The sequence below is a fragment of the Peromyscus eremicus genome, chromosome X (genome assembly GCF_949786415.1).
Source record: "Peromyscus eremicus chromosome X, PerEre_H2_v1, whole genome shotgun sequence".
In the NCBI taxonomy this organism is placed as follows: Eukaryota; Metazoa; Chordata; class Mammalia; order Rodentia; family Cricetidae; genus Peromyscus; species Peromyscus eremicus.
In genome coordinates, this window is record NC_081439.1 from 95,101,458 (window position 1) to 95,173,546 (window position 72,089).

At 42.9% G+C, this 72,089-nt stretch overlaps 2 protein-coding genes and 2 pseudogenes across 2 annotated transcripts; 2 read left to right on the forward strand and 2 right to left on the reverse strand.

The window, feature by feature from the left end:
* Nucleotides 1-7,919: 7,919 nt before the first annotated feature.
* Nucleotides 7,920-8,725, reverse strand: LOC131899367 (14-3-3 protein epsilon-like; annotated as a pseudogene).
* A 1,292-nt stretch (nucleotides 8,726-10,017) lies between these two features.
* Nucleotides 10,018-11,539, forward strand: LOC131900147 (periphilin-1-like). Its single transcript, XM_059251516.1, has one exon. It carries the CDS (start codon nucleotides 10,018-10,020, stop codon nucleotides 11,092-11,094), a length of 1,077 nt encoding a protein of 358 aa, XP_059107499.1. The 3' UTR covers nucleotides 11,095-11,539.
* A 16,861-nt stretch (nucleotides 11,540-28,400) lies between these two features.
* LOC131899683 (periphilin-1-like) lies at nucleotides 28,401-29,535 on the reverse strand. Its single transcript, XM_059251168.1, has 2 exons — nucleotides 29,343-29,535; nucleotides 28,401-29,179 (listed from the first exon to the last, which is right to left on the reverse strand). Exons 1-2 carry the CDS (start codon nucleotides 29,464-29,466, stop codon nucleotides 28,401-28,403), a joined length of 903 nt encoding a protein of 300 aa, XP_059107151.1. The 5' UTR covers nucleotides 29,467-29,535.
* A 1,153-nt stretch (nucleotides 29,536-30,688) lies between these two features.
* Nucleotides 30,689-31,555, forward strand: LOC131899474 (14-3-3 protein epsilon-like; annotated as a pseudogene).
* Nucleotides 31,556-72,089: the final 40,534 nt, after the last annotated feature.

Below are 72,089 nucleotides of genomic sequence, written 5' to 3' on the forward strand. Positions count from 1 at the left end.
ATTGGATTGGATTGTTTTATATTGTATACAAATTATATATATTGAAATTGATATTATTAGAAAATGCTATATGTATATTTCTAATTGTACCGTTCATTTAACAATGTAATGGAATTTTCTAATCCTTGAATGTTGTTATTACCAACTATTAGGATATAAAGAAATGAAAGTTAGTAGTTAGACATTATAATAGAACTTGTAGTTATATTAGGTATGTTTTCAAGATTGAGTAGATATATTTTAGATAGACAGGTTATCTTCAAACCCTTCAGAGATCTACAGAATATGGCATTTAAAATGTTTTAATAACTTAGAAAATTTTTCTTTTTTGTTATGACTATGAGACATGTCGGCTCCTGACAGTACCAATCTACTTCAGAGAAAATATGGGCATTGAAAAAACTGTAATTGGAGTTAACTTTCATTGTAGCAAAAGTTAGCCACTGGACAACAAAGTATCCTCGAATCAACTGCTGACGAACAGGACAGACAAGACACGAAACAAAGGACTACTGATTCTTGTCAAAACAAGTGTGGTTATGGCTTTATCAAAAGGCATCTTCTGAGGCCAGGACAATATGGCACCATCCCTGAAGTGGCCTTCGTAATCCGGGAAAGGTACAGTGCCCTTTTCTTCGAAGGCAGCTGAACAGGCAATGGGCCGATGGCTTCTGATGTGCAATGGGGAGGTAGCTGAAACAGTTATTCTTGAAGAGTAATTAAGCTCACACCTCTCAACAGAAGAATGGCATTTAATAGAGGGATGTGGAGAAGAACGGGATGCTGAAATGAAGCCACATACACACATAGCCAAGAAGAATGGACAGCTGAATTAAAAAAACATCAACAATTTCCAGAATTTAAAATCCTGAATCATGACATGAAACTAGTGGAATTCAGGTATTTCTGGTATATAGACTGCTCTCACCCAATGTGAGGTTGAACTGTTGACCTTGTGTACATTCTACTTCACAAATGAGTCTGTCAGATACGCTAAGCCTATAGGCTGAAGATGATGCCCCAACACTGCGGAGAAACCTCAGATGATTGTCCAGGCAGCTGGCTGTTTCTGTCAACTCACAAGTTTTTGGAAGTTGCTTGCATATACTTCCTGTTTTTATTTTTTTTTTGTTAGCTAATACTATTTCCTTCTTGGGTCTCTGAGGGAGTTGAAGATTAGTTAGTTATAGTTGACGATTAATTAGGATAGAAAGTGAATTAGATACAATAGAATAGATAATGGAATTATTTTCTCTGAATTTGTCAAATACAAATGAACTAGACATTGTTTAGGTATTTATTAATTGTATATATTGTATATAGTTATTGAACTTTTGTATATAGTTTTTCTTATGTTAGTTATAAGCTTTTTCTTTTTTCCTTTTTATTAAAATAGAAAAGGGGAAATATGGTGATATTTTATTTGTATTAAATTGTTATTTGTATGTTAATAAATAAAGTTGCCCGGGGGTCAGAGCTATTAGCAAGCCATAGGAAAGCAGGGCAGTGGTGGTGTATACTTGTAATCCCAGCACTTGGTATGCAGAGCTGGGTAAGTCTCTGTGTGTTCAGGGATACAGTCATTATTGGACACACATGCCTTTAATCTCAATACCAAGCAAGGAAAACCTGGAGGCCTATACAGACAGGCCGTGACGAGGCGGTCATGTGGTTGGGTTTACAACCAATGAGAAGGCAGAACAGGAACACTATATAAAGACATTAACACAGGGGTAGTGAGTTTGGAGAGGTAGGACCACTGCAGGAGGAAGGGTAAGGTTTTAGCTCTTAGCTCTGACCTCTTGGCTTTCTTCTTTGCATTGGTTCTGTGTTTCTTATTTAATAAGAAGGTTGGTTGCATCTACAATAGAGGACCAGCCTTTTGTGTCAGGGTGTGTGCTTAACTGCCTTCTAGTACATAGCATCTTTCTCCTCTTTCTTGTCTATTTCTTGTCTCTCTATATTGAAGAGACTGGAAAGTTGGAAGAGCTGCTGCAAGCTGCAAAAATACATGAAGAAGGATTTCAGCTGATTATGACAAGCTAATACCTTGAAGAAGCCAAGGGCCTTCCAGAGGTCAAGCTGAGGCTCAAGGAGTCTTGGTGATACTGGCTTTTGATTGTAAGCCATTTCCTGCTATGAATTTCTCGTGTGCTATTGTAGCTTTTCCATCATTCTTTGGGCACAATTTCCCCTCTATTAAAGGGATATTTAGATAACCTTCTGGGCAGTAACAGCCAGGATTCCTAATTTCAGGCCTTTCTGTAATTATTATCATAAGCAGCATCTGGCCAGGACCATCCCCAGATGGATGAAAATATCTTATCCGAGATACCTCTGTACTCTTTAAGAACAGAATTAAGCATCTAGACTATCTGTTTGAGAAGGCCTGGCAGATGTGCTAATTAAGTTTAACCTTCTCCTTTCCAAAATCTTACCTCTAGTTTTAGATCCACCCTTAAGAATTAACTCAGAACTAAAGGGTTCCAACTTACAGGTACATCTAGCTGTGATGAAAGTTGCCTAGTCAAGTTGCCTAGCGACTGAGCATACTTGCCAGAAACTGTGGGAGCAGAGATATCTTGGAGAGATAAGGGTCAAAGGGATAAAAGGGCAGTTTTATTTTCAGAGAAGGACTAGATTTAAAAGAGAAAAGAGAATGGAAGAACTAGATGGGTAAGAACTGGAGAGGAACAAATTGAGATGGGAAAGAACTGGATTGAAGGGCTAGAAGAGAGTAATAGAGGAACGAGATGGAAGATGAGGAAGAGCCAGATGGGGAAGAACAAGATGAGGAGGAACAAGATGAGAAAGAAGGAGATGGGAGAGGAGCTGAAATGGGGAAGAACTAGATGGATGAGGACCTAGATGGGGCGGAACTAAGATGAGAGAATTAAGAGAGAGCTTAGAGGTCAGCAGGTAAATGTAGAGAGAAATCAGGCAAGAAAGGAGCTAGGCATGAGAGCAGAACTGAAGCTGTGTAGACAGAATTTTATCCCAGAGGAATAAGGTAGACAGACAAAAGAGCTCGATGTACTTAGATTCTTTGCCCCAAAATAATTCTCGCCATTCATAGCTTCTCTTATGGGCCCCTGGGAAGATGATTATTAAGGCTGGTCCTTAGTAATATTCAAGAAAAAGCATTTCCAATCTCGTTGACATTTTGTTAATAAGACAGGAGACATACAAAGTAAACAGAAAGCAGAAGTATTTAATTTTTCTTAGTATTGACTGAAATGTTTAGCTTTTAGAGAGGCAACATTCAAATTCTCACCTAACTATTCTACTTCAGTGAATCAGCCATTTGAAACAACTCTCTCCCTCTCTCACTCACTCTCTTCAGGAATACTGTCATCTGCTTTAAGCTTTCCATCTCTTTAGAAATTCTCTCTTCACTATTTCATAATCTCAGCTACTCTCTGATATTTATTAAACTTAGGAAGTCTTCACTGGATGTGTTGCATACTCTAGACTTGTTATGGACAAGGTGTAGATAGCAATCTATTTGTCCTTTTGTCTATGCTTGTTCTCTGGAGCCAGAGATATCTATATATCTTCTCTTGTTGCAGGATATTCGATCACACTGTGACACTCTTAGACTATGTTAATAGTGTTAACGTTGAATGAGGGGGTGGAACCAGTGGCTAACTGACTGGAATTAGCCATAGAGAAGCCAGGAGTACAGATAGGGAAGTTGGACAGGAAGGAGGAGGGAGGGACTTGGAACTCAAGAGCTCTCTTTGACCTGGGACATGTGGATAGAAGGTGTACTGGGTGGGTCTCTGGTAAGAAAGAGAAGGTCAGCTGGTCACTCCTCCTGTGCTTCTTTGATCCATAAGGTTTTGACCCAATATCTGATCCTCGAGTTTTCATTGGTAATGGACCCATTTAGCAAAACACAACATTCTCTTATCATTTCAAGATTTTTTGTGCTTATGGTAATACATTTTTTATAATCATTTATTCCTTCAACAAAATATCGTAAGTACTCACTATGTGTTCTACTATCTTTAAAATGTTGAGGTTATTTAAATCATCTTAATTTTCCAGAAAGTATATACTTTTCCCTATTTGCCTGGTCTTTACTCGTATGTTTAAACATTTTGTTTTCATTAAGCTATATTTAACTACAGTTTATGTTTCATATCTAATAATTCTAATGTATAATGATCCACTAGCCTAAATTTTCTATTGTCTTTTTCAGTCTTGTTTCCTAAATTAGGTAAGAATTTTTGTATATATAACATTATCATTTCTCAGAAAAAATTCAATGGAATGTTTGAGAGCTGAGAGAAAGGACATTCCTCTAAATGATTTGAGTTTTCTTCTGTGAGTCTGGAATCTATATGAATTAAATTCTTGGTTTGAGGTTTTGTGGCACAATTAAGTTAGTGTGAATTAGACTTACTCATATGTGTACCTCTTTGTGGTTATGAATTCTGAGGCTTTATTTTTGTACTCACTAAAAAGGTTGATACTAGCAAATTTACCTGTAGTTCTCCAGGCTTCTCTCTTGGGGTTGGATTGTCCATGAGGGTTTACTTCTTAGTTTGCCTTATGCTGGAGTAAATTTTCCTGTCCTAGTCTCATGGGGGATCTTCTGTTGGGCTTTGAAGCCCTTGAATTTCCCCATGATTCTGAGAGTTAACTCAATCTCACCCAATTCTCTTGGAAGCTAGTCAGTTGAAGTTCTCAGAGATTTTACCATCATTCATTGCTTAGCCTAAATATTCTTTTGTTTTGTCAGTAAGCAGGTATCGGTGGAGACTTTAGGTTATTTTTTAGTATTTTTATGTTTTGCATTTGAAGGTTTATCCAGGTCATCTAATTCTCTATCAAGACCATTGTTCTTTTTTAATCCATCAGGACACTGTTGGTTTTAGACTGCATCACCATAAGATTCACCTTGTTTGAAGTCTCACTCTGAAATATCCACCCTTAATATTTTCATCAAGAAAGATCTCATTAAAGGGAGATTGATTTAACTCATCCTGTTCTCTGACAAGAGTAATTCAATAGACACAAGTACATTAATAAGTTTTGATTTATTGGCTAAATATCAAATTACCTGACATTGTTATTCAGCAAACAGGAGTATCATAAACTCATATTAGCAAAGTTTTTATAGACTCAAAAGAAGACAAATATCAGATTTCAGAAGCTTTCTGGTTGTAGCGATGCCCGCGTTACTACCCATTCACCATGTCCCAGCGAGAGGCTGAGGATTAAAAAGAGAGACAAGACAGAGGGTCATTCCTCTCAGTAGAATGCCCCCTATTGAAGGAGGGAGGAGGCCTTAAATACAGACTTACAGTACAGTGGAAGAACCTGGGAGGGCAAAAGTAGGCTACAGGTGTTTTACATTCTAGCATTCCACCAATATGCAGGAATGAAACCGACAGGGAATTAGCATAGGGAGGACATCTGATCAAGGTCAGCAAGCAAGGTAACAGCTCCCCAAAAACGGGGGCCAGGGCCCAACATCTGGTTACTGTGTTCCAAATTAATTTCTGTCTTTTCTAGGTAAAACAAAACAAAACAAACCAAAAGCCCCCTATAAAAAACCCAAACTGTTGCTAGAGAATTTTTCTCCAGCTCCCGCCACCAAGTCCCGCCAGTCCCAGAGCCCACTTATAAAATAAACACACAAACTCTTATATTATTTAAACTGCTTGGCCATTAGCTCAGGCCTGTCATTGTCTAGCTCTTACTCTTATATTTAGCCCATTTCTATTAATCTTTACTTTGCCACATGGCTTGTGGCTTACCGGTACTTTACATCTTCCTTGTCCTGATGGCGGCTGGCAGTGTCTCCCTCACTCAGCCTTCCACTTCCCAGAATTCTTCTCTTTGTCCTGCCTATACTTCCTGCCTAGCCAATGGCCAATCAGTGATTTATTTACTGACCAATCAGCAACACATTTGACATACAGACCATCCCACAGCACAAACCCAAAACAAAACAAAAAATAAGGTCAATGTTGGAAAAATCAGTCTGAATTCTAATCAATGAAAGTATCTGAACTCAACTCTGAACTCTGGATTCCTATTCCATTGTTTATACTACTTTGCATCTGAGGCAGTCTGTGGGAATTGCTTCATCCGCCATGTGGGTCCCAGGGATTGAACTCAGGTCATGAGGCTTGGCAGCAGGTGGGGGATTTGTAGCTTAAGTTTTTCTGCCTGGCCCACAGTCAGGGCAAATCTCTCTCACCTGCCAGTCCCACAGCCACTCAGACCCGACCAAGTAAACACAGAGACTTATATTGCTTACAAACTGTATGGCCGTGGCAGGCTTCTTGCTAACTGTTCTTAAGCTTAAATTAATCCATTTCTATAAGTCTATACCTTTCCACATGGCTCATGGCTTACCGGCATCTTCACATGCTATTTGTCATCGTGGTGGCTGGCAGTGTCTCTCTGACAGTGTCTCTCTGACTCAGCCTTCCACTTCCCAGCTTTATTCTCCTCCTTGTCCCGCCTACACTTCCTGCCTAGCCAATGGCCAATCAGTGTTTTATTTATTGACTAATTAGCAACACACTTGACAAACAGACCATCCCACAGCAGGGATTGTGTGCCCAGCTCCCACTTCCATGCTGGGATTTGGTCTGCCTTGGGCTTGCACAGGTTTGTTTTCTTTTTCAAGGTGTTGCAGTTTGTGTGAGTTCATATGTGCATCTGCCCTACTGTGTCCAGATATTCCTTGTATTCCTCCACCACCTCAGATTATTATACTCTTTCTTTGTCCTCTTCCTCAATGATCTCTGAACTTTGTGAGGGTAGGATGAGGTACATAGGTTCCCTTTAGGGCTGACCATTCTTCTGTCTCTTATTCTCTGCACCTTGGCCAGTTGTGGGCCACGATGTTAACCACCATTTACTGTAAATCAAAGCTCCTTAGATGAGGGATAAGAGATACATTATTCTACGGCTCTAATGATAAGTCAGTTTAATACGATGTCCATTTAGCAGCATGATAGTGGTAAGTTCTCCCCTAGGGCCTATGACTGCTAGCTGTATGTTCTTGGTCTGATAACTGTGCTAGTATGGGTTTCATCTTGTGGAGAGGAACTCAAATCCAATCAAAAATGGTTGGTTACACCAATACTGTTTGAGCTACTATTACACCAATGGCCATGTGTTAGGCTGATCATTGTTGTGGCTCATAGGTTTCATAGATAGGTGTGACTGATGATTACTGCTCTCCTTTGGTAGCTTGCATAGCACCTTCCAGCACATGAAAAGTAGCCAGCAGGGATGAAACATTTAGGTCATTACCAACTTGATTCTGCCATGTTCTATGACTCAAATATGGGTATCTTCAGCAATAGGGTTAGTGAAAATAAAAGACCACATTGTTATGACATTACGATTTTTTCCTATTATATAAATTAATTTTAATTCATTTTACATTTTCAATATTTTAAATAAATATTTTATAAGCTTGTATTTTAAGGTACTTTAATTTTTGCACTAGTGAAATTTATTAGAATATTATGATTTTTGCTATTATATAAATTAATTTTAAAAATTCATTTTACATTTGCCTCTATCGTGCGATTAATCTTTCTTAGATGCATCACCTAGAAGTCTAATGGCTTTCAAACATCATTTCCATTTCTAATGATGATGTTGCTGCCTGTGGCTGGAGCAATACAGTAATGCTGAAACAGCCTCTATGCAGTCCTGTTAGTGTCGTAAAGAACCTAAAAGCTGGGACCAGTAAAATCCACAGAAATTCACTCTTGCCTTTAAGAACTTCTGAAAACTGTTTTTTGTTTTAAAAAAGGGGGAGGGGAGAAAAGAAAGAAAAACAACAGGGCAGGAATCTAAATTCTGAGACCAAATATGAAAGTCAAATTTGCTGGTTCTCAGTGACAATGGGGAACTTCCCAGGGAAGCGGAGGGGAGGGAGGGTGGTCAGAGATGTGTTCTCTTGTTTGCTTTATTGTGTCTCACTGATTTTCACCTTCCACATACTGCAGCACTTCTTTATTCTGCTCTTCACCATCGCCCTGCATGTCTGAGGTCCAGAGCATCAGGTTATCAGGTAGCAGCTGCATGAAAAGCGTAGAGTCCTTATAGCTTTCTTCACTCAGTGTGTCCAGTTCTGCAATGGCATCATCAAAAGCTGCTTTTGCCAACCTACAGGCATGGTCGGGGGAATTAAGAATTTTATAGTGGAACATGGAAAAGTTGAGAGCAAGACCTAAACGAATGGGGTGCTTTGGAGGGGGTTCTGTCATGGTGATGGCACTAGCAGCTTAGTAACCCATGAGGGTGTTTTCTGCAGCCTCCTTCCTGTCATTTCCTGTGGCAAACTCGGCCAGATACCTGTGGTAGTCCCCTTTCATTTATAATAGAAAACCTTGGACTCGCCAGTGTTAGCTGCTGGACTGAGGTGTTTGTCCAGTACATCCAGGATGTCACAACAGATTAACTTGATCTCAGTTTTAACCATTTGCCGGTACTTCTGAATCATCTTTAGTTTGTCCTCTCCTCCCTTGTTTTCTTCCTTCTCTTTAATGCTGCTGATTATTCTCCAGGTTGCTCTTCTGGCTCCAATCACATTTTTATATGCAACAGATAAAAGGTTTCCTTCTTCAACTGTCAGCTCCACATCCATCCCTGCTGCTTTCTTCATTGATTCCATCATTTCATCATTTCACCAGGCCTGCTCTGCCAGCTTTGCCTGGTACACCAGATCCTCCAAATCATCCATAGTGGCAGCGGCTCCAGCAGGTTATGCACAAAGGATGGAAGCAGATAACTTCAACTCTCAGCTTCTCGCTCCTAGACGGAGCAGTAAAAATGGCGGTGCTTCGTATATTTATGTCTTACTTAATTTTTAAAATTTTAGAAATGAAAATACAATCACATCCTTTCCTTTTCTGTTTCCTTCCATTCCATATTCTCTCCTCCTGGGTGTCTCTCAAATTTATGATCTCTTTTCCTTAATTTTCACACACACACACACACACACACACACACACACACACACACACACACACACGCAAATATATAAATACAATCTTATGAGTCTATTTAATGTTACTAGTATATGTATATGATTCAGAGCTGACCACTTGATATTGGGAACCAGTTAAAAGGGTCATCCCTGGGGAAGACTAATTCTTTAGCAGCCTGTTGGTTTTTGTTTTTTTTTTTATTATTATTTTTTGGTTTTTTCGAGACAGGATTTCTCTACGTACCTTTGCGCCTTTCCTGGAACTTGCTTTGCAGACCAGGCTAGCCTGGAACTCACAGAGATCCGCCTGCCTCTGCTTCCCGAGTGCTGGGATTAAAGGCCTGCCCCACCACTGCCCGGCAGCCTGTGGTTCTTTGTTTAGGGGTGGAACCTTGTGAGATTTACTACTTTCAAGTTAGCGTATTGATGGGAATTGTCCTTGTTCAGTTTTTGTTTAGGCAATCATATCGTTGAAATATCACGGGTGAAGCTTCCCTTCCATTTCTGGTTCCTACAAACTTTCCTCCTCCTCTTAATGATGCTCCCTGTGCCTTAGGCACAGGAGTTGTGGAATATATATATTGGGGATAGACGACCCACAATCACTTGTTCTCTGAATTTGAGTGTTTGTGGTTTTCTGCAATGGTCTCTCTGTGTTGCAAAGAGAAGCTTTTTTTGGTGAGGGGTGAGAGCTACACTTATTTGTAGTAAGTGGAATTCACTTAGGAATTGTACTGATTTAGTCAAGTGGTAGTACTGCGTTCTCCACTAGGAGGCATGACCTCACTAACCCCAGTTAATTTCCTAGCTTTCAAGTACCTGGCATGCTTTCCGTGCTGTTTAGTGGTCCTAAGTATAATTAGAGAGCTGTTGGTGGGCTTTCAGCAGCAACGGTGGAACGTACGTGTTGGAGAGTTCCAAGGACGAATTTTTAGACAATAACAGATTCTTGAACTCAGCCATGAGTATGGTTAGAAATTGAAAGTGAACAGGAAGGGAAGTACACATTTCTGTTCACAGAAGTCCAGTGGCTTCCACGAGATGAGATGTGGTCTGAAGGATGGTGTGACTACAAGCGACTTCCAGGAAATCAAGTGCAGGGATGCTGTGACTACAAGCGACTTCCACGAAAACAAGCGCCTCCTTGGAACCATCCCAGTGATGGCAACGGTGGATTAATTAACGTGACGAAGAGACCGCCTCTGGCAGACAAGACATCATCTCTGCTAGCCAGACCCGATGAAGGAGGCTACAGTAGATACTACTGTCACGTTGATTACCAAAAATGGGATGAGGGCCGCTGTTTTTCTCAGAATCCAAGAAGTGGCCCACCCTACAAAAGAGGCCCTTATGGCTACCTATGGTCAAGCGATGAGTATGCCACAAGCCGACAGCCTCAATACAGGGCCATGAGAAACGGCTTTAGAAGAAGACGTTTGTATTCTTCCCATTATTCAAGACAACGAACTCCCCATAAACGGGGCGCTCCATTTTTGAGAGAATCACATGTGGGCGGGAAGGACTCCCTACACAGCAGATTTGGCTCCAGTCTCAGCAGTAGAAGCAGGATGCGCTCCTTCCATCAGTCTCGACATCGATGTAAAGAGAGAGCCATCCAGTTTTTGAAAACATCAAGAGATACTGTGCCTTCAGGTTCTTCATCCAAGGTGTTAAAAAGCCCCAGCCGCCTGACTGAGAAGGAACAGGCTGATGCTGCAAACAAGTGGGCTAATGAAAATCCCAAGAAGTCAGAAGAAAATCACTTGGCTGAAATGTCCGAGTTTGAGACGGGATCCAAGGCACCATTATGTATCAACCAGACAGAAGAACCCGAGTCCAACACAACAGCTGGCACAGAATTGTGTGAAGACAGCCAGCTTAGCAGTCGCTCAAAAGCGATTGCATCAAAAATCACGGAGATTGAGAAGGTTTACCGACAAGTCTGTGAAACTTTCGGGATGGTGGTGGAAAGGCTGGTTGAAAAGGATCGTTCCTTAGAAAAATCTATACAGTTTGCAATGAAGCAGAGTTTGCATGAAATAGGTGAGCAACATGTTGAAGAACTCAAGCATTTCATTATGGAGTATGATAATTCTACTCCAGATTTTGGAGACCCTTTTTAGAAGAATTAGGGCTCGGTTCAAACAAATTTTTAAAGCTTCTAGATTTTTCCCTTTGGACTTTTGAAATCCTTACTATTTTGTGATGAAGAGAAATACTTTATGATAACTGACCCCGTTGCTAGTATCAAATAAACATCTACAATAGTTTTTAAAGTCTCTTAATTAGAATGTTTTCCCTATGTGTAGAATCGTCTAATCCATCTTCATACATCCCCTCCCTTCCAAAAATAATGTTCAATTAATTTTTTAATGTTTGAAAAGGCAGTTCTGGAGAGCAGCTCTCTGTACTTAACTCATGATCAATAGTCTTCCATGGTGTGCTGGTCTCCGGGGTATAATTTGTAGTTAGAGGTCATTCCAGGTTGCATCATAGGCATTGTTAGCATTTTGAGTTGAGTTTGACTTGCTGCCTGCTTTTTTTCTGCTTTGTAACTTTCAGTGGTGTCAAAATATGCTATCTTAAAGAAGTAGAACTTAGCTGTCTTGCAATATTTGCTTTGAGAATAATTCTTCTTTTGTATAGGAAAGAATCACTTAAAAAAATCTCTAAAGGACACATTAAAACAAAACCTTCTTCTGAAGTCATTGAACTTAGTGTGTCTCTTCTATGAAGTGAGGCTCCTAACTGCTCTCTCTGAACAACATTATAGATAAGACTGATAGGAGGGAGTAACCTGAGATACAAGATGCATTTTAATTTGAAATTTCTCAGAAACCCTTCTGGTAGTGATAAAAAATTAGACTATACAACAACCTGGAGTTTTGTTTTAGGCCTGTTCTTTATCAAAGAGGGACCTGACAAGGAGCTCATGATTGGGATAAAATGATAGATTTCTTTGTTAATTTCCGTGATCTTAGTTCTGTAGTTAGAGAATCTCCCTCTTCACAAGTGTTATCATAGAAACAAGGCAGAATAAGGCATCACACCACAGGGAATGGGCTCTAAAAATGCAGTTCATGAGCTAGGAAACAAGGAGGACCCTTAGAGGGACACATGGATCACCTTGGGAAGGAGAAACAGAGGATATCTACATGAGTAAACTGGGGGTGAGGGGGCAGTGGGCTAAGGGGATGGGGATTGAGAACATGGTTAACCTAGGGGAGTTGGAGTGGGAGAGTAATGAAAGAGATATCTGGATAGAGGGTGTCATTATGGGGCTAGGGAGAAACCTGGTGCTAGGGGAATTCACAGGAATCCACAAGAATGACGCCAGATTAGACTCCTAGCAATATTAGAGAAGGTGGCTGTACTGGCCTACCCTGGTAATCAGATAGGTGAATACCCTAACTGTCATCATTGAGTCTTCATCCAGTAACTGATGGAAGCAGGTACAGAGATCCACAACCAAGCACCAGGCCAAGCTCCAGGAGTCAGTTGAAGAGAGGGAATAAGAATGAGGAAGACAGGGTCAGGATCATGATAGGGAAACCTACAGAGACAATTGGACCAAGTTTGTGGAAACTCACGAACTTTAGACCAACAGCTGTGGAGCCCTCATGGGACTATACTACCCTCTGTATGTGGGAGAAACCTCTTTGAGGGGCCCCTGGCAGTGGGATCAGAATCTATCCCTGGTGCATGATCTGGCTTTCTGGATCCCATTACCTATTGGGACACCTTGCTCACCCTTGACACATGGTGGAGGAGCTTGGTCCTGACTCAACTGAATTTACCAGGCTTTCTTGTTTCCCCATGGAAGGACTAACCCTTTTGGAGGAGGGGATGGGGGGTTAGGAAGAGAAGGAGGGCGGAGATCGAAAAGGGATGAGAGGGGGATCTGTGGTTGGTATGTAAATTGAATTAAAAAATTAAAAAATAAAGCCATTTCGTGTACCCAGGACAAGACCTGGTCCCATTGCCAGGGGATTGGATGAGGAGAACTTGCAGGGAAGCAGGAGAAGGGGAGGGAGGGAGAACTGGGGTTGGTAAGTAAAATGAAAAAAAAAGCATATAAAAAATTAAAATAAAAAAAGAAATGTGGCAGAAGACAGCAAGGCCAGCAGAGCTCCCTTCACCATGTAAGTGAGTCAGTGAACAAGCGAAGAGAAAATTAGGACATTCCACTCACTTCTTGATCCTTCCCAGCTTAACACTGAGCCAAAATACACAATATGGGACAATAGGTACATTAAAAATCATGGTTTTAATTACAACCCAATTTCATTATCTCCTTTTTTTGAGTCAAGGTTTTACAGTCTGGACCTAGCTAGACTGGAAATTATTGTGTAGACCAGGCTGGCCTCAAAATCACAGAGATCCCCCTGCCTCTGCCTCCTGCATGCTGGGATTAAACACATGTGCTACCATCCTCAGTATTCTGTTGGTTATGGCCAAGATGTAAGAGTTATGATGCACACTTGTAGGCAGAGTATTTTTCCTCTGGGCCTCCAGCTCACAAATTAAAAAATGACATGGAGACATACTATTAATTATGGAAAGCTCAGCCTATAGCTTATGCTTGTCCCACTAGCTCCCATAACTTAACCCATTTATATCAATCTATGTTTTGCCTCATGGCTTTTTTACCTCCTTTCCGTCTTGCAACTCCTGTTTCCTCTCCATGTGCCCTGGTGTCTGTCACATGCCTAGATTCATCTCTCTTCCTCACTTTCTGCCGGGAAGTCCGGTCCAACCTCTTTCCACCTAGCTATTGGCCATTTAGCTCTTTATTAAAGCAATCAGAGGTGTGTTGGCAAAGACACATCTTCACAGTGTACAAAACAATTATTCCACAGTACATACTTAATGATTTTTTGCCAAGCTGGTCTTTGTGGTAGTTTGATGTCACACCTGCTGAGGTGTATTTGATGTTTCCTTCCCTTGGCTGCTTGCACAGTACCCAGTACTATGAAAACTAGTCCTCAGGGTACAGATTTTCAGGTCAGTTCCAGCTTGGATCCTTCCAATCCTGTGTCTGAAGCATATGGTATTTTCAGCAAGAGAGACTTACCTCCAACTTCTGTGAGATAGTCAAGGGCAATGTCAATATCCCATATTGTTTTGGGACTCTCAAACTCCCCTTACCAACATCTCAAAAGGGAGTGCTTCATCCCTGGTACTGGGGATTCTGCTAGACAGTCTATGGCTTTGTGTAGAAACATTGACATCTCAGCTGGGGAAATTTTCATTTAAAGTACAGATGTATACACACACACACACACACACTCACACGAACAGATACAAGTAATTTTAGATAAATAATCATTGTCTTATTTAGGGTTTCTGTTGCTGTGATGAAGCACCATGACTCAAAAATGAGTTGAGGAGGAAAGGGTTTATTTGGCTTACATTCCATATCACTGTTCATCAGTCAGGACAGGAACCTGGAGGCAGGAGCTGATGCAAAGGACACGAAGGAAAACTTCTTACTAGCTTGCTCCTCATGGCTTACTCAGCCTGCTTTCATATAGAACCCAGAAACACCAGCCCAGAGATTGTACCCCCCACAGTTTGCTGGGCCATACCCACCAATCAGTAACTAAGAAAACGGCCTACAGGCTTGCCTACAGCCCAATCTTATGGAGGCATTTTCTCAGTTGAGTCTCCCTCCACTCAAATGATGCTAGTTTGTGTAAAGTTGACACAAAACTAGCCAGCACAATCACTATGGCTTTTTTCAAGCAACCTTATTGTTATTTCCACCTCTTCCCCTCCATCTCCATTTGTATTGACCACCTTCTCTCCACTCCAATGAAAACCTCCCCTGTTTTCATTATTTCCCCTAACATCATTTGTGTATTGTTATTCTTCATTCTAGGGCTCCTTCCCATGCCCTCCCCTCTGTGCTACCACTTGACTTTCATAGTTTCTGCATTTACTCAGGTTTCATATTCACATCTGAAGATTTGGAGGTAGGAATCACAGAAGAATGAGAACATGTGCCATTTGACTTTCTGTGTCTGGGTTAATTCACTTAATACAATATTTTCTAGTTCCATCCCTTTGCCTCTAGATTTCATTTTCTTTACAGATGAATAATATTCCACAGTGTATATGTACTGCATTCTCATTACCCATTCATTAGTTGAAAGCTATCTAGGTTATTTCCCTTTCCTAGTCTTTGTAAATAGAGTGGTAATGAACAAGTCTGAGCAAGTATCTGATGTAAGATGTCAAGAACTTTGGACACATACCAAAGAACTTCATAGCTTGCTTATAAGGTATGAGTTTGCCTGCATGTGTATACACACTACATGCATGTCATGCCCACAGAGATCAGAAGAGGTGTCAGTTCTTCTGGAAGTGGAGAGAAAGAATGTTGTTATCCTCTAAGTAGGTTATGAAAAATGAAGGTTGGTCCTCTGCAAGAGAAAAATGCTCTTAACCACTGAGATATGAGTCATTTCTTTCTCTTTTTTTTCTCATTTTTCTTTACTAAGAAATTGTCTACTCACTCTACATACCACCCACAGATCCCACCTCCTTCCTTCTCCAACACCCAGCCCTCTCTTCCAAGCCACCCGACATCCCCACCTCTCCTAAATCAAGGTCTCTCATGTGGAGTAAGTAGAGCCCAGCATACTAAGCCCAAGCAAGTCCAAGCCCCTCCCCACTGCACCAAGGCTGCACAAGGCATCACACCACAGGCACCAGATTCCCAAATGCCTGCCCAAATTTTTTTTTATGAGCCTACAGTTACCCTGATACCCAAACCACACAAATATGCAACAAAGTTAGAAAATTTCAGACCAGTCTCCCTCATGAACATTGATGCAAAAATACTCAATGGAATACTGCCCAACCGAATCCAGGAACACATCAAAAAATTTATCCACCATGACCAAGTAGGCTTCCTCCCAGGGATGCAAGGATGGTTCAACATATGAAAATCTGTCAATGTAATATACCATATAAACAAACTGAAAGAAAACAACCGCATGATCATCTCATTAGATGCTGAGAAGGCCTTTGACAAAATCCAACACCCCTTCATTATAAAAGTTTTAGAGAGTTCAGAAATACAAGGAACATACCTAAACATAATAAAGGCAATTTACAGCAAGCCAACAGCTTAATGGAGAGAATCTCAAAAGAACTTCAAGTACTATATTGAATAAATATGGAGAGAGTGAACAGCATTGTCTTGTTCCTGCTTTTGTAGAATCTCTGAACTTTTTGATGTTGGCTGTTTTCTTGCTGTAAATTTTAAATTTACAGTAAATTTAGTAGGTTCAACCATCCTTGCATGTCTTGGATGAAGCCTACTTGATTATGGTGGATACTTTTCTTTATGTGTTCTTGGATTTGGTTTGCCAATATTTTATTGAGTATTTTTGCATCAATGTTCATGAGGGAGACTGGTCTGTAGTTCTCTTTCTTTGTTGCATGTTTGTTTGGCTTGGGAATCAGAGTAACTGTAGCCTCATAAAAGGAGTGTGGTAATGTTCCTTCTGTTTCTATTGTGTGGAATAATTTGCAGAGTGTTGGTATTAACTCTTCTTTGAAAATCTGGTAGAATTCTGTGTTGAAACCATCTTGTCCTGGGATTTTTTTGGTTGGGAGACTTTTAATGTCTGTTTCTATTTCCTTAGGGGTTATTGGTCTTTTTAAATTGTTTATTTGGTCTTGATTTAACTTTGGTATGTGGTACCTGTCTAGAAAAATTGTCTTTTTCCAATTTTGAAGAGTACAGGTTTTAGAAGTATGACCTGATGATTCTCTGGATTTCCTCATTGTCTGTTGTTATGTCTCCCTTTGTATTCCTGATTTTGTTAATTTGGATGCTCTCTCTCTCTCTGCCTTTTGGTTAGTTTGGATAAGGGCTTGTCTATCTTATTCATTTTCTCAAAGAACCAACTCTTTGTTTCATTGATTCTTTGATTTGTCCTCTTTGTTTGTATTTCATTGACTCCAACTCTCAATTTGATTATTTCCTGGCATCTGTTCCTCCTGTGTGAGTTTGTTTCTTTTTGTTCTAGAGCTTATAGGTGTGCTATTTAGTCACTAGTGTGAGATTTCTCCAATTTCTTTATGTGGGCATCTAGTGCTATGAATTTTCCTCTTAGCACTGCTTTCATAGTGTCCCATAAGTTTGAGTATGCAGTACATTCATTTTCATTGAATTGTAGGAAGACTTTAATTTCTTTCTTCATTTCTTCCTTTACCCATTGGTGATTCAGTTGAGGATTATTCAGTTCCCATGAGATTGTAGGCTTTCTGTAATTTTTGTTGTTGTTGAAATCTAAATTTAAACCATGGTGGTCTGATAGACTACAGGAGGTTATTCTAACTTTTTTGTATCTATTGAGATTTGCTTTGTGACCGAGTATGTGGTTGATTTTAGAGAAAGTTCCATGGGGTGCTCAGGATAAGGTATATTCTTTATTGTTTGGTGGAATATTCTGTAGCTAACTATTAAGTCCATTTGAGTCATAACATCTGTTAGATCCCTTATTTCTCTGTTAAGTTTCAATCTGGCAGATCTGTCCAGTATTGAGAGTGGGATGTTGAAGTCTCCTACTACTAATGTGTGGAGTTTGATGAGTGATTTAAGCTTTATTAATGTTTCTTTTACATATGTTGGTGCCCTTGTATTTAGGGCATAAACATTCAGAATTGAGACTTTGTCTTGGTGGATCTTTCTTGTGATGAGTATGTAATGTCCTTCCCAATCTCTTTTGATTGATTTTAGTTTGAAGTCTCTTTTGTTAGAATTTAGGATAGCCACACCAGCTTGGTTCTTACGTCCATTTGATTGGAAATTCTTTTCCCAGCCTTTTACTCTGAGGTAGTGTCTGTCTTTGCAGTTGAGATGTGTTTCTTGTATGCAGCAGAAGGATGGATCCTGTTTTCGTACCCAATCTGTTAGCCTGTGTCTTTTTATGGGCAAATATAGTCCTTTGATAGTAAGAGATATTAATGACCAGTGGTTGTTAATTCCTGTTATTTTTTGTTGTTGGTGGTGGTGTTTGTGTGTATGCATTTTTCTTCTTTGAGATTTGCTGCTGTCTATTGCCGTTTTTTTTTTTTTTTTTTTTGTGGGAGCAGCTAACTTCCTTGGGTTGGAGTTTTCCTTCTAGTAATTTCTGTAGGGCTGGATTTGTGGATAGGTATTGTTTAATCTGGTTTTATCATGGAATATTTTGTTTTCTCTGTCTATGGTCATTGAAAGCTTTACTGGGTATAGTATTCTGGACTGGCATCTGTGATCCCTTAGTCTTTGCAAAAGGTCTATCTAGGACCTTCTTGCTTTCAGACTCTCCTTTGAGAAGCTGGGTGTAATTCTGATAGTTTTTTTTATATGTTACTTGAACTTTTTCCTTTTCAGCTTGTAGATGTAACCGTCTTGTTAAATAAAAAACACAGAGCCGATTGCAGAGCTAAAATCCCAAGAGGTCAGAGCAATAGCTAAGAGCTAAAAACCTTAACCTTCACTGCCGCTGCTATCCTCCTTAGCAAGTGCCCTACTTCCTGTGTATCTGTCTTTATATACATTTTCTGTTCTGCCTTCTCATTGGTTGTAAACCCAACCACATGACCTCTTTGTGACTGCCCATCTATACAGGACTCCAGGTCTTCTATGGTTGGTATTGAGATTAAAGGTGTGTGTCTCCATGCTGGCTGTATCCTTGAACACACAGAGATCTACCTAGCTCTGCCTCCCAAGTGCTGGGATTAAAGGCAAGCACCACCACTGCCTGGCTTCTGCTATGGCATGCTATTAGCTCTGACCCCCAGGCAAATTTACTTATTAACATAGAAATAAAATCACATTTCAGTACAAATAAAATATTACCATATTTCCCCATTTCTATTTTAATAAAACAGATATAATAATATAAGAAAAACTGTAGATGTAACCAACCTTCTTATTAAATAAGAAACACAGAACCAATGCAAAGAAGAAAGCCAAGAGGTCACAGCTAAGAGCTAAAACCTTACCCTTCCTCCTGCAGTGGTCCTACCTCTCTGAACTATCTACCCCTGTGTTAATGTCTTTATATAGTGTTCCTGTTCTGCCTTCTCATTGGTTGTAAACCCAACCACATGACCGCCTCGTCACGGCCTGTCTGTATAGGCCTCCAGGTTTTCCTTGCTTGGTATTGAGATTAAAGGCATGTGTGTCCAATAATGACTGTATCCCTGAACACACAGAGACTTACCCAGCTCTGCCTACCAAGTGGTGGGATTACAAGTGTACACCACCACTGCCCTGCTTTCCTATGGCTTGCTAATAGCTCTGACCCCCGGGCAACTTTATTTATTAACATACAAATAACATTTTAATACAAATAAAATATCACCATAAAAAACTATATAGAAAAGTACAATAACTATATACCATATATAAAAGCAATAGATACCTAAAAAATGTCTAGTGCATTTTTTTTTTTGGTTTTTTGAGACAGGGTTTCTCTATGTAGATTTGCACCTTTCCTGTGACTCACTTGGTAGCCCAGGCCGGCCTGGAACTCACAGAGATCCGCCTGGCTCTGCCTCCGAGTGCTGGGATTAAAGGCATGCGCCACCACCGCACAGCTGTCTAGTGCATTTTTATTTGACAAATTCAGAGAAAATAATTCCATTATCTATCCTATTTCGGTAAGTGCAAAATGTACCTAATTCACTTTCTATCCTAACTAATCTTCAGTTATAACTAACTAAGCTTCAACTCCCTCAGAGACCCAAGAAGGAAATAATATTAGCTAACAAAAATAAAAACAGGAAGTTCATGCAAGCAACTTCCAAAAACTTGTGAGTTGACAGAAACAGCCAGCTGCCTGGACAATCACCTGAGGTTTCTCCACAGTGTTGGGGCATCATCTTCAGCCTATAGGCTTAGCATATCTGACAGACTCATTTGTGAACTAGGATTTAAACAACGTCAACTGTTCAACCTCACATTTGGTGAGAGCAGTCAACACACCAGAAACACCTGAATTCCACTAGTGTCATGTCATGATTCAGGATTTTAAATTCTGGAGATTGTTGATGTTTTTTTAATTCAGCTTTCCATTCTTCTTGGCTAGTGTGTGTGTGACTGCATCTCAGCATCCCATTCTTCTCCACATCCCTCTATTAAATGCCAGTCTACCATTGAGAGGTGTGAGCTTAGTTACTCTTCAAATACAACTGTTTGTGGGGGGAGAGGGGAGGGGGGCAGGAGGGGAGAGAACAAGGGAATCCATGGTTGATTTGTAGAATTAAATTATATTGTAAAATAAAATAAAATAAAATAAAAAAGAATAACTGTTTCTGCTGCTGTTCCACTGCATACAGAAGCCATCGGCCCACTGCCTGTTCAATTGTCTTTGGAGAAAAGGGCACTGTACCTTTTCCTGATTGCAAAGGCCACTTCAGGGATGGTGCTTAGAGATCCTGGCCATCTAGGAAGTGTCTGGCATGGCCTCCCTCCTGTGTCTTGGGCCTCCAGTTAGACACTCCCACTGGATCTCTTTTCATTCTTCTGCATGCAGATATCCAGTATGACTAGCACCACTTGTTGAAGATGTTTTCTTTTTCCAGTGTATATTTCTGGCTTATTTATTGAAAAGCAGGTGTCCACAGGTATATGGATTTATGTTTGGGTTTTCAATTCAATTCCATAGACTAACATGTCTGATTTTATGCTTATACCATGTGGTTTTTATTCCTATGGCTCTGTAGTACAGCTTAAAATCAGGGATGGTGATAGCCCTGGAAGTTCTTTTATGCTATCAGGATTTTTAGCTAGTCTGGCTTTTCTGTTCTCATACGAAATTGATTATTGTCCTTTCAAGGTCTGTAAATTATGGTGTTGGAATTTTTTTTTATGAGACAGGGTTTCTCTGTGTAGTTTTGGTGCCTGTTCTGCATCTTAATCTGTAGACCAGGCTGACCTCGAACTCACAGAGATATGCCTGGCTCTGCCTTCCAAATGTTGGGATTAAAGGCATGTGCCACCACCACCCGGTTTGGTGTTGGAATTTTGATGGGGATTGCATTGAACCTGTAGATTGCTTTTGGTGGGATGGCCATTTTTACTGCCTTAATTCTACCAATTCATGACCATGGGAGATCTTCCCATCCTCTGATACCTTGCTCAATTTCTTTCTTTAAAGGCTTGATATTTTTATCATACTAGTCTTTCACTTGCTTGGTTAGTATCACTCCAATATGTTTTACATTGTTTGTGGCTATTGTGAAGCTTGTTGTTTCCTTGATTTCTTTCTCAATCAGTTTGTCAGCTGTAAATAGGAGGGCTACTAATTATTTTTCATTAATTTTGTATTATACACATTGCTGAAGGTGATTATCAGCTGTGGGAGTTCCCTGGTAGAATTTTTGGGTTGCTTGAGTATACTATCATATCATCTAGAAATAATACTTTGACTTCTGCATTTCCTATTTGTATCCCCTTCATCTCCTTTAGCTGTTTTATTGCTATAACAAGAACTTCAAGTACTATATTGAATAGATATAGAGTGGACGACCTTGTGTGTTCCTGTTTTTTTTTTTTTTTTTTTTTTTAAAGATTTTATTTATTTATTATGTATACAGTGTTCTGTCTGCACATATCCCTGCAGGCCAGAAGAGGGCGCCAGATCTCATTACAGATGGTTGTGAGCCACCATGTGGTTGCTGGGAATTGAACTCAGGACCTTTGGAAGAGCAAGCAGTGCTCTTAACCTCTGAGCCATCTCTCCAGCCCCCGTGTTCCTGGTTTTATTGGGGTTACTTTGAGTTTCTCTGTATTGGACTTGATGTTGGCTAGACACATAGCACTAAATGTCCATATAAAAAAATTGGAGAAATCTCACACTAGTGACTTAACAGCACACCTATAAGCTCTAGAAGAAAAAGAAGCAAAGTCACCCAGGAGGAATAGATGCCAGGAAATAATCAAATTGAGAGCTGAAATCAATAAAATAGAGACAAAGAGAACAAATGAAACAAAGAGTTGCTTCTTTGAGAAAATCAACAAGATACACAAGCCCTTATCCAAACTAACCAAAAGGTAGAGAGAGAGCATCCAAATTATCAAAATGAGAAATGAAAAGGGAAACATAAAAACAGACGAGGAAATCTAGAGAATCATCAGGTCATACTTCAAACACCTGTACTCCACAAAAATGGAAAATCTAAAAGAAATGGACAATTTTCTAGATAGGTACCACATACCAAAGTTAAATCAAGACCAGATAAACTATTTAAATGGACCAATAACCCCTAAGGAAATAGAAAGTCATTAAAAGTCTCCCAACCAAGAAAAGCCCAGGACAAGATGGTTTCAATGCAGAATTCTGCCAAATTTTCAAAGAAGAGTTAATACCAATACTCTGCAAAGAATTCCATACAATAGAAACAGAAGGATCATTACCAAGCTCCTTTTAGGAGGCTACAGTTACTCTGATTCCCAAGCCAAACATAGATGTAACAAAGAAAGAGAATTACAGACCAATCTCCCTCATGAACATTGATGCAAAAATACTCAATAAAATATTGGCAAACCGAATCTAAGAACACATAAAAAAATTATCCACCATGATCAAGTAGGCTTCATCCCAGGAATGCAAGCATGGTCCAACATACTGATGTCTGTCAAAGTAATACACCATATAAACAAACTGAAAGAAAAAATATCACATAATCATCTCATTAGATGCTGAAAAGACCTTTGACAAAATCCAACACCACTTCATGATAAAGTTCTTGGAGCGATCAGGAATACAAGGGACATACCTAAGCATAATAAAGGCCGCCAACAGCCAATATCAAAAAACTCAAAGTGATTTCACTAAAAGCAAGAACAAGACAAGGATGTCCACTCTCCACATATTTATTCAATATAGTAATTGAAGTTCTAGCTCGAGCAATAATCAATCAATTCTCCCCAGTGCTCTCAGAGAACCAGTATATATACCCACACAGTAATTCTTTGGCAAAGCAACGCAAGGCTTGAGGTTTTCAGGGTCACAGAGAGAGGAGATAAGGATCCACACATAAAGCAATAATTGTCAGCTTCCAATTACAACCCAAAATGGGAGTGGCTAAAGGGGAGTTCTCTGGTAGTGTCAACTAAAGGCTAAGATCAATTAGGGAATTTGTGTGCTCAAACTATAATCTAGAAATGGCTAGGTAGAACGTTAGTCGTCAACAAGTCACAAGAAATTAAACTGTCTTTGGTGCCACTTTTCCAGCTCATCCCAGCTGCAGCTGCTTTCTGATAGGAAGGGGGACATACGCTAGGTGGCTAAGCAACCTATGTCAGAGCATGTAGTATTTGGTTAGTAAAAGCACTTTCACTCAGAGTAATTGCTGAGGAGAAATTCTAGGAATAGCACCTGGTTGAGGAGGAATTCAAACTTATTTTGCACAAAAAAAAGATTGGCACCTATCTCCTCTCTTGCCTTGCAGGCAATCTCCTTGGGTGAGTGGGAAGTAACTGCCTTAACTCAGTAACTAACAAATGGCTAAAACATCATCCCAGGAATGTGAGTAGTAAATCTCTTAAATTAGGGTCTTGTGTAAGTAACCCGGGGTGAAGGTAAGGTGTTTAGGATTTAATTGTTAGTGGTTCTTTTCTCTATCTGTGAGTGAGAGGAGCTAATGTTTATTTCTCTGCATTTGTCTTTGGAAAAAGGAACCTTTGCTGAAATACTTTTGTCCAGAAAATGGCCCTGGCCAGATATATATTAATGAAAATAAACACAGCTGGGGACAGTTATCCAATTACCCCAAATATATAGGGAAATTTGTGTCCAAGATTGAGATGCAATCATGAGATTACATGTACACATAACATGGAGATGCACGGTAAATGGGGAGAATCACAGCTGTTATTGCCCAAGAAGTTTACAACAAGTGGCAGCCAATTCATTCAAAAGGCAGGAATTCCATAATGCATTGAGTGATGGTTTCCTGTAACAGAACCCTTAGTTCTGATAGGTTGACCTTCTCAACTCTAGTTGTCACTGCTGTATGCTCTCACGGACTTTTGCTTCCAGCGGCTCTCAATAACAAATGGCTCATGTCTCAGTGGTTAATAGCATTTTTACTCTTGCAGAGGACCAAGCTTCAATTCCCATAACCTACTTAGAGGCTCACAACATTATTTAACTCCAGTTCCAGAAGAACTGACACCTCTTCTGATCTCCGTGGGCATGACATACATGTAGTGTGAACACACATGCAGGCAAACACATACCTTATAAGCAAGCTATGCAGTTCTTTGGCATGTGTCCAAAGTGCTTGACATCCTACCCCAGATACTTGCTCAGTCTTGTTCATTACCACTCTATTCACATAGACTAGGAATAGGAAATAACCTAAATAGCTTTCAACTAATGAATGGGTAATGAGAATGCAATACATATACACTGTGGAATACTGTTCATCTGTAAAGAAAATGAAATCTAGAGGCAAAGGGATGGAACTAGAAAATATTGTATTAAGTGAATTAACCCAGACACAGAAAGTCAAATGGCACATGTTCTCATTCTTCTGTGATTCCTACCACCAAATCTTCAGATGTGAATATGAAACCTGGAGTAAATGCAGAAACTATGAAAGTCAAGTGGTAGCACACAGGGGAGGGCATGGGAAGGAGCCCTAGAGTGAAGAATAACAATATACAAATGATGTGAGGGGAAATAGTGAAAACAGGGGAGGTTTTCATTGGAGTGGAGAGGTGGTCAATACAAATGGGGATGGAGGGGAAGAGGTCGAAATAACAGTAAGGATGCTTGAAAAACAGCCACAGCGATTGTGCTGGCTAGTTTTGTGTCAACTTTACACAAACTAGCATCATCTGAGTGGAGGGAGCCTCAACTGAGAAAATGCCTCCATAAGATTGGGCTGTAGGCAAGCCTGTAGGTCATTTTCTTAGTTAGTGATTGGTGGGTATAGCCCAGCAAACTGTGGGGGGTACAATCTCTGGTCTGGTGGTTCTGGGTTCTATACAAAAGCAGGCTGAGTAAGCCATGGGGAGCAAGCAAGTAAGCAGTATTCCTTCATTGCCTTTGCATCAGCTCTTGCCTCCAGATTCCTGTCCTGACTTCCTTCGATGATGCACAGCGATATAGAAGTGTAAGCCAAATAAACTCTTTCCTCCTCAACTTGTTTTTGGGTCATGGTGCTTCATCACAGCAACAGAAACCCTAAATAAGACAATGATTATTTATCTAAAATCACATGTATGTGTTGATGAGTGTGTGTGTGTGTGTGTGTGTGTGTGTGAATACATCCGTACTTCAAATGAAAATTCCCCCACCTCAGATGTCAATGTTTCTACAAAAAGCCATAGACTGTCTAGCAAAATCCCTAGTACCAGGGATGAAACACTCCCTTCTGAGTTGTTGGTAAGGGGAGTTTGAGAGTCCCAAAACAATATGTGGTATTGACATTGCCCTTGACCATCTCACAGAAGTTGGAGGTAAGTCTCTCTTGCTGAAAATACCATGTGCTTCAGACACCGGACTGGAAGGATCCACCTGGATCTGACCCGAAAGTCTGCACCCTGAGGACTAGTTTTCATAGTACTGGGTGCTGTGCAAGCAGCCAAGGGAAGGAAACAACAAATACACCTAACCAGCTGTGACAACAAAGTACCACAATGAAGAGCTTGGCAAAATATTGCTAAGTATATATTGTGGAATAATTGTTTTGTACACTGTGAAGATGTGTCTTTGCCAAGGCGCCTTCTGATATCTTTAATAAAGAGCTGAATGGCCAATAGCTAGGCAGAAAGAGGTTAGACAGGACTTCGGGGCAAAAAGTGAGGAAGAGAGATGCATCTAGGTGTGTCACAGACACCAGGGGACATGGAGAGGAAAGAGGAGGTGCAAGAAGGAAGAGAGGTAAAAAGCCATGAGGCAAAACATAGATTGACATAAATGGGTTAATTAAGTTATAGGAGCTAGTGGGACAAGCATAAGCTATAGGCTGAGTTTTTCATAATTAATAGTATGTCTCTATGTCATTTTTTAAATTGTGAGGTGGAGGCCCAAAGGAAAAAAAAATCTGCCTACAAGTATGCACCATCAACTGTTACATCTTGGCCATAACGAACAGAATACTGAGGATGGTAGCACATGTGTTTAATCCCAGCATGCAGGAGGCAGAGGCAGGGGGATCTCTGTGAGTCTGAGGCCAGCCTGGTCTACACAATGGTTTTCATTCTAGCTAAGAGTAGACTATAAAACTTTGACTCAAAAAAAGGAGATAAAAAAATTGGGAAGTAATTAAAACCGTGATTTTAATGTACCTATTGTCACAAATTGTATATTGTGGTTCAGTGCTATGCAGGGAAGGATCAAGAAGTGAGTGGAGTGTCCTAATTTTCTCTTCGCTTGTTCACTGACTCACTTACAAGTTGAGGGGAGCTCTGCTGGCCTTGCTGTCTTCTGCCATGTTTCTTTTTTTATTTTAATTTTTATATACATTTTAGTATTCATTTTACTTACCAACCCCAGTTCTTCCTCCCTCCCCTTCTCCCGCTTCCCCCAAGTTCTCCTCATCCCATCCCCTAGCAATGGGAACAGATCTTATCCTGGGTACACGAAATGGCTTATTTTTTAATTTTTTAATTCATTTTACATACCAACCACAGATCCCCATCTCATCCCTACTGCATCTCCTTCCTCCTTCCCCCACAATGCCCCATCCTCTCCTCCAAAAGGGTTAGTCCTTCTATGTGGGAACAGGAAAGCCTGGTACATTCAGTTGAGTCAGGACCAAGCTCCTCCACCATGCGTCAAGGGTGAGCAAGTTGTCCCACCATAGGTAATGGGATCCAGAAAGCCAGATCATGCACCAGGGATAGATCCCACTGCCAGGGGCACCTCAAAGAGACCAAGTTTCTCCCGCATGCAGAGGGTAGTATAGTCCCATGAGGGCTCCACAGCTGTTGGTCTAAAGTTCGTGAGTTTCCACGAACTTGGTCCAGTTGTCTCTGTAGATTTCCCCATCATGATCCTGACCCCGTCTTCCTCATTCTTATTCCCTCTCTCAACTGCCTCCTGGAGCTCGGCCTGGTTCTTGGTTGTGGATTTCTTTACCTGCTTCCATCAGTTACTGGATGAAGGCTCTATGATGACAGGATATTTATCGATCTGATAACCAGGTTACGCCAGTTCAGGCACCTTCTCCACTATTGCTAGTAGTTTATTCTGGGGTCATCCTTGTGGATTCCTGGAAATTCCCCTAGCACCAGGTTTTTCCCTAGACCCATAATGACACCCTCTATCCAGACATCTCTTTCATTACTCTCCCACTCCAAGTTCCCTAGGTTAACCATGTTCTCAATCCCCAAACCCTTCCCCCACTGCCCCCCTCACCCCCAGTTTACTCATGTAGATATCCTCTGTTTCTCCTTCCCAAGGTGATCCATGTGTCTCTCTAAGGGTCCTCCTTGTTTCCTAGCTCATGAACTGCCTTTTTAGAGCACATTCCCTGTGGTGTGATGCCTTATTCTGCCTTGTTTCTATGATAACACATGTGAAGAGGGAGATTCTCTAAGTCTACAGAACTAAGATCACGGAAACTAACCAAGAAATCTATCATTTTATCCCAATCATGAGCTCCTTGTCAGGTCCCTCTTTAATAAAGAACAGGCCTAAAACAAAACTCCAGGTTGTTGTATAGTCTAATTTTTTTATCACTACCAGAAGAGTTTCTGAGAAATTTCAAATTAAAATGCATCTTTGTCTCAAGTTACCCCCTCCTATCGGTCTTATCTATAATGTTGTTCAGAGAGAGCAGTTAGGAGCCTCACTTCATAGAAGGGACAAACTATGTTCAATGACTTGAGAGGAAGGTTTTGTTTCAATGTGTCCTTTAGAGATTTTTTAAGTGCTTCTTTCCTATACAAAAGAAGAATTATTCTCAAAGCAAATATTGCAAGACAGCTAAGTTCTACTTCCTTAAGACAGCATATTTTGACACCACTGAAAGTTGCAAAGCAGAAAAAAAGCAGGCAACAAGTGAAACTCAACTCAAAATGCTAACAATGCCTATGATGCAACCTGGAATGATCTCTAACTACAAATTATACCCCGGAGACCAGCACATCATGGAAGACTATTGATCATGAGTTAAGTACAGAGAGCTGCTCTCCAGAACTGCCTTTTCAAACATTAAAAAATTAATTGAACATCATTTTTGGAAGGGAGGGGATGTATTAAGATGGATTAGACGATTCTACACATAGGGAAAACATTCTAATTAAGAGACTTTAAAAACTATTGTAGATGTTTATTTGATACTAGCAACGGGGTCAGTTATCATAAAGTATTTCTCTTCATCACAAAATAGTAAGGATTTCAAAAGTCCAAAGGGAAAAATCTAGAAGCTTTAAAAATTTGTTTGAACTGAGCCCTAATTCTTCTCAAAAAGGGCCTCCAAAATCTGGAGTAGAATTATCATACTCCATAATGAAATGCTTGAGTTCTTCAACATGTTGTTCACCTATTTCATGCAAAGTCTGCTTCATTGCAAACTGTATAGATTTTTCTAAGGAACGATCCTTTTCAACCAGCCTTTCCACCACCATCCCGAAAGTTTCACAGACTTGTCGGTAAACCTTCTCAATCTCCGTGATTTTTGATGCAATCACTTTTGAGCGACTGCTAAGCTGGCTGTCTTCACACAATTCTGTGCCAGCTGTTGTGTTGGACTCGGGTTCTTCTGTCTGGTTGATACATAACGGAGCCTGGGATCCCGTCTCAAACTCGGACATTTCAGCCAAGTGATTTTCTTCTGACTTCTTGGGATTTTCATTAGCCCACTTGCTTGCAGCATCAGCCTGTTCCTTCTCAGTCAGCCGGCTGGGGCTTTTTAACACCTTGGATGAAGAACCTGAAGGCACAGTATCTCTTGATGTTTTCAAAAACTGGATGGCTCTCTCTTTACATCGATGTCGAGACTGATGGAAGGAGCGCATCCTGCTTCTACTGCTGAGACTGGAGCCAAATCTGCTGTGTAGGGAGTCCTTCCCGCCCACACGTGATTCTCTCCAAAAAGGAGCGCCCCATTTATGGGGAGATCCTTGTCTTGAATAATGGGAAGAATAGAAAAGTCTTCTTCTAAAATCGTTAATCATGGCCCTGTATTCAGGCTTTCGGCTTGTGGCATACTCATCTCTTGACCATCGGGAGCCATAAGGGCCTCTTTTGTAGGGTGGACCATTACTTGGATTCTGAGAAAAACAGCGGCCTTCATCCCATTTTTGGTAATCCACGTGACAGTAGTATCTACTGTAGCCTCCTTCATCGGGTCTGGCTAGCAGAGATGATCTCTTGTCTCCCAGAGGCGGTCTCTTTGGCACAACAGTTGCCATCACTGGGATGGTGCCAAGGAGGTGCTTGTTTTCGTGGAAGTCGCTTGTAGTGATACCATCCCTGTGCTTGATTTCCTGGAAGTCGCTTGTAGTCACACCATCCTTCAGACCACATCTCATCTCGTGGAAGCCACTGGACTTCTGCCAACAGAAATGTGTACTTCCGTTCCTGTTCACTTTCAATTTCTAACCACACTCATGGCTCAGTTCAAGAATCTGTTATTGTCTAAAAATTCGTCCTTGGAACTCTCCAACAGGCACGTTCCACCGCTGCTGCTGAAACCCCACCAACAGCTCTCTAATTAGACTTAGGACCACTCAACAGCAGGGAAATCATGCCAGGTGCTTGAAAGCTAGGAAATTAGCTGGGGCTAGTGAGGTCATGCGTCCTAGAGGAGAATGCAGTACTACCACTTGACTAAAAAAGTACAATTCCTAAGTGAATTCCACTTACTACAAATAAGTGTCGCTCTCACCCCTCACCAAAAATGCTTCTCTTTGCAACAGAGAGAGACCACTGCAGTAAACGACAACCACTCAAATTCAGAGGACAAGTGTTAGTGGGGCATCTAGCCCCAATATATATTCCACAACTCCTGTGCCTAAGGTGCAGGGAGCATCATTAAGAGGAGGAGGAAAGATTGTAGGAACCAGTAATGAAAGGGAAGCTTCACGATATTTCAACAATATGATTGCCTAAAGAAAAACTGAACAGGGACAATACCAATCAATATGCTAAGTTGAAAGCGGGAAATCTCACAAGGTTCCACCCCTAAACAAAGAACCCCAGGCTGCCGGGCAGTGGTGGCACAAGCCTTTAATCCCAGCACTCGGGAGGCAGAGGCAGGCGGATCTCTGTGAGTTCGAGGCCAGCCTGGTCTGCAAAGTAAGTTCCAGGAAAGGCGCAAAGCTACACAGAGAAACCCTGTCTCAAAAAACCAAAAAAATAAAAAATAAAAAAATAAAAATAAACAAAAAAAACTTTGTAAACAAAGAAAAAAAAAAAGAACCACAGCTGCTAAAGAATTAGTCTTCCCCAGGGATGATCCTTTTAACTGGTTCCCAATATCAAGTGGTCAGTTCTGAAATCATATACATATACAAGCAACATTAAATAGACTCAGAAGATTGTATTTATATATTTGCGTGTTTGTGTGTGTGTGTGTGTGTGTGTGTGTGTGTGTGTGTGTGTGTGTGAAAATTAAGGAATAGAGATCATAAATTTGAGAGGCACCCAGGAGGAGAGGATATGGAATGAAATTAAACAGAAAAGGAAAGGATGTGATTGTATTTTCATTTCTAAAATTTTAAAAATTAAGTAAGACATAAATATACGAAGCACCGCCATTTTTACTGCTCCGTCTAGGAGCGAGAAGCTGAGAGTTGAAGTTATCTGCTTCCATCCTTTGTGCATACCCTGCTGGAGCCGCTGCCACTATGGATGATTTGGAGGACCTGGTGTACCAGGCAAAGCTGGTAGAGCAGGCCTGGCGAAATGATGAAATGATGGAATCAATGAAGAAAGCAGCAGGGATGGACGTGGAGCTGACAGTTGAAGAAGGAAACCTTATATCTGCTGCATATAAAAATGTGATTGGAGCCAGAAGAGCAACCTAGAGAATAATCAGCAGCATTGAAGAGAAGGAAGAAAACAAGGGAGGAGAGGACTAACTAAAGATGATTCGGAAGTACCAGCAAATGGTTAAAACTGAGATCAAGTTAATCTGTTGTGACATCCTGGATGTACTGGACAAACACCTCAGTCCAGCAGCTAAAACTGGTGAGTCCAAGGTTTTCTATTATAAATGAAAGGGGCCTACCACAGGTATCTGGCCGAGTTTGCCACAGGAAACGACAGGAAGGAGGCTGCAGAAAACACCCTCATGGGTTACTAAGCTGCTAGTGCCATCACCATGACAGAACCCCCTCCAAAGCACCCCATTTGTTTAGGTCTTGCTCTCAACTTTTCCATGTTCCACTATAAAATTCTTAATTACCCCGACCATGCCTGTAGGTTGGCAAAAGCAGCTTTTGATGACGCCATTGCAGAACTGGACACACTGAGTGAAGAAAGCTATAAGGACTCTACGCTTTTCATGCAGCTGCTACCTGATAACCTGACGCTCTGGACCTCAGACATGCAGGGCGATGGTGAAGAGCAGAATAAAGAAGTGCTGCAGTATGTGGAAGGTAAAAATCAGTGAGACACAATAAAGCAAACAAGAGAACACATCTCTGACTACCCTCCCTCCCCTCCGCTTCCCTGGGAAGTTCCCCATTGTCACTGAGAACCAGCAAATTTGACTTTCATATTTGGTCTCAGAATTTAGGTTCCTGCCCTGTTGTTTTTCTTTTTTTTCTCCCCTCCCCCTTTTTTAAAAAAAAAAACAGTTTTCAGAAGTTCTTAAAGGCAAGAGTGAATTTCTGTGGATTTTACTGGTCCCAGCTTTTAGGTTCTTTATAACACTAAATGGACTGCATAGAGGCTGTTTCAGCATTACTGTATTGCTCCAGCCACAGGCAGCAACATCATCATTAGAAATGGAAATGATGTTTGAAAGCCATTAGACTTCTAGGTGATGCATCTAAGAAAGATTAATCGCACGATAGAGGCAAATGTAAAATGAATTTTTAAAATTAATTTATATACTAGCAATAAATCATAATATTCTAATAAATTTCACTAGTGCAAAAATTAAAGTACCTTAAAATACAAGCTTATAAAATATTTATTTAAAATATTGAAAATGTAAAATGAATTAAAATTAATTTATATAATAGGAAAAAATCGTAATGTCATAACAATGTGGTCTTTTATTTTCACTAACCCTATTGCTGAAGATACCCATATTTGAGTCATAGAACATGGCAGAATCAAGTTGGTAATGACCTAAATGTTTCATCCCTGCTGGCTACTTTTCATGTGCTGGAAGGTGCTATGCAAGCTACCAAAGGAGAGCAGTAATCATCAGTCACACCTATCTATGAAACCTATGAGCCACAACAATGATCAGCCTAACACATGGCCATTGGTGTAATAGTAGCTCAAACAGTATTGGTGTAACCAACCATTTTTGATTGGATTTGAGTTCCTCTCCACAAGATGAAACCCATACTAGCACAGTTATCAGACCAAGAACATACAGCTAGCAGTCATAGGCCCTAGGGGAGAACTTACCACTATCATGCTGCTAAATGGACATCGTATTAAACTGACTTATCATTAGAGCCGTAGAATAATGTATCTCTTATCCCTCATCTAAGGAGCTTTGATTTACAGTAAATGGTGGTTAACATCGTGGCCCACAACTGGCCAAGGTGCAGAGAATAAGAGACAGAAGAATGCTCAGCCCTAAAGGGAACCTATGTACCTCATCCTACCCTCACAAAGTTCAGAGATCATTGAGGAAGAGGACAAAGAAAGAGTATAATAATCTGAGGTGGTAGAGGAATACAAGGAACATCTGGACACAGTAGGGCAGATGCACATATGAACTCACACAAAGTGCAACACCTTGAAAAAGAAAACAAACCTGTGCAAGCCCAAGGCAGACCAAATCCCAGCATGGAAGTGGGAGCTGGGCACACAATCCCTGCTGTGGGATGGTCTGTTTGTCGAGTGTGTTGCTAATTAGTCAATAAATAAAACACTGATTGGCCATTGGCTAGGCAGGAAGTGTAGGCGGGACAAGGAGGAGAATAAAGCTGGGAAGTGGAAGGCTGAGTCAGAGAGACACTGCCAGCCACCATGATGACAAATAGCATGTGAAGATGCCGGTAAGCCACGAGCCATGTGGAAAGGTATAGACTTATAGAAATGGATTAATTTAAGCTTAAGAACAGTTAGCAAGAAGCCTGCCACGGCCATACAGTTTGTAACCAATATAAGTCTCTGTGTTTACTTGGTCGGGTCTGAGTGGCTGTGGGACTGGCAGGTGAGAGAGATTTGCCCTGACTGTGGGCCAGGCAGAAAAACTTAAGCTACAAATCCCCCACCTGCTGCCAAGCCTCATGACCTGAGTTCAATCCCTGGGACCCACATGGCGGATGAAGCAATTCCCACAGACTGCCTCAGATGCAAAGTAGTATAAACAATGGAATAGGAATCCAGAGTTCAGAGTTGAGTTCAGATACTTTCATTGATTAGAATTCAGACTGATTTTTCCAACATTGACCTTATTTTTTGTTTTGTTTTGGGTTTGGGTTTTTTATAGGGGGCTTTTGTTTTGTTTTGTTTTGTTTTACCTAGAAAAGACAGAAATTAATTTGGAACACAGTAACCAGATGTTGGGCCCTGGCCCCCGTTTTTGGGGAGCTGTTACCTTGCTTGCTGACCTTGATCAGATGTCCTCCCTATGCTAATTCCCTGCCGGTTTCATTCCTGCATATTGGTGGAATGCTAGAATGTAAAACACCTGTAGCCTACTTTTGCCCTCCCAGGTTCTTCCACTGTACTGTAAGTCTGTATTTAAGGCTTCCTCCCTCCTTCAATAGGGGGCATTCTACTGAGAGGAATGACCCTCTGTCTTGTCTCTCTTTTTAATCCTCAGCCTCTCGCTGGGACATGGTGAATGGGTAGTAACGCGGGCGTCGCTACAACCAGAAAGCTTCTGAAATCTGATATTTGTCTTCTTTTGAGTCTATAAAAACTTTGCTAATATGAGTTTATGATACTCCTGTTTGCTGAATAACAATGTCAGGTAATTTGATATTTAGCCAATAAATCAAAACTTATTAATGTACTTGTGTCTATTGAATTACTCTTGTCACAGAACAGGATGAGTTAAATCAATCTCCCTTTAATGAGATCTTTCTTGATGAAAATATTAAGGGTGGATATTTCAGAGTGAGACTTCAAACAAGGTGAATCTTATGGTGATGCAGTCTAAAACCAACAGTGTCCTGATGGATTAAAAAAGAACAATGGTCTTGATAGAGAATTAGATGACCTGGATAAACCTTCAAATGCAAAACATAAAAATTCTAAAAAATAACCTAAAGTCTCCACCGATACCTGCTTACTGACAAAACAAAAGAATATTTAGGCTAAGCAATGAATGATGGTAAAATCTCTGAGAACTTCAACTGACTAGCTTCCAAGAGAATTGGGTGAGATTGAGTTAACTCTCAGAATCATGGGGAAATTCAAGGGCTTCAAAGCCCAACAGAAGATCCCCCATGAGACTAGGACAGGAAAATTTACTCCAGCATAAGGCAAACTAAGAAGTAAACCCTCATGGACAATCCAACCCCAAGAGAGAAGCCTGGAGAACTACAGGTAAATTTGCTAGTATCAACCTTTTTAGTGAGTACAAAAATAAAGCCTCAGAATTCATAACCACAAAGAGGTACACATATGAGTAAGTCTAATTCACACTAACTTAATTGTGCCACAAAACCTCAAACCAAGAATTTAATTCATATAGATTCCAGACTCACAGAAGAAAACTCAAATCATTTAGAGGAATGTCCTTTCTCTCAGCTCTCAAACATTCCATTGAATTTTTTCTGAGAAATGATAATGTTATATATACAAAAATTCTTACCTAATTTAGGAAACAAGACTGAAAAAGACAATAGAAAATTTAGGCTAGTGGATCATTATACATTAGAATTATTAGATATGAAACATAAACTGTAGTTAAATATAGCTTAATGAAAACAAAATGTTTAAACATATGAGTAAAGACCAGGCAAATAGGGAAAAGTATATACTTTCTGGAAAATTAAGATGATTTAAATAACCTCAACATTTTAAAGATAGTAGAACACATAGTGAGTACTTACGATATTTTGTTGAAGGAATAAATGATTATAAAAAATGTATTACCATAAGCACAAAAAATCTTGAAATGATAAGAGAATGTTGTGTTTTGCTAAATGGGTCCATTACCAATGAAAACTCGAGGATCAGATATTGGGTCAAAACCTTATGGATCAAAGAAGCACAGGAGGAGTGACCAACTGACCTTCTCTTTCTTACCAGAGACCCACCCAGTACACCTTCTATCCACATGTCCCAGGTCAAAGAGAGCTCTTGAGTTCCAAGTCCCTCCCTCCTCCTTCCTGTCCAACTTCCCTATCTGTACTCCTGGCTTCTCTATGGCTAATTCCAGTCAGTTAGCCACTGGTTCCACCCCCTCATTCAACGTTAACACTATTAACATAGTCTAAGAGTGTCACAGTGTGATTGAATATCCTGCAACAAGAGAAGATATATAGATATCTCTGGCTCCAGAGAACAAGCATAGACAAAAGGACAAATAGATTGCTATCTACACCTTGTCCATAACAAGTCTAGAGTATGCAACACATCCAGTGAAGACTTCCTAAGTTTAATAAATATCAGAGAGTAGCTGAGATTATGAAATAGTGAAGAGAGAATTTCTAAAGAGATGGAAAGCTTAAAGCAGATGACAGTATTCCTGAAGAGAGTGAGTGAGAGAGGGAGAGAGTTGTTTCAAATGGCTGATTCACTGAAGTAGAATAGTTAGGTGAGAATTTGAATGTTGCCTCTCTAAAAGCTAAACATTTCAGTCAATACTAAAAAAAATTAAATACTTCTGCTTTCTGTTTACTTTGTATGTCTCCTGTCTTATTAACAAAATGTCAACGAGATTGGAAATGCTTTTTCTTGAATATTACTAAGGACCAGCCTTAATAATCGTCTTCCCAGGGGCCCATAAGAGAAGCTATGAATGGCGAGAATTATTTTGGGGCAAAGAATCTAAGTACATCGAGCTCTTTTGTCTGTCTACCTTATTCCTCTGGGATAAAATTCTGTCTACACAGCTTCAGTTCTGCTCTCATGCCTAGCTCCTTTCTTGCCTGATTTCTCTCTACATTTACCTGCTGACCTCTAAGCTCTCTCTTAATTCTCTCATCTTAGTTCCGCCCCATCTAGGTCCTCATCCATCTAGTTCTTCCCCATTTCAGCTCCTCTCCCATCTCCTTCTTTCTCATCTTGTTCCTCCTCATCTTGTTCTTCCCCATCTGGCTCTTCCTCATCTTCCATCTCGTTCCTCTATTACTCTCTTCTAGCCCTTCAATCCAGTTCTTTCCCATCTCAATTTGTTCCTCTCCAGTTCTTACCCATCTAGTTCTTCCATTCTCTTTTCTCTTTTAAATCTAGTCCTTCTCTGAAAATAAAACTGCCCTTTTATCCCTTTGACCCTTATCTCTCCAAGATATCTCTGCTCCCACAGTTTCTGGCAAGCATGCTCGGTCGCTAGGCAACTTGACTAGGCAACTTTCATCACAGCTACATGTACCTGTAAGTTGGAACCCCTTAGTTCTGAGTTAATTCTTAAGGGTGGATCTAAAACTAGAGGTAAGATTTTGGAAAGGAGAAGGTTAAACTTAATTAGCACATCTGCCAGGCCTTCTCAAACAGATAGTCTAGATGCTTAATTCTGTTCTTAAAGAGTACAGAGGTATCTCGGATAAGATATTTTCATCCATCTGGGGATGGTCCTGGCCAGATGCTGCTTATGATAATAATTACAGAAAGGCCTGAAATTAGGAATCCTGGCTGTTACTGCCCAGAAGGTTATCTAAATATCCCTTTAATAGAGGGGAAATTGTGCCCAAAGAATGATGGAAAAGCTACAATAGCACACGAGAAATTTATAGCAGGAAATGGCTTACAATCAAAAGCCAGTATCACCAAGACTCCTTGAGCCTCAGCTTGACCTCTGGAAGGCCCTTGGCTTCTTCCAGGTATTAGCTTGTCATAATCAGCTGAAATCCTTCTTCATGTATTTTTGCGGCTTGCAGCAGCTCTTCCAACTTTCCAGTCTCTTCAATATAGAGAGACAAGAAATAGACAAGAAAGAGGAGAAAGATGCTATGTACTAGAAGGCAGTTAAGCACACACCCTGACACAAAAGGCTGGTACTCTATTGTAGATGCAACCAACCTTCTTATTAAATAAGAAACACAGAACCAATGCAAAGAAGAAAGCCAAGAGGTCAGAGCTAAGAGCTAAAACCTTACCCTTCCTCCTGCAGTGGTCCTACCTCTCCGAACTCACTACCCCTGTGTTAATGTCTTTATATAGTGTTCCTGTTCTGCCTTCTCATTGGTTGTAAACCCAACCACATGACCGCCTCGTCACGGCCTGTCTGTATAGGCCTCCAGGTTTTCCTTGCTTGGTATTGAGATTAAAGGCATGTGTGTCCAATAATGGCTGTATCCCTGAACACACAGAGACTTACCCAGCTCTGCATACCAAGTGCTGGGATTACAAGTATACACCACCACTGCCCTGCTTTCCTATGGCTTGCTAATAGCTCTGACCCCCGGGCAACTTTATTTATTAACATACAAATAACATTTTAATACAAATAAAATATCACCATATTTCCCCTTTTCTATTTTAATAAAAAGGAAAAAAGAAAAAGCTTATAACTAACATAAGAAAAACTATATACAAAAGTACAATAACTATATACAATATATACAAGTAATAAATACCTAAACAATGTCTAGTTCATTTGTATTTGACAAATTCAGAGAAAATAATTCCATTATCTATTCTATTGTATCTAATTCACTTTCTATCCTAATTAATCGTCAACTATAACTAACTAATCTTCAACTCCCTCAGAGACCCAAGAAGAAAATAGTATTAGCTAACAAAAAAAAATAAAAACAGGAAGTATATGCAAGCAACTTCCAAAAACTTGTGAGTTGACAGAAACAGCCAGCTGCCTGGACAATCATCTGAGGTTTCTCCGCAGTGTTGGGGCATCATCTTCAGCCTATAGGCTTAGCGTATCTGACAGACTCATTTGTGAAGTAGAATGTACACAAGGTCAACAGTTCAACCTCACATTGGGTGAGAGCAGTCTATATACCAGAAATACCTGAATTCCACTAGTTTCATGTCATGATTCAGGATTTTAAATTCTGGAAATTGTTGATGTTTTTTTAATTCAGCTGTCCATTCTTCTTGGCTATGTGTGTATGTGGCTTCATTTCAGCATCCCGTTCTTCTCCACATCCCTCTATTAAATGCCATTCTTCTGTTGAGAGGTGTGAGCTTAATTACTCTTCAAGAATAACTGTTTCAGCTACCTCCCCATTGCACATCAGAAGCCATCGGCCCACTGCCTGTTCAGCTGCCTTCGAAGAAAAGGGCACTGTACCTTTCCCGGATTATGAAGGCCACTTCAGGGATGGTGCCATATTGTCCTGGCCTCAGAAGATGCCTTTTGATAAAGCCATAACCACACTTGTTTTGACAAGAATCAGTAGTCCTTTGTTTCGTGTCTTGTCTGTCCTGTTCGTCAGCAGTTGATTCGAGGATACTTTGTTGTCCAGTGGCTAACTTTTGCTACAATGAAAGTTAACTCCAATTACAGTTTTTTCAATGCCCATATTTTCTCTGAAGTAGATTGGTACTGTCAGGAGCCGACATGTCTCATAGACATAACAAAAAAGAAAAATTTTCTAAGTTACTAAAACATTTTAAATGCCATATTCTGTAGATCTCTGAAGGGTTTGAAGATAACCTGTCTATCTAAAATATATCTACTCAATCTTGAAAACATACCTAATATAACTACAAGTTCTATTATAATGTCTAACTACTAACTTTCATTTCTTTATATCCTAATAGTTGGTAATAACAACATTCAAGGATTAGAAAATTCCATTACATTGTTAAATGAACGGTACAATTAGAAATATACATATAGCATTTTCTAATAATATCAATTTCAATATATATAATTTGTATACAATATAAAACAATCCAATCCAATGTAAAGTATTTACATTTTTTTTCTTTCTTTCTCTCTCTTTTTTTAAATAAGAACCTTAAATCTAATTGTTTTGTATCTGTTTAGATTTGCTTTGTGACCAAGTATGTGGTCGATTTTAGAGAAGGTTCCATGGGGTGCTGAGAAGAAGGTATATTCTTTTTTGTTAGGATGGAATGTTCTGTAGATGTCGATTAAGTCCATTTGAGTCATGACATCAATTAAGTCCTTTATTTCTCTGTTAAGTTTCGATTTGGGGGATCTGTCCAGTGGTGAAAGTGGGGTGTTGAGGTCTCCCACTATTAATGTGTGGGGTTTTATATGTGATTTAAGCTTTAATAATGTTTCTTTTACATATGTGGGTGCCCTTGTGTTTGGGGCATAAATGTTCAGAATTGAGACTTCATCTTGGTGGATCTTTCCTGTGATGAGTATGTAATGCCCTTCTTGATCTCTTTTGATTGATTTTAGTTTGAAGTCTATTTTGCTGGATATCAGGATGGCTACACCCGCTTGTTTCTTAAGACCGTTTGATTGGAAAGTCTTTTCCCAGCCTTTTATTTTTAGGTAGTGTCTATCTTTGAATTTGAGATGTGTTTCTTGTATGCAGCAGAAAGATGGGTCCTGCTTTCGTATCCATTCTGTAAGCCTATGTCTTTTTATAGGTGAATTAAGTCCATTGATATTGAGGGATATTAATGTCCAGTGATTGTTCATTCCTGTTATTTTTTGGTGGTGATGTGTGTGTACTTTTCTTCGTTGGGGTCTACTGCTGTGGCTTTATCTATTGCCTGTGTTTTCGAGGTTGTATCTGACTTCCTTAGGTTGGAATTTTCCTTCTAGTGCTTTCTGTAGGGCTGGGTTTGTGGATAAATATTGTTTAAATCTGGCTTTGTCATGGAATGTCTTGTTCACTCCATCTATGACGATTGAAAGTTTTGCTGGGTATATTAGTCTAGGCTGACATCCATGGTCTCTTAATGTCTGCATTACATCTGTCCAGGACCTTCTGGCTTTCAAAGTCTCCATTGAGAAATCGGGTGTTATTCTGATAGGTTTGCCTTTATATGTCACTTGGCCTTTTTCCTTTGCTGCTCTTAATATTCTTTCTTTATTCTGTACGTTTAATTGTTTAATTATTATGTGGCGAGGGGACTTTTTTTGGGGGTCTAGTCTGTTTGGTGTTCTATAGGCTTCCTGTATCTTCATAGGCATTTCCTTCTTTAAGTTGGGAAAGTTTTCTTCTATGATCTTGTTGAATATATTTTCTGTGCCCTTGAGTTGGTATTCTTCTCCTTCTTCTACCCCTATTATTCGTAGGTTTGGTCTTTTCATGGTGTCCCAAATTTCTTGGACATTTTGGTTCATGACTTTGTTGACTTTAGTGTTTTCTTAGAATAACCTCCTGTGTTCTATCAGACCACCATGGTCTAAAGTTGGATTTCAACAACAACAAAAACTACAGAAAACCTACAATCTCATGGAAACTGAACAATACCCACCTGAATCACCAATGGGTTAAGGAAGAAATAAAGAAAGAAATTAAAGACTTCCTAGAGATCAACGAAAATGAAGACACCACATATCCAAACCTATGGGACACTATGAAAGCAGTACTAAGAGGGAAATTCATAGCACTAAACGCCCACATAAATAAGCTGGAGAAATCTCACACTAGTGACTTAACAGCACACCTGAAAGTTCTAGAACAGGAAGAAGCAAAGTCTCCCAGGAAAAATAGATGCCAGGAAATTATCAAAGTGAGAGCTGAAATCAATAAAATAGAAACAAAGAGAACAATACAAAAAATTAATGAAACAAAGAGTTGGTTCTTTGAGAAAATCAACAAGATAGACAAGCCCTTATCCAAACTAACCAAAAGACAGAGAGAGAGCATCCAAATCAACAAAATCAGAAATGAAAAGGGGGACATAACAACAGACATTGAGGAAATCCAGAGAATCATCAGGTCATACTTCAAAAACCTCTATTCCACAAAACTGGAAAACCTAAAAGAAATGGATAATTTTCTGGATAGGTACCACATACCTAAATTAAATCAAGACCAGATAAACTATTTAAATAGTCCAATAACCCCTAACGAAATAGAAACAGTCATTAAAAGTCTCCCAACCAAAAAAAGCCCAGGACCAGATGGTTTCAGTGCAGAATTCTACCAGATCTTCAAAGAAGAGTTAATACCAATACTCTCTAAATTGTTCCATACAATAGAAACAGAAGGAACATTACCAAACTCCTTCTATGAGGCTACAATTACCCTGATTCCCAAACCAAACAAGGATACAACAAAGAAAGAGAACTACAGACCGATCTCCCTCATGAACATTGATGCAAAAATACTCAATAAAATACTGGCAAACAGACTCCAAGACCACATCAAAACAATTATCCACCATGATCAAGTAGGATTCATTCCAGGGATGCAAGGATGGTTCAACATACGAAAGTCTGTCAATGTGATACACCATATAAACAAACTCAAAGAAAAAAACCACATGATCATCTCACTAGATGCTGAAAAGGCATTTGACAAAATCCAACACCCCTTCATGATAAAGGTCTTGGAGCGATCAGGAATACAGGGAACATACCTAAACATAATAAAGGCAATTTACAGCAAGCCAACAGCCAACATCAAATTAAATGGAGAGAAACTCAAAGCAATTCCACTAAAATCAGGAACGAGGCAAGGCTGTCCGCTCTCCCCATACTTATTCAATATAGTACTTGAAGTTCTAGCCAGAGCAATAAGACAACATAAGGAGATTAAGGGGATACAAATTGGAAAGGAAGAAGTCAAGCTTTCCCTATTTGCAGATGACATGATAGTATACTTGAGCAACCCCAAAGATTCCACCAAGGAACTGATACAGCTTATAAACACCTTCAGCAACATAGCAGGATACAAGATCAACTCCAAAAAATCAGTAGCCCTCCTATATACAATGGACAAAAAAGCGGAGAAGGAAATCAGAGATACATCACCCTTTACTATAGCCACAAATGACATAAAATACCTTGGGGTAATACTAACCAAGCAAGTGAAGGACCTATATGACAAGAACTTTAAGTCCCTGAAAAAAGAAATTGAAGAAGATGTCAGAAAATGGAAAGATCTCCCATGCTCATGGATAGGCAGAACTAACATAGTAAAAATGGCAATCTTACCAAAAGCAATCTACAGATTCAATGCAATCCCCATCAAAATACCAACACAATTCTTCACAGACCTGGAAAGAATAATACTCAACTTCATATGGAAAAACAAAAAACCCAGGATAGCCAAAAGAATCCTGTACAATAAAACAACCTCTGGAGGCATCACGATCCCTGACTTCAAGCTGTACTATAGAGCTACAGTAATAAAAACAGCTTGGTACTGGCATAAAAACCGACATGGGGACCAATGGAATCGAATTGAAGACCCTGATATTAATCCGCACACCTATGAACAAATAATTTTTGACAAAGAAGCCAAAAGTGCACAATGGAAAAAAGAAAGCATCTTCAACAAATGGTGCTGGCAAAACTGGATATCAACATGTAGAAGGCTGCAAATAGATCCATATCTATCACCGTGCACAAAACTTAAGTCCAAGTGGATCAAGGACCTCAACATAAATCCAGCTACTCTGAACCTGCTAGAAGAGAAAGTAGGAAGTAGTCTTGAACACATTGGCATAGGAGACCACTTTCTAAATAGAACACCAGTAGCACAGACACTGAGAGAAACAATCAATCAATGGGACCTCTTGAAACTGAGAAGCTTTTGTAGGGCAAAGGATACGGTCAACAAAGCAAAGCGACAGCCTACAGAATGGGAAAAGATCTTCACCAATCCCACATCTGACAGAGGACTGATATCCAGAATATATAAGGAACTCAAGAAATTAGACATCAAAATGCCCAACAGTCCAATTAAGAAATGGGCTATAGAACTAAACAGAGAATTCTCAACAGAGGAAACTCAAATGGCTGAAAGACATTTAAGGAATTGCTCAACATCCCTAATCATCAGGGAAATGCAAATCAAAACAACTCTGAGATACCACCTTATGCCTGTCAGAATGGCTAAGATCAAAAACACTGAAGACACCTTATGCTGGAGAGGATGTGGAGCTAGGGGAACTCTCCTCCACTGCTGGTGGGAATGCAAGCTTGTACAACCACTTTGGAAATCAATATGGCGATTTCTTAGAAAATTGGGAATCCATCTCCCCCAAGATCCAGCTATACCACTCTTGGGCATATACCCAAGGAATGCTCAACCACACCACAAGAGCACTTGTTCAGCTATGTTCATATCAGCGTTGTTTGTAATAGCCAGAACATGGAAACAACCTAGATGCCCTTCAACTGAAGAATGGATAAACAAAATGTGGTACATATACACAATGGAATACTACTCAGCAGAGAAAAACAATGACATCATGAGGTTTGCAGACAAATGGATGGATCTAGAAAAAATCATCCTGAGTGAGGTATCCCAGACTCAGAAAGACAAACATGGTATGTACTCACTCATAACAGGATACTAGATGTGGAACAAGGATGACTGGACTGCTACTCACATCACCAGGCAGGCTACCTGGAAAACAGGACCCCAAGAAAGACACAGGGATCGCCCAACGACAGAGAAATGGAATGAGATCTACATGAACAGCCTGGACAGGAGTGGGGGTAGTGAAGGGCGAGGGTCGAGGGAAAGAGAGCTTGGGTGAGTGGGAGATCCCAGCTGGATCAAAAACAGAGAGGGAGAACAAGGAATAGGAGACCATGGTAAATGAAGACCACATGAGAATAGGAAGAAACAAAGTGCTAGAGAGGCCCACAGAAATCCACAAAGATACCCCCACAACAGACTGCTGGCAATGGTCGAGAGACAATCCGAACTGACCTACTCTGGTGATGGGATGGCCAAACACCCTAATTGTCGTGCTAGAAACCTCATCCAACTACTGATGGATCTGGAGGCAGAGATCCATGACTAGGCCCCAGGTGGATCTCTGGGAGTCCAATTAGCGAGAATGAGGAGGGTTTATATGAGAGAGAATTGTTGAGACCAAGGTCGGATAAAGCACAGAGACAAATAGCCAAACAAACGGAAACACATGAAATATGAACCAATGGCTGAGGGGTCACCAACTGGATCAGGCCCTCTGAGTGGGTGAGACAGTTGATTGGCCTGATCTGTTTGGGAGGCATCCAGGCAGTGGGACCGGGTCCTGTGCTCATTGCATGAGTTGGCTGTTTGAAACCTGGGGCCTATGCAGGGTCCCTTGGCTCGTCATGGGAGGAGGGGTCTGGACCTACCTGGACTGAGTCCACCAGGTTGATCTCAGTCTGTGGGGAAGGCTTTGCCCTGGAGGAGATTGGAATGGGGGACGGGCTTGGGGGAAGGTGAGGGGGGCGGGAGGGGGGAGAACAAGGGAATCTGTGGCTGATATGTAGAACTGAATTGTATTGCAAAATAAAAAAAAAAAAAAAAGAACCTTAAATCTAATCTCCTTTGCTTAGCCCTTTTCCTCACCCTTTACAACAACTTGTAACCAACCCCCCTAATCAATAAAAATTATCCCAGACCCAAAACCCATTAAAAGACCTAAAAGACCAAAAAAACCAACCACCCCACACCACCTCCTTAGGAATGTGGGCGTCGTATTCTTGAAATTGCTTCCTGCTGGGTATGGGCGAAGTTATCCTTATCCTGAAAGAAAAATTTTAGGTTAATTGTCAAATTCTAGGAAAGGTAACTATATCCTTCGTTATCCAGTCTGTGTATAATGCCAAAGTTCAGGGTTTATCTCAAATCCTTATTCAAGTAGTCTTTGAGACTGGATCATCTCAGCTAGCTCTCTCAAAATTGCTCTGAGCACTTTGTAGTTCAAAGCTGATCTGTAGATGATGTTTGTCAGCTTAGTGATGTTATTATTGTCCACGTGGAATTGTTGTTGTTGTGGGGCCCCATCTTCTTCCTGGAGACTTCAGTTGATGTTAGGCCTGACCGTGATTTCCTGCAAAAAACTGATAAGAGACTCGAAAACAAAGACTATATATGCGGCTTTTTAGAATTAGTTAGTACTCTATATGACCATTCATATCTTAACAAAGTTTAAAATGTATATATATCTATATATATTAATCTTGTAAATTTTGATATAAATTTCATACTTTAAGAAAAGTTTAAAAATCAGAATAGAATCAAAGAGTTGAGATTAGTAATAGAATAGTCCCTTAATTAATTTGGCTTTTCTCCTGTCCCATAGCAGAAGATGGCTCTTTTCCTCTGGCATGATACAGGGAGTTTGCATTTTCCTTTTAACAACATGCTTGAGTTTAAAGAAGGAGCGAGCCATTCTCCAACTCCAAAGTCAGCTTTAAATTTTAATTGAACTGGGACTATTAGAAGTTAAATAGTGTTAAATCTTTAAAGAAAAGCAGAAACAAACATTTAGGAAGACATAAAATTTTTTAGATAACATACCCATTGCCATTTCACTCTGTTTCTTAAAATAGACGATTTGTCCCTTTTCTTCAGTTGTCTCATTTGTCCAGTGTTCTTCAAATTCCTTAACCTTCATTCTCCTAAAAGACAAAAACAAAAACCTTTCCCCAAGGTTTTTTGGGGATGTTCCTTTTTGGCATGTTACTATCTGATTAAATGAAAAGATATATGTTACTGGTGTAAGTTAGTTTAAATTGGATGTTCATGATAGTTGATGAACTATCACCTCCTCTAATTAAGAGGTCTCTCTTGTTCAAATCAAACCTTTATCAATTTTGATGGTACCCACAGCTTATCTTCTCCTGTAGAAATAAAAGCAAAACCTCGTCCCCAATGTAATACATATCCTGGTTTCCATTCTGAGGTCAGCACATCCTTAAAGTATATAGGTTGATTTAATTCTGTAGTTTTTTCTATTATCCAATGTCTCTCTGCAGCTGTTGTTCCTTTCTCATTGGCATTGAGAAAATTCAAAGTTAATAGAGCATTATGTAGTCTATTTCTGGGGGTTTTTGTTACTCCTTTCTGTTTATTTAGCATATCCTTTAGAGTTCTGTTTGATCTTTCTATAACTGCTTGACCTGTAGGATTATGTGGTATACCTGTAATATGGTTTATATTATAATAAGCAAAAAACTGTTTCATTTTAACAGAGACATATGATGGAGCATTATCAGTTTTGATTTGTGCAGGTATACCCATAATGGCCATAACTTCTAGCAAATGAGTGATTACAGAATCAGCTTTTTCAGAACTCAAAGCAGTTGCCCATTGAAATCCTGAATAAGTATCAATATTGTGGTGTACATATTTCAATTTTCCAAATTCTGCAAAGTGAAACACGTCCATCTGCCAGATTTCATTCCTCTGAGTACCCTTTGGGTTACATCCTGCTGGTAATGGCGTTTGATTGTAGAAGGAACAAGTAGGACATTTCTTTACTATTTCTTTGGCTTGTTGCCAGGTTATGGAAAAATCCTTTTTTAAACCTTTACTATTGACATGATGTTTTTTATGAAATTCTGAGGCCTCCAGCACATTTCCTATCAATAATTTATCAATCTCATGATTGCCTTGTGCTAGAGGGCCTGGCAGACCAGTATGGGATCGGATGTGAGTTATATATAAAGGATGACTCCTTTTTCTGATTGTATCTTGTAATTGAATAAATAATAAAGTTAATTCTGAAGTATCGTGGATAAATTCTGCAGTCTCAATATGTAATACTACTCTTTCAGCATACTGAGAGTCAGTTACTACATTGAGAGGTTCTGAAAAATCCATTAATACCAACAGAATAGCATACAATTCTGATTTTTGAACTGAATTATAAGGACTTTGAACCACTTTACTTAAATGTTCTGATTTGTAACCTGCCTTTCCTTGTTTGTTGGCATCTGTATAAAATGTACGAACTCCAGATATGGGTTTTTTCCTCACAATTTGAGGCAAGATCCAATCAGCTCTCTTTATAAGATCAATTCTATTGCTTTTGGGATATTTGCTGTTAATTTCTCCCAAAAAATTACTACAAGCTTTTTGCCAAGCTTCATTTTCTATCCATAATTTTTCAATATCCTCCTTAGTTAAAGGTACAACAATTTCTGCTGGGTCTATTCCTGCTAACTGACGAAGTCTCAATTTTCCTTTCCAAATCGAGTCAGAGATTTTTTCTACATAAGTTTTTAATTTTTTATTTGGTTTATTTGGTAAAAATATCCATTCTAATATAATATCTTCCCTTTGCATTAATATTCCTGTTGGAGAATGCCTAGAAGGTAAAATAACCAAAATGCAATCCAGCTTTGGATCAATACGATCTACGTGCCCTTCATGTACTTTCTTTTCTACCAAGGCCAATTCTTTCTCAGCTTCAGGTGATAATTCTCTTGGACTGTTCAAGTCCTTATCACCTTCTAAGGTTTTAAACAAATTATTCAGTTCATCATTTTTTACCCCAACAATAGTTCTTAGATGAGAAATGTCTCCAAATAATCTTTGAAAGTCATTAAGAGTCTGTAGTCTAGCTCTCCTAATTTGCACCTTTTGAGGTCTAATTTTTTGAAGTTCTATTTTATATCCTAAATAATTAATAGAATCTCCTCTTTGTATCTTTTCAGGGGCAATTTGTAAACCCCAGCAAGGCAAAATTTTCTTTACTTCTTCAAACATTCTTTCTAAAGTATCTGCATTTGAGTCAGCTAATAAAAATCATCCATATAATGATAAATTATAGATTTAGGAAATTTTTTACGTACCACTTCTAATGGCTGTTTTACAAATATTGGCACAAAGTTGGGCTATTCAACATTCCCTGTGGGAGAACCCTCCATTGAAATCTTTTAAACCAGTTGAGAATTATTATAAGTAGGCACTGTGAAAGCAAATCTTTCTCTGTCTTTTTCTTGTAACGGTATTGAAAAGAAAGTCTTTTAAATCAATAACTATGAGAGGCCATCCTTTTGGTAACAGAGTAGGCAAAGGAATTCCAGATTGTAAAGAGCCCATTGGCTGAATTACTTTGTTAATTGCTCTAAGGTCTGTTACCATTCTCCATTTACCAGATTTCTTTTTAACAACAAATACAGGAGAATTCCAAGGGCTGGTTGATTCTTCAATATGATGAGCATTTAACTGTTCTTCCACCAGCTCTTGTAAAGCCTGGAGTTTCTCTGTTGTTAAAGGGCCATTGCTGAACCCATACAGGCTTATCTGTTGACCATTTTAAAGTAGAGCTGTTGGTGTTTTTGGAAAATTATCAGTTGTGCCCTGTTCTTGTATGACGTGGATGGCTGGTGAGCACTCATTAGAATAATATCTTTTAATATTTCTCTCAGAAACATGTACTAATTTATGATTTGTTTCTGAGATTGGAGGGATATTAATCTGAGTATTGCATTGTTGTAACAAATCTCGACCCCACAGGTTCATAGCTATGTTAGCCATATATGGTTTTAATTTTCCTTTCTGTCCTTCTGGACCTATACATTCAAGCCATCTTGCACTTTGTCTCACTCGAGATAATGTCCCAATTCCTAACAGTTGAACGTTTACCTCCTGAAGAGGCCAAGTTGGATGCCAAAATTCTGGTGCAATTATGGTAATGTCAGCACCTGTGTCTACCAGACCAGACAACAAAACACCATTTATTTTTATTGTTAGTTTTGGTCTTTGTTCATTAATAGAAGTTTGCCAAAAAATTTTCTTTATGTTTTTTCCTGAATTCCCTATTTTCTCTGTTTCATCATCTCGACTAACATGATTTATTCCTATAGACATTTGGTTATTTAGTTGCTTTGAGTAGGGGTTTCCTCTACAACTGCAAGAAAGGTTTGAACTGGATTTACTGTGGGGGCCTGCCTGAGGCCCCTCTGGGAGTTTCCCGAAGCTCGAGGCAGAGGATTACCCTGTCTGTCCCTTGTTGATCTACATTTGTTGGTCCAGTGTTTTCCCTTACCACACCTTCTGCATACTCCAGAAGGAAGGGGCATTATGTTGCCAGTGTTCCTTGAGGAAACATTATTTCTAGGAATGACCTGTTTACAGTCCCTTTTCAAATGTCCTTGCTTTCCACATCCAAAACATCTAACATTGCTCAAACCTTTTGAAATTGCTTTTCCTACCCACATATCATCATGGTCATAAGCCTCAACATTAACTGTATCTCTAATCCAATCTTCCAAAGGTGCAGATCTTGCCTTTAACGGCCTGATTATCCTTTGCATGCTGCATTTGCATTCTCAAAGGCCAAAGATTCAATTATTATCTGACTAGCCTCTGAATTCGGGACCATTTTCTGTACTGCTGAAGTCAATCTTTGTAAGAAATCTGTGAAAGATTCTTTTGGGCCCTGTATAACCTTTGTAAAGGACTCAGTTTTTTTTCCTGGTTCTTCAACTCTGTCCCATGCATTCAAAGCTGCCGTTCAACATAGAACTAGGGTGTTCTATGGACATCATATAAACTTTGTGTTTCTACTGAAGCATATTGGCCTTCTCCAATAAGCTGATCCTGACAGACTTGTATTCCGCTATCCCTCCATTGTTTTTCTATATTTTTAGCCTCATTATTGAACCACATTTTCCACTGGAGATGTTGTCCAGGTTCAAGAACAGCCTGTGCCAATTCCCGCCAGTCCTTTGGTATAATCCTATTACTAGTTGACCAGTTGTTTAACATTTGCTTTACATATGGGGAGTGCATGCCATAAGATGCTATTGCCTCCTTAAATCTTCATAAGTCTAACATTTTAATTGGAGCCCAAGTATTTTGTTCATTCTCTTCATCAGGTAGCTGCTGTACCGCTACCGGATAAATTAAGGGTGATTATGTGAAAACTGGCTTTCTTTCTGTAACCTTATGATCCAATTTTGAAACAACTTCACTGTTTATTTCTTCTGTCTGAGTTTGAATTTCTCTATAATTCATTTTTACCAGTTTAATAGGTTTTTCTAAGACTGTTATCCTGGCAGTTAAATTGACTATCTTTTTAAATAGTAAAATGAGGATAAGAAAAGTAATAAACTGAATAATTCGATCAATATTAACCTTTTCATATAGTTGTTCCATTGTCAGAGTGCCTAAAATTTCGAACAAAGTCCAATTTTCTTCCAGTGCACACATAAAGCCCATTTTTTTTAATGTAGAGAAAAAATTCTCTTTTAAATAGATATGTTAATTGACTTACCAAGTCTGGGTAGAACAGTAGAATCCCAGGGAATTTCAAAACAGCTTCCTGGTGTTCGAGGTGTGAATCCAGAGAGAGAGAGAAAGAGAGAGAGAGAGAGAAAGAAAGAGTAGCCGCTTGAGCCGAGTCAAGCCTTGGCTTTACGGGTATGGGCCCTATTCGGCAGGGCAGGCCTGAGTTGTTTGTAGCAGTTGCAAGTAGCTCCAGCTGCGGGTCAGTCAGGCCTGGGCCCGAGCTAGGCAGCCAGGCCGCCCAGGCCGGAAACCGGACCTGCCGCCAAGCCAAGCCAAGCGGTTTTTAATGGATTCTTGTCACGTTGGGCGCCAAATGTAGATGCAACCAACCTTCTTATTAAATAAGAAACACAGAACCAATGCAAAGAAGAAAGCCAAGAGGTCAGAGCTAAGAGCTAAAACCTTACCCTTCCTCCTGCAGTGGTCCTACCTCTCCGAACTCACTACCCCTGTGTTAATGTCTTTATATAGTGTTCCTGTTCTGCCTTCTCATTGGTTGTAAACCCAACCACATGACCGCCTCGTCATGGCCTGTCTGTATAGGCCTCCAGGTTTTCCTTGCTTGGTATTGAGATTAAAGGCATGTGTGTCCAATAATGGCTGTGTCCCTGAACACACAGAGACTTACCCAGCTCTGCATACCAAGTGCTGGGATTACAAGTATACACCACCACTGCCCTGCTTTCCTATGGCTTGCTAATAGCTCTGACCCCCGGGCAACTTTATTTATTAACATACAAATAACATTTTAATACAAATAAAATATCACCATACTCTATAGGTCTTCACTCTGAGTCCAGAGAATTCTGCTGGCTTAGAGCTCTATCCTGGCCTCTGTACCCTGTGTATTCACACAGATAACTGGTCTAGGACGAGCTACTCTAAAGAATTTAAACGGAACCAATGCATATGCACATATGCTACAAGTGGAAGCAAAGGCAAGAAAGGGGGAAATAAATAGCATGATGGATAGGACCTACTCAAAGAAACAAATTGCACTGCAATAAAGTCAAATAATGACCAAACACATTGCTAATAATTTTTAAAAGTTCATGGGGAAAATGCATTGACATAAATTGCACACACACACATACACACACACACACACACACACACTCAGAACAAAATTAAATTGCTCAAGAAATGTTAAAACAATAGAAAATTTTGAAATGATATCAGAGAGCTCAGGAAAAAATGAAAAGGAGACAGACAAACAGAAACAGATATTAACGAAGATAGCATAAAGGAGAAAAGACATAACTAAGATCATGAGAGGTAGATTGGATTATAGAAAGAGAGAAGGAGAAAGGGGAGATTGGTTGGAGAAAAGCAATATAAAAATGAAAGAAAAATATAAAAGACATAGGAACTTAATGTTGTAAGATAGAAATAGGAGATCCAATACATATTGATTTTCCAGAAAAAGGGACAGGGCAAAATGGAACAAAAATTACTCAAATCTGTGTTAGACAGTTTCCTTAGTTTCAACATGTTTGATTATTTGAACCGAATATCAAATTGGATCAAAGGATATATGATTTATTTGATGTTTTAAAACACTTGATCAAAAAACACATGGCATGCTATGAAAAATGATATTGAACAATAAATTTATGGATTTACAAGGCACAAAAAGATATATATTGAAACCGACCAAAATCATACATGTAGAAGGAGATCATATTAACCTCAAATCTTCATCTAGAAGCACTAATCATGAATGAACAAGGCAATCTTTAAAACACAATATGTTGCAAGTGTTGCTTAAATAGAAAGCCACATATTTTTAGATATACATGAATCCAAAGAATATCCTTCTTTTTCCCCATAAATATATGTATATATTTCCCATTTATTGAAATTGGATCTTTTTCTCACATAATATATCCTGATTAATGTTTCTCCTCCCTCTAATCCTGTCATGATATTTTATTTGTGCTGAAATGTGGTGATATTTTATTTGCATGTTAATAAAGTTTGCCTGGAGATCACAGGAAACAGCAAGCCATTTTAAGTAAACACAAAAGTCAGGCAGTGGTAGCACACGCCCTTAATCCGTTCACTTGGCAGGCAGGGTCTCTGTGTGTTCAAGGTCACGCTAGGGAACAGATACAAGCGTGGTGGCTCACATCTTTAATTCCAGTACCAACCATAGAGACCCTGGAGGTCTGTACACGTAGGTAGTAACAAGCAAGTGAGCTAGCTGGGCTAAGAGTCAATGAGAGGTCAGAAGAGCAGGGCAATAAAAGCCTGGGTAGACAGGAAGTCATGGCATTTTGGAAGCTACAGAGCTGGTGAGGTAAGGTGGTTGGTGGCTCTCACTATTTCTCTGATCTCTGAGGCTTTCACCCCTATATTTGGCTCCCTGTTCTTTTTTTAATAAGACCCTTTAGAAATTCGTCTACATAATCCTCCCAGTTTCTTCCCACCTCTTTCTCATTCAATCCACCCACTTTTTGTCTCTCATTAGAAAACAGACATCTAGGGGATAATAATAAAATGAAATATAAAAAACTAAAATAAAACAACTAACACATCAGAATAGGACCAACAAACAAAGGGGAAAGCATCCCCAAAAGAACAAACAGACACAGAAACCTACTTGAGCAGAAGATTATTTGACACATAGACTTGGAGGATAGGAGACTTGACCTCCCAATCCGGTGCTGCTGTAGGGCTGCCTTGCTGCTCTGTAACATTCTGGGATACATCATGAGGACAGAAAGGCCAGGTGAGGGGGCAAGAGCAGGAAGGGAGGAGCGAGGGAAGTTTCCCTATCTGCAGTTCCACATGTCAGCGCCATCACAGTAGCAATCACTTTGAACTCAGGCTTCCTAAGGGACCTTCAGTTTCAGACAAGTACCTCTGTTTTCTTCTCTGAAGTAGTTAAATGTTGAAGGATCCACTGGGAAAGGCCAACTTACAACTACAATCCATTTTTAAGAATCCATACAGTACTGGAGACAGACGATAAAGTGATTAGGATTCATTTTAGGAACATCAACTCTTCAGTGTTTCAGCCCATCTGTGTGTGTTGTCTTTTTTTTTTCCTTTTTTCATCCTTTATTTTATTGAAACCATTTTTTCATATAATATATCCTGATTAAGATTTCCCCACCCTCTTCTTCTCCCATTTTTCTCCCAACCTCCATCCCATCCTAATCCACTCACTTTCTGTCTCTCATTAAAACGCAATTCCTTCTTAAAGTACGTAAAGAGGACTCATTTAACAAATTAAAGGGATTTATAAATAAGAGCAAATTTCTGATAAGCTTTAGCTCTACTGAAACAAAAGTTTAAAAATAAGATACTTGTGGAAATAATGATGATAAAATACAGTATGTTAGAAAAAGTGGCAATCTAAAATTAGTATCTTCTCAAAATAAAGCCATAAAATTGAAACCAAGTATAACTACATACTTTCTAAGAATTGGTTTTTGTTTATTTATTTGTTTGTTTGTTTTGAGAAAGAACTTAAAGTTGGATGGGTAGGGAAGGGTAGAGGATTTGGAAGGAGTTGTGGGATGGGAAAATCATGATCAAAGTATAAATTTAAATATTGATTTAAAGAATAAAATGTATAACAAGAAAACGAAATGTCAATGCAGAGCCTGGAGAACAGTGGCAAAATGGTTCCCTGGTGTGGTAGCTTGTTTCTCTACTGCTGTGACAAAGCACAGACCAAAACAATTCTGGGAAAGGGTTTATTTGGCTTACAGGTGACAGTCCACTGTGGAAGGAAGTCAAGGCAGGAATTTGAGGACAGAAATCTGGAGGCCGAATCTGAAGCAGAGAATATGAATGAATGTTGCTTGCTGGCTTCTGCTCTGCCTTACTATGCTACCTTTCTTATATAGCCTATGTCCACCTCCCTAAGCAAGGGACCACTCACAGTGGGCTAGACCTTTCCTCTATCAATCAGCAGTCAAGAAGATGTCCCACACACATGCCCAAAGGCTAGCTAATAAAGGCAGTTCTTAAACAAATGTTCCTTCTTCCCAACTTGACAAACAAAACCAAAAATCAGACAGTATATCTGGCATATACAAGCGTCTGGTCTTGAATTCCAGTACTAGGACACAAAAATGAAAAGAAATGGTCATCTTTTTTAAAAAATTGTATCAGTTGCTTGTTAAGACACATAGCAACAGGGACACACAACCATTTCTAATAGAAATGCAAAATAAGAATGCCACTTTAGAAATGGTGTGACAACACCTTACCATGCCAAACATTGACATACTATTCTCCAAAATATTGACCCCCCAACACACACACCTACAAGGATGGAGGTATGCCAAAGGAAGAAAAAAAGTCTCTATGAAATTGCAGCAATATACACAATAAAATGAATATAGACATATTGAATGATAACACAAAGTATAGAATAAATATGTATGCATCCACACTGATATAAATAAATGTGAATGCTGCGACTTGGATGTAAGTTGCTTCCGACAAGTTCATATGTTTAAGAACTTGTTTCCCATATAGTACTGCTGTTTGGGAGGCTGTGGAATATTTGGAAGATAGGGTCTCCTAGCTGGTGGATATAGATCACTAGAGGTGGGTTTTGAAGAATAGAGCCTACCCAGATTCTGGTCCCCTTTCTGCTTTCTGATATGTTAAGCCCGGAACACGTCTGTCACATCTTCTCCCACCATACCGTTCTATCTAGTCTTTTCTGTCATGGTCTGAGTGCTGACTCTGAAACCAGGAGCCCCAGAGTGAAATTCAATCAGATGCTTTCTAAGGCAGGGATGGTCTTTGAGGTTTTCTCCTAACATCAAGAGGGGTTTTCTCAGCTGCTTGATGCTCTTGTTTGTAAAGAGGAACTATCCATTGTTTTCACTTTCTACCAGCACTATTGTGACTAATCTTCTCTTGATTGCTTGCCAGCAAGATCTACATTTTAATAGATCCTTGTGTTTGAGTCTTCTCATTCTTGCTTCAGAATAGTTAGTCCCCTTAGGAAGCATTATAGAGCTCTCTGTTCTAACAGCCTAACTCCCAGCATTGGCAGGCATTGTTTATTACTGCTCTGTGGATGGAGGCAGAAGTCTATTATTCTCCCACCTGTACCTTTTAGTGTCAGGACAAAGTCATCCCTAGACTCCCTGGCTCCTCTTTACCTCTCAGTATGAAGTCTTTTTCTTATAAACCAGCTTAGGTAAGGTTTAAGAGGACCATCGTTCTTGGCCAGTTTATGGAGAAAGTTGCCCAGTTGCAATGGGCCAAGCATTCCAACCATCAGCTCCCTTGGACCTCACACTCATTCTCTTCCTGCTCTCTGCAGTTCTCAGAGCCCCCTAATCTCATAGGCCCTCAAGTCCCACCACCAGCCCTAAGCACCGCCTTGTGGTTTTTACAAAGAAACTCTTCCCCAAACTTCCCATCACCCTTACATGGATCCTAGGAAACGATCTAATGATCAACTTACACTTAAAATGTGAACTTTTTATGGTTAACGATCTTGATCTTTGTATAAATATTTTCTGTATAAACAAAAACGAAAAGAATTTATACCAACTTATGGTGCCTTCTATCATTGGTAACAATTATTCTAAACAATGGTATTTGGGTTTACAAGTCAGGTTTAGCAGTTTTTATCCTTTAAAAGATGATCAGCCACAATGAAAGTCACAATTATGGTACCCCTTTTCTCCATTAAGTGACCTCAGTAACTATCATTCTATAACAATTAGATATCAGTACTTTAATACTGAGTATGTACATGAATCCCTGAAGAATGATTTTCAAATGTAAACTGCTGGGTAGGTCTGCAGTAGAGAATTCTAACTTGTTCCCAGGGGAAACTTTACTTAGAATAACACTGCATAAAAATTAATCTAAAGGAGACTTGATCCTTGACTGAAAATTGGAGTCTTTAATTCCATTCGTCTACTACACCAAGGATGCTAAGTTATTTACCTTTGGGATGGACTTTTAAAATATTACTAAATTCAGAAATGATCCCTGACCTGTATGTCCCCTCTTGAAAACCCCTGACCCCCACAAACCATAACACTGACAAAAATGAAGAAACACAAGGCAACAAAAAGCTTAGCAAGTAAAGGAGTTTGCTGTGCTAGCCCAAAAACCACAGTGTAAGCACCAAGTCCCAGGATGGAAGGACAGAACTGACTCTTGAAAGTTGTCCTTCAACCTCTAACCCTGGTTCCCATACGGTCGTGATACCCCCGATGGGCCAGTCCGTGACACAAGGCCACAATAATCCAGATATACACACACACACACACACACACACACACACACACAAAGACACAGACACACACACACACACACACACACACACACACACACACACACACACACACACACACACAAGGCAGCTTTCAGAGTTCCAGCAGTTTTCTACATGAATCCACCCACCAGGGTGACCAGTACAGCTGCCAGGATGGCCTTGGGTCTTCTGGACCACCCTTCCAGGTCAAGCCGGCCACCCAAAAAGGGGCCTCCCAGGCTGACTCTGGTCCTGCTAGGGCAGTGCCTTGGTGGTGACCCAGAACCCTGAGCACACGGGAAGATTTCAAACCAAGTGAGACGACCACCCAGCTCCATGAGAAGCTAGGTCCAGCACGGAAGTCCCACCTGGCAGAAGGTCGATCCCTGATGGACACAAGGCAAAAGGGCAGGCAGCTGTGTGCACTGGTCAAGACTCCAGGGTCGGGGGCCTGAGTCCCGTGTCCCATGCTCCGATGGTCTGATATTGAGATACGAGAAGAGAAGGGCTTCCTTCCAAAACCTTGGCCTCCATGGTGAAGTGAATTCAGGTGGATGCTGCCCCATATCACCAGAAGCAGGGACCACTGGGGGCCCAGGACTTCCACAACCTCGCCTCAACAGGCAGGCCAGCCAGGGCCCTGAGGTGGAGACAAGGACACATCAAAAGAAGAAATATTGCACTCACCTGCCCTCTTGCCTACCAAACCCTGGGCTCAGGCCCCCACCTTAACCGTCTCCTAGGCAGCACCAGGCAACCATTCTGACCTACTTCCAGCTCTGTCACAATCCCTCTCCCCTGCACAGTCCTCCACCTCCCACCCCTAACCTCCCACCTCCCGACCCTACCCTACACCAACTACCAGGCACCACTCAGGAAACTTCTCTTTCCGTTCTCTAACTTCCCCAAGACCCTGTCAGGCATGGAACTCTCTGTATCCTCTATGGACACCCACCTACCTGTGGCAGGGCCTAGGCACACACAGGACTCAGCTCTCTCAACAGATTCAAGTGGACCGAGGACAGGTAACATTAAAGCTGAGGGACAAGAAGCAATTCTCACTCTTAACTCCAGGATGCCTGCAGCACCCACCCACCCTGTCTGTCCATATGGATGTCCCACAACATTCCAGGTGTCCTACACAAAATTCCCTCCAGGGGCACAGATCCATGGAACAGAAAAAAGTGTCCATAGACAGAGTGGGTCTGCCCACCAGCCTGTATGAAAACCACCCACAAATTATAGAACACCCAACACCCCACAGGTAGATTCTCATTTGCTCTGGCCTCACTTTCTCTCTCTCCTCCTTCCCCCTCCCATTTCTCTCTCTCTCTCTCTCTCTCTCTCTCTCTCTCTCTCTCTCTCTCTCTCTGTGTGTGTGTCTCTGTCTCTCTGTCTGTCTGTCTGTCTCTTGCTCATTTATCTATCCTCCTCTACCTCCGCCTACATCTCTGTCTTTCTCTATCGATCGCTCCTATGTACATTCCCATCCCTGGTATCCAGGTTAGCTAGGCCATGTTCAGTTGGGAAACGCTTTGCACTCCCAACAGGAAGTCTTCCTTCAATGAGCAGGGAAAGTCTCCAGAGGTCCTCCTCCAAACTGCTGACATCTTCCATGATGGAGCCTAGAAGAAAATCACTCTCCCTGCCACCTGGAGACAAGCTTGTCTATGGTCTTCCAACTCTCCATCTCTACAAAGCCTCCTGGAGACATTTGGTAAGGCTAAAAGGGGAACTTCCTGGTGCAGGGGGTGAGGTTGGAGGCCCTGACTTCCTAGACCTGCCTGGCAGGCCACTCCAAAGGACAGTCCTGCCACCTACCCGATGGTTCTGACACAATGCTCTCAGCCACCATGCCCCGGCACACCCCTGAGCCCCAAACCACACACAGGATGCACCACTGAAATCCTTGTGCTCACCACAACTGGAGCTGAAGGATGGAACCTTATAATGCTCCACTACATGCCAACCTGTCCTTCCCTCAACCCTGGCCTGACCACCATAACTCTTACATACTGTGCCTCTCAGGCACTGCTTATGGACACGCACAGGATTAGGCCACAACAAAACCAGGAACACACAAACACCCAATACACACACACACACACACACACACACACACACACACACACACGCACAGAGCAGTTCTAGGTCTACAGATAGTGTCCTGTGTTAATATCAGAGCCTTCTTTAAGTGTTCCTCCTGCTGAAATGATGTCTGGACAGGGCAGTGCAGGACAACGGGCTTTTTGAACTTGACCCTGGGAGTTCTCCCTGGGTTTAAGGCAAAGGGAGCTAGGCAGGAGAACACAAGAAGGAGTATGCGGCCTGCATGTATCCTGCATGACACAGAGGAGGCTTGTCAGGGGAGGCAGGGACCATGAAACCTGGCCACCATGGTACCTAAGTTCTGCCTGGCCTCTTTTTGAGCAGCCCTGAGTCCAAACCCTGGTCTGGATGCTTCTACTGGGATTCCCCTTGAGCCACCACACTGCCTTGAGCTCCTGGATCACTGGGTACACACAACCAGCTTGCATAGGATGATGATGGGGGGCAGGGGAGGGACCTCGCAGACCACTTGTAGGATTCTGGGGTTTTGCTTTGGAGCAGGAACCTTTTCTGACAGGTTGCAGTCCCTGAATTCCACCTGTAGCACAGCTCAAGGGCAAACCCTGTCAAAGGAACAAAAGGCAATCCAGAGAGAAGGCCTGGCAGCCAGAAAGGAGAGGGGCTTTCAGGAGAAGTTAAATGGATGACAGACATTTGGCCACAGTGGCTACCAACAGACCTGAGACACTGAGCACCTCCCAGAGATGCTGGGCAGAGTTTGTGTGGTTTCTCAAAGTGAGGTGTGGATACTGCTACGGAGGCTCAGACAAAAGATGGGCAGTCCTGCGTGGCCTGGTGCACCACGGTAAGGGCAGGCGGGCCGGCACACAGGATGTTTCCCCAAAACGACCCCCATGAAGCCCAGGCTGCACAATCCCCTGCAGAGAGGTCCTCTGCTGCTGTCAGACATGGCGGCCCCAGGACCGGGGAGGCTGTGCACTTGCCACCAGCAAGCCAAGTCTCGTGGCCCCTGCCTGGAGCTGGTCATCTGGACCCTGCTTCCTCCTCCAGCTCTCCTGGGTCAAGGAGCGGGCAAGACAACCTCTTTGGTGCTGGGAGACCCAGGCGGGAGCCCTTCCCTAGCCAGCCCGCCTCCATTTCCAGGGAAGCACAGGGACTTGGTGGCGGAATCGGCAAACTGAATCCGCGTGATGGCAGCAGTGCACCAAGAATGCCAAGGGTCAAGGACCACAGGTGTTCTCCCTCTGCCCTTCGCTAAGCAAAAAAAAAAAAAAAAAAATTAAAAAAAAAAAATTAAAAGTTAAAAAAAGCCAGAGATCTCCTTCCAAGCTCCAAGATGGAGGCCAACCATGTAGGCCGGGACCGGACAGACATGAGGCTCTAGTGCTGCTGCTCGGGACCCCAGGTTGATCAGCAAGTGGGGGTGCGTGGGGCAGACTGCGATTACAAACCTCAACAGGTTCCTCCATGCCCTGCACTGCCCTGAGACACTCGGCTTTGGGCGCTTACCAGCCCAGAAGGCCCCGCCTGAGAGTATCATGTGGTACCTGGAGCGGGGCCAGGTGGTGGAGGGTGTGATGGAGGGAGCCAAGTGGGGAGTGTGTGGATGTGGGCATAGAAGCTCTTGAGAGCCCGCACCAGACCCTAAGGGAATCCTCCACAAACCACATGCCAATCTGGACTATAGGGGAGGAGCCTCAGAAACATACTCATGGATTTGTGGACCAAGGGCTGAGCGTCGCCCCCTAGCTGCCAAACCAGGGTCTTCTCACAGCTGCATCCCTGCCCTTGCCCAGCTAGAACCCCAAACACACACACACACACACACACACACACACACACACACACAAACACACAGAGTAGCTTTCAGAGATCCAGTCGCTGTCTACATGATTCCACCCACCAGGGTGACCAGTACAGCTGCCAGGATGGCCTTGGGTCTGCTGACCCAAGCTTCCAGGTCAAGGCTCCAGCCAAGAGGGGCCTCCCAGGCTGACCCTGTTCCTTCTGGGGGCAGTGGGGTGGTGATGTCCCAGAACCCAGAGCACAGGAGAAGGTGTCACACCAAGGGAGACGACCAGCCAACTCCATGAGACGCTAGGTCCAGCACGGAAGTCCCACCTGGCAGAAGGCCGCTCCCGGATGGACACAAGGCAAAAGGGCAGGCAGCTGTGTGCACTGGTCAAGACTCCAGGGTCGGGGGCCTGAGTCCCGTGTCCCATGCTCCGATGGTCTGATATTGAGATACGAGAAGAGAAGGGCTTCCTTCCAAAACCTTGGCTTCCATGGTGAAGTGAATTCAGGTGGATGCTGCCCCATATCACCAGAAGCAGGGACCACTGGGGGCCCAGGACTTCCACAACCTCGCCTCAACAGGCAGGCCAGCCAGGGCCCTGAGGTGGAGACAAGGACACATCAAAAGAAGAAATATTGCACCCACCTGCCCTCTTGCCTACCAAACCCTGGGCTCAGGCCCCCACCTTAACCGTCTCCTAGGCAGCACCAGGCAACCATTCTGACCTACTTCCAGCTCTGTCACAATCCCTCTCCCCTGCACAGTCCTCCACCTCCCACCCCTAACCTCCCACCTCCCGACCCTACCCTACACCAACTACCAGGCACCACTCAGGAAAATTCTCTTTCCGTTCTCTAACTTCCTCAAGACCCTGTCAGGCATGGAACTCTCTGTATCCTCTATGGACACCCACCTACCTGTGGCAGCGCCTAGGCACACACAGGACTCAGCTCTCTCAACAGATTCAAGTGGACCGAGGACAGGTAACATCAAAGCTGAGGGACAAGAAGCAATTCTCACTCTTAACTCCAGGATGCCTGCAGCACCCACCCACCCTGCCTGTCCTTATGGATGTCCCACAACATTCCAGGTGTCCTACACAAAATTTCCTCCAGGGGCACAGATCCATGGAACAGAAAAAAGTGTCCATAGACAGAGTGGGTCTGCCCACCAGCCTGCATGAAAACCACCCACAAACTATAGAACACCCAACATCCCACAGGTAGATTCTCATTTGCTCTGGCCTCACTTTCTCTCTCTCCTCCTTCCCCCTCCCATTTCTCTCTCTCTCTCTCTCTCTCTCTCTCTCTCTCTCTCTCTCTCTCTCTCTCTCTCTTTCTCTCTCTCTCTCTGTCTTTCTGTCTGTCTGTCTGTCTCTTGCTCATTTATCTATCCTCCTCTACCTCCACCTCCATCTCTGTCTTTCTCTATCGATCGCTCCTATGTACATTCCCATCCCTGGTATCCAGGTTAGCTTGGCCATGTTCAGTTGGGAAATGCTTTGCACTCCCAACAGGAAGTCTTCCTTCAATGAGCAGGGAAAGTCTCCAGAGGTCCTCCTCCACACTGCTGACATCTTCCATGATGGAGCCTAGAAGAAAATCACTCTCCCTGCCACCTGGAGACAAGCTTGTCTATGGTCTTCCAACTCTCCATCTCTACAAAGCCTCCTGGAGACATTTGGTGAGGCTAAAAGGGGAGCTTCCTGGTGCAGGGGGTGAGGTTGGAGGCCCTGACTTCCTAGACCTGCCTGGCAGGCCACTCCAAAGGACAGTCCTGCCACCTACCCGATGGTTCTGACACAATGCTCTCAGCCACCATGCCCCGGCACACCCCTGAGCCCCAAACCACACACAGGATGCACCACTGAAATCCTTGTGCTCACCACAACTGGAGCTGAAGGATGGAACCTTATAATGCTCCACTACATGCCAACCTGTCCTTCCCTCAACCCTGGCCTGACCACCATAACTCTTACATACTGTGCCTCTCAGGCACTGCTTATGGACACGCACAGGATTAGGCCACAACAAAACCAGGAACACACAAACACCCAATACACACACACACACACACACACACACACACACACACACACAGAGCAGTTCTAGGTCTACAGATAGTGTCCTGTGTTAATATCAGAGCCTTCTTTAAGTGTTCCTCCTGCTGAAATGATGTCTGGACAGGGCAGTGCAGGACAACGGGCTTTTTGAACTTGACCCTGGGAGTTCTCCCTGGATTTAAGGCAAAGGGAGCTAGGCAGGAGAACACAAGAAGGAGTATGCGGCCTGCATGTATCCTTCATGACACAGAGGAGGCTTGTCAGGGGAGGCAGGGACCATGAAACCTGGCCACCATGGTACCTAAGTTCTGCCTGACCTCTTTGTGAGCAGCCCTGAGTCCAAACCCTGGTCTGGATGCTTCTACTGGGATTCCCCTTGAGCCACCACACTGCCTTGAGCTCCTGGATCACTGGGTACACACAACCAGCTTGCATAGGATGATGATGTTGGGCGGGGGAGGGATCTCGCAGACCACTTGTAGGATTCTGGGGTTTTGCTTTGGAGCAGGAACCTTTTCTGACAGGTTGCAGTCCCTGAATTCCACCTGTAGCACAGCTCAAGGGCAAACCCTGTCAAAGGAACAAAAGGCAATCCAGAGAGAAGGCCTGGCAGCCAGAAAGGAGAGGGGCTTTCAGGAGAAGTTAAATGGATGACAGACATTTGGCCACAGTGGCTAGCACCAGACCTGAGACCCTGAGCACCTCCCAGAGATGCTGGGCAGAGTTTGTGTGGTTTCTCAAAGTGAGCTGTGGATACTGCTAGGGAGGCTCAGACAAAACATGGGCGGTCCTGCGTGGCCTGGTGCACCACGGTAAGGGCAGGCAGGCCAGCACACAGGATCTTTCCCCAAAACGACCATGATGCAGCCCAGGCTGCACAATCGCCTGTGGAGAGGTCCTCTGCTGCTGCTAGACATGGCGGCCCCAGGACCTGGGAGGCTGTGCTCTTGCCACCGGCAAGCCAAGTCTCGTGGCCCCCGCCCGGAGCTGGTCACCTGGACCCTGCTTCCTCCTCCAGCTCTCCTGGGTCAAGGAGCGGGCAGGAGAACCTCTTTGGTGCTGGGAGACCCAGGCGGGAGCCCTTCCCTAGCCAGCCCGCCTCCATTTCCAGGGAAGCACAGGGACTTGGTGGTGGAATCCGCGTGATGGCAGCAGTGCACCAAGAATGCCAAGGGTCAAGGACGACAGGTGTTCTCCCTCTGCCCTTCGCTAAGCAAAAAAAAAAAAAAAAAAAAAAAAAATTAAAAATTAAAAAAAGCCAGAGATCTCCTTCCAAGCTCCAAGATGGAGGCCAACCATGTAGGCCGGGACTGGACAGACATGAGGCTCTAGTGCTGCTGCTCGGGACCCCAGGTTGATCAGCAAGTGGGGGTGCGTGGGGCAGACTGCGATTACAAACCTCAACAGGTTCCTCCATGCCCTGCACTGCCCTGAGACACTCGGCTTTGGGCGCTTACCAGCCCAGAAGGCCCCGCCTGAGAGTATCATGTGGTACCTGGAGCGGGGCCAGGTGGTGGAGGGTGTGATGGAGGGAGCCAAGTGGGGAGTGTGTGGATGTGGGCATAGAAGCTCTTGAGAGCCCGCACCAGACCCTAAGGGAATCCTCCACAAACCACATGCCAATCTGGACTATAGGGGAGGAGCCTCAGAAACATACTCATGGATTTGTGGACCAAGGGCTGAGCGTCGCCCCCTAGCTGCCAAACCAGGGTCTTCTCACAGCTGCATCCCTGCCCTTGCCCAGCTAGAACCCCAAACACACACACACACACACACACACACACACACACACAGACACACACACAGACACACACACACACACACACACACACACACACACACACACACACAAACACACAGAGTAGCTTTCAGAGATCCAGCCGCTGTCTACATGATTCCACCCACCAGGGTGACCAGTACAGCTGCCAGGATGGCCTTGGGTCTGCTGACCCAAGCTTCCAGGTCAAGGCTCCAGCCAAGAGGGGCCTCCCAGGCTGACCCTGTTCCTTCTGGGGGCAGTGGGGTGGTGATGTCCCAGAACCCAGAGCACAGGAGAAGGTGTCACACCAAGGGAGACGACCAGCCAACTCCATGAGACGCTAGGTCCAGCACGGAAGTCCCACCTGGCAGAAGGCCGCTCCCGGATGGACACAAGGCAAAAGGGCAGGCAGCTGTGTGCACTGGTCAAGACTCTAGGGTCGGGGGCCTGAGTCCCGTGTCCCATGCTCCGATGGTCTGATATTGAGATACGAGAAGAGAAGGGCTTCCTTCCAAAACCTTGGCTTCCATGGTGAAGTGAATTCAGGTGGATGCTGCCCCATATCACCAGAAGCAGGGACCACTGGGGGCCCAGGACTTCCACAACCTCGCCTCAACAGGCAGGCCAGCCAGGGCCCTGAGGTGGAGACAAGGACACATCAAAAGAAGAAATATTGCACCCACCTGCCCTCTTGCCTACCAAACCCTGGGCTCAGGCCCCCACCTTAACCGTCTCCTAGGCAGCACCAGGCAACCATTCTGACCTACTTCAAGCTCTGTCACAATCCCTCTCCCCTGCACAGTCCTCCACCTCCCACCCCTAACCTCCCACCTCTGACCCTACCCTACACCAACTACCAGGCACCACTCAGGAAACTTCTCTTTCCGTTCTCTAACTTCCCCAAGACCCTGTCAGGCATGGAACTCTCTGTATCCTCTATGGACACCCACCTACCTGTGGCAGGGCCTAGGCACACACAGGACTCAGCTCTCTCAACAGATTCAAGTGGACCGAGGACAGGTAACATTAAAGCTGAGGGACAAGAAGCAATTCTCACTCTTAACTCCAGGATGCCTGCAGCACCCACCCACCCTGTCTGTCCATATGGATGTCCCACAACATTCCAGGTGTCCTACACAAAATTCCCTCCAGGGGCACAGATCCATGGAACAGAAAAAAGTGTCCATAGACAGAGTGGGTCTGCCCACCAGCCTGTATGAAAACCACCCACAAATTATAGAACACCCAACACCCCACAGGTAGATTCTCATTTGCTCTGGCCTCACTTTCTCTCTCTCCTCCTTCCCCCTCCCATTTCTCTCTCTCTCTCTCTCTCTCTCTCTCTCTCTCTCTCTCTCTCTCTCTCTCTGTGTGTGTGTGTCTCTGTCTCTCTGTCTGTCTGTCTGTCTCTTGCTCATTTATCTATCCTCCTCTACCTCCGCCTACATCTCTGTCTTTCTCTATCGATCGCTCCTATGTACATTCCCATCCCTGGTATCCAGGTTAGCTAGGCCATGTTCAGTTGGGAAACGCTTTGCACTCCCAACAGGAAGTCTTCCTTCAATGAGCAGGGAAAGTCTCCAGAGGTCCTCCTCCAAACTGCTGACATCTTCCATGATGGAGCCTAGAAGAAAATCACTCTCCCTGCCACCTGGAGACAAGCTTGTCTATGGTCTTCCAACTCTCCATCTCTACAAAGCCTCCTGGAGACATTTGGTAAGGCTAAAAGGGGAACTTCCTGGTGCAGGGGGTGAGGTTGGAGGCCCTGACTTCCTAGACCTGCCTGGCAGGCCACTCCAAAGGACAGTCCTGCCACCTACCCGATGGTTCTGACACAATGCTCTCAGCCACCATGCCCCGGCACACCCCTGAGCCCCAAACCACACACAGGATGCACCACTGAAATCCTTGTGCTCACCACAACTGGAGCTGAAGGATGGAACCTTATAATGCTCCACTACATGCCAACCTGTCCTTCCCTCAACCCTGGCCTGACCACCATAACTCTTACATACTGTGCCTCTCAGGCACTGCTTATGGACACGCACAGGATTAGGCCACAACAAAACCAGGAACACACAAACACCCAATACACACACACACACACACACACACACACACACACACACACACACACGCACAGAGCAGTTCTAGGTCTACAGATAGTGTCCTGTGTTAATATCAGAGCCTTCTTTAAGTGTTCCTCCTGCTGAAATGATGTCTGGACAGGGCAGTGCAGGACAACGGGCTTTTTGAACTTGACCCTGGGAGTTCTCCCTGGGTTTAAGGCAAAGGGAGCTAGGCAGGAGAACACAAGAAGGAGTATGCGGCCTGCATGTATCCTGCATGACACAGAGGAGGCTTGTCAGGGGAGGCAGGGACCATGAAACCTGGCCACCATGGTACCTAAGTTCTGCCTGGCCTCTTTTTGAGCAGCCCTGAGTCCAAACCCTGGTCTGGATGCTTCTACTGGGATTCCCCTTGAGCCACCACACTGCCTTGAGCTCCTGGATCACTGGGTACACACAACAGCTTGCATAGGATGATGATGGGGGGCAGGGGAGGGACCTCGCAGACCACTTGTAGGATTCTGGGGTTTTGCTTTGGAGTAGGAACCTTTTCTGACAGGTTGCAGTCCCTGAATTCCACCTGTAGCACAGCTCAAGGGCAAACCCTGTCAAAGGAACAAAAGGCAATCCAGAGAGAAGGCCTGGCAGCCAGAAAGGAGAGGGGCTTTCAGGAGAAGTTAAATGGATGACAGACATTTGGCCACAGTGGCTACCAACAGACCTGAGACACTGAGCACCTCCCAGAGATGCTGGGCAGAGTTTGTGTGGTTTCTCAAAGTGAGCTGTGGATACTGCTACGGAGGCTCAGACAAAAGATGGGCAGTCCTGCGTGGCCTGGTGCACCACGGTAAGGGCAGGCGGGCCGGCACACAGGATGTTTCCCCAAAACGACCCCCATGAAGCCCAGGCTGCACAATCCCCTGCAGAGAGGTCCTCTGCTGCTGTCAGACATGGCGGCCCCAGGACCGGGGAGGCTGTGCACTTGCCACCAGCAAGCCAAGTTTCGTGGCCCCTGCCTGGAGCTGGTCATCTGGACCCTGCTTCCTCCTCCAGCTCTCCTGGGTCAAGGAGCGGGCAAGACAACCTCTTTGGTGCTGGGAGACCCAGGCGGGAGCCCTTCCCTAGCCAGCCCGCCTCCATTTCCAGGGAAGCACAGGGACTTGGTGGCGGAATCGGCAAACTGAATCCGCGTGATGGCAGCAGTGCACCAAGAATGCCAAGGGTCAAGGACCACAGGTGTTCTCCCTCTGCCCTTCGCTAAGCAAAAAAAAAAAAAAAAAAATTAAAAAAAAAAAATTAAAAGTTAAAAAAAGCCAGAGATCTCCTTCCAAGCTCCAAGATGGAGGCCAACCATGTAGGCCGGGACTGGACAGACATGAGGCTCTAGTGCTGCTGCTCGGGACCCCAGGTTGATCAGCAAGTGGGGGTGCGTGGGGCAGACTGCGATTACAAACCTCAACAGGTTCCTCCATGCCCTGCACTGCCCTGAGACACTCGGCTTTGGGCGCTTACCAGCCCAGAAGGCCCCGCCTGAGAGTATCATGTGGTACCTGGAGCGGGGCCAGGTGGTGGAGGGTGTGATGGAGGGAGCCAAGTGGGGAGTGTGTGGATGTGGGCATAGAAGCTCTTGAGAGCCCGCACCAGACCCTAAGGGAATCCTCCACAAACCACATGCCAATCTGGACTATAGGGGAGGAGCCTCAGAAACATACTCATGGATTTGTGGACCAAGGGCTGAGCGTCGCCCCCTAGCTGCCAAACCAGGGTCTTCTCACAGCTGCATCCCTGCCCTTGCCCAGCTAGAACCCCAAACACACACACACACACACACACACACACACACACACACACACACACACACACAAACACACAGAGTAGCTTTCAGAGATCCAGCCGCTGTCTACATGATTCCACCCACCAGGGTGACCAGTACAGCTGCCAGGATGGCCTTGGGTCTGCTGACCCAAGCTTCCAGGTCAAGGCTCCAGCCAAGAGGGGCCTCCCAGGCTGACCCTGTTCCTTCTGGGGGCAGTGGGGTGGTGATGTCCCAGAACCCAGAGCACAGGAGAAGGTGTCACACCAAGGGAGACGACCAGCCAACTCCATGAGACGCTAGGTCCAGCACGGAAGTCCCACCTGGCAGAAGGCCGCTCCCGGATGGACACAAGGCAAAAGGGCAGGCAGCTGTGTGCACTGGTCAAGACTCCAGGGTCGGGGGCCTGAGTCCCGTGTCCCATGCTCCGATGGTCTGATATTGAGATACGAGAAGAGAAGGGCTTCCTTCCAAAACCTTGGCTTCCATGGTGAAGTGAATTCAGGTGGATGCTGCCCCATATCACCAGAAGCAGGGACCACTGGGGGCCCAGGACTTCCACAACCTCGCCTCAACAGGCAGGCCAGCCAGGGCCCTGAGGTGGAGACAAGGACACATCAAAAGAAGAAATATTGCACCCACCTGCCCTCTTGCCTACCAAACCCTGGGCTCAGGCCCCCACCTTAACCGTCTCCTAGGCAGCACCAGGCAACCATTCTGACCTACTTCCAGCTCTGTCACAATCCCTCTCCCCTGCACAGTCCTCCACCTCCCACCCCTAACCTCCCACCTCCCGACCCTACCCTACACCAACTACCAGGCACCACTCAGGAAAATTCTCTTTCCGTTCTCTAACTTCCTCAAGACCCTGTCAGGCATGGAACTCTCTGTATCCTCTATGGACACCCACCTACCTGTGGCAGCGCCTAGGCACACACAGGACTCAGCTCTCTCAACAGATTCAAGTGGACCGAGGACAGGTAACATCAAAGCTGAGGGACAAGAAGCAATTCTCACTCTTAACTCCAGGATGCCTGCAGCACCCACCCACCCTGCCTGTCCTTATGGATGTCCCACAACATTCCAGGTGTCCTACACAAAATTTCCTCCAGGGGCACAGATCCATGGAACAGAAAAAAGTGTCCATAGACAGAGTGGGTCTGCCCACCAGCCTGCATGAAAACCACCCACAAACTATAGAACACCCAACATCCCACAGGTAGATTCTCATTTGCTCTGGCCTCACTTTCTCTCTCTCCTCCTTCCCCCTCCCATTTCTCTCTCTCTCTCTCTCTCTCTCTCTCTCTCTCTCTCTCTCTCTCTCTCTCTCTCTCTCTCTTTCTCTCTCTCTCTCTGTCTTTCTGTCTGTCTGTCTGTCTCTTGCTCATTTATCTATCCTCCTCTACCTCCACCTCCATCTCTGTCTTTCTCTATCGATCGCTCCTATGTACATTCCCATCCCTGGTATCCAGGTTAGCTTGGCCATGTTCAGTTGGGAAATGCTTTGCACTCCCAACAGGAAGTCTTCCTTCAATGAGCAGTGAAAGTCTCCAGAGGTCCTCCTCCACACTGCTGACATCTTCCATGATGGAGCCTAGAAGAAAATCACTCTCCCTGCCACCTGGAGACAAGCTTGTCTATGGTCTTCCAACTCTCCATCTCTACAAAGCCTCCTGGAGACATTTGGTGAGGCTAAAAGGGGAGCTTCCTGGTGCAGGGGGTGAGGTTGGAGGCCCTGACTTCCTAGACCTGCCTGGCAGGCCACTCCAAAGGACAGTCCTGCCACCTACCCGATGGTTCTGACACAATGCTCTCAGCCACCATGCCCCGGCACACCCCTGAGCCCCAAACCACACACAGGATGCACCACTGAAATCCTTGTGCTCACCACAACTGGAGCTGAAGGATGGAACTTTATAATGCTCCACTACATGCCAACCTGTCCTTCCCTCAACCCTGGCCTGACCACCATAACTCTTACATACTGTGCCTCTCAGGCACTGCTTATGGACACGCACAGGATTAGGCCACAACAAAACCAGGAACACACAAACACCCAATACACACACACACACACACACACACACACACACACACACACACACACACACAGGGCAGTTCTAGGTCTACAGATAGTGTCCTGTGTTAATATCAGAGCCTTCTTTAAGTGTTCCTCCTGCTGAAATGATGTCTGGACAGGGCAGTGCAGGACAACGGGCTTTTTGAACTTGACCCTGGGAGTTCTCCCTGGATTTAAGGCAAAAGGAGCTAGGCAGGAGAACACAAGAAGGAGTATGCGGCCTGCATGTATCCTTCATGACACAGAGGAGGCTTGTCAGGGGAGGCAGGGACCATGAAACCTGGCCACCATGGTACCTAAGTTCTGCCTGACCTCTTTGTGAGCACCCCTGAGTCCAAACCCTGGTCTGGATGCTTCTACTGGGATTCCCCTTGAGCCACCACAGTGCCTTGAGCTCCTGGATCACTGGGTACACACAACCAGCTTGCATAGGATGATGATGGGGGGCGGGGGAGGGACCTCGCAGACCACTTGTAGGATTCTGGGGTTTTGCTTTGGAGCAGGAACCTTTTCTGACAGGTTGCAGTCCCTGAATTCCACCTGTAGCACAGCTCAAGGGCAAACCCTGTCAAAGGAACAAAAGGCAATCCAGAGAGAAGGCCTGGCAGCCAGAAAGGAGAGGGGCTTTCAGGAGAAGTTAAATGGATGACAGACATTTGGCCACAGTGGCTAGCACCAGACCTGAGACCCTGAGCACCTCCCAGAGATGCTGGGCAGAGTTTGTGTGGTTTCTCAAAGTGAGCTGTGGATACTGCTAGGGAGGCTCAGACAAAACATGGGCGGTCCTGCGTGGCCTGGTGCACCACGGTAAGGGCAGGCAGGCCAGCACACAGGATCTTTCCCCAAAACGACCATGATGCAGCCCAGCCTGCACAATCGCCTGCGGAGAGGTCCTCTGCTGCTGCCAGACATGGCGGCCCCAGGACCTGGGAGGCTGTGCTCTTGCCACCGGCAAGCCAAGTCTCGTGGCCCCCGCCCGGAGCTGGTCACCTGGACCCTGCTTCCTCCTCCAGCTCTCCTGGGTCAAGGAGCGGGCAGGAGAACCTCTTTGGTGCTGGGAGACCCAGGCGGGAGCCCTTCCCTAGCCAGCCCGCCTCCATTTCCAGGGAAGCACAGGGACTTGGTGGCGGAATCCGCGTGATGGCAGCAGTGCACCAAGAATGCCAAGGGTCAAGGACGACAGGTGTTCTCCCTCTGCCCTTCGCTAAGCAAAAAAAAAAAAAAAAAAAAAAAAAAAAAATTAAAAATTAAAAAAAGCCAGAGATCTCCTTCCAAGCTCCAAGATGGAGGCCAACCATGTAGGCCGGGACTGGACAGACATGAGGCTCTAGTGCTGCTGCTCGGGACCCCAGGTTGATCAGCAAGTGGGGGTGCGTGGGGCAGACTGCGATTACAAACCTCAACAGGTTCCTCCATGCCCTGCACTGCCCTGAGACACTCGGCTTTGGGCGCTTACCAGCCCAGAAGGCCCCGCCTGAGAGTATCATGTGGTACCTGGAGAGGGGCCAGGTGGTGGAGGGTGTGATGGAGGGAGCCAAGTGGGGAGTGTGTGGATGTGGGCATAGAAGCTCTTGAGAGCCCGCACCAGACCCTAAGGGAATCCTCCACAAACCACATGCCAATCTGGACTATAGGGGAGGAGCCTCAGAAACATACTCATGGATTTGTGGACCAAGGGCTGAGCGTCGCCCCCTAGCTGCCAAACCAGGGTCTTCTCACAGCTGCATCCCTGCCCTTGCCCAGCTAGAACCCCAAACACACACACACACACACACACACACACACACACACACAGACACACACACAGACACACACACACACACACACACACACACACACACACACACACACACAC

Coding starts and splice junctions, on each gene's coding strand:
- LOC131900147 (XM_059251516.1), top strand. CDS start 10,018: ATGTGGTCTGAAGGATGGTGTGACTACAAGCGACTTCCAGGAAATCAA.
- LOC131899683 (XM_059251168.1), bottom strand. CDS start 29,466: ATGTGGTCTGAAGGATGGTGTGACTACAAGCGACTTCCAGGAAATCAA. Junction 29,180..29,342: donor CCATCCCAGTGATGGCAACT/GTTGTGCCAAAG, acceptor CCTACAAAAGAG/GCCCTTATGGCTCCCGATGG.